Genomic DNA, 72,089 nt, shown 5'->3' with positions numbered 1-72,089 from the left:
TGCATGTGTGTGCCATACTCTGCCTTCTCTATGCTGCCTCTGTGTGCCATACTCTGCCTGCCCTACCCTGCCTGTGTGTGCCATACTCTGCCTGCCCTATGCTGCCTGTGTGTGCCATACTCTACCTTCCCTATGCTGGCTGTATGTGCCATACTCTGCCTGTCCTATGCTGTCTGTTGTGTGCCATACTCTGCCTGTCCTACTGCTGTCTGTGTGTGCCATACTCTGCCTGTCCTACCCTGCATGTGTGTGCCATACTCTGCCTTCTCTATGCTGCCTCTGTGTGCCATACTCTGCTTGCCCTACCCTGCCTGTGTGTGCCATACTCTGCCTGCCCTATGCTGCCTGTGTGTGCCATACTCTACCTTCCCTATGCTGGCTGTATGTGCCATACTCTGCCTGCCCTACCCTGCCTGTGTGTGCCATACTCTGCCTGCCCTATGCTGCCTGTGTGTGCCATACTCTGCCTGCCCTATGCTGCCTGTGTGTGCCATACTCTGCCTGCCCTACCCTGCCTGTGTGTGCCATACTCTGCCTGCCCTACCCTGCCTGTGTGTGCCATACTCTACCTTCCCTATGCTGGCTGTATGTGCCATACCCTGCCTGCCCTACCCTGCCTGTGTGTGCCATACTCTACCTGCCCTACCCTGCCTGTGTGTGCCATACTCTGCCTGCCCTATGCTGCCTGTGTGTGCCATACTCTACCTGCCCTATGCTGCCTGTGTGTGCCATACTCTACCTGCCCTATGCTGCCTGTGTGTGCCATACTCTGCCTGCCCTATGCTGCCTGTGTGTGCCATACTCTACCTGCCCTATGCTGCCTGTGTGTGCCATACTCTACCTGCCCTATGCTGCCTGTATGTGCCATACTCTGCCTGCCCTACCCTGCCTGTGTGTGCCATACTCTGCCTGCCCTATGCTGCCTGTGTGTGCCATACTCTACCTTCCCTATGCTGCCTGTATGTGCCATACTCTGCCTGCCCTATGCTGCCTGTGTGTGCCATACTCTACCTTCCCTATGCTGCCTGTATGTGCCATACTCTACCTTCCCTATACTGGCTGTGTGTGCCATACTCTGCCTACAGTACCTATGTCTGAGGTGTGAAGAAGTGAACAATGTGGATGATTACAGCCTGAATCTGAGAACCATGCAGGGGGGCAGTTAATCTCAGTACTGATACCATTTAAATCTTACTCAAAGGTAAGCCATCAAAGCAGCCAGACAGGTGGGGGGCCACACGGAGGGGGGTCGCGGGCCGCCAGTTGGACAGCACTGCTCTAGAGTATGCCTTTCCCGCATCCCAGACAATATTAGGTTGAGTTGTACCTTCGTTTGCATCCCAGTACTGAGCTAGCAATGGGGGGTATTTTTCTGCTATATACTTGTGCTGTATCCACTTGGGGGGCAATCTCCATCTCGAAGATTGAGTGTCTCTATCCCATTGGAAGGCCGCCAGCAGTGGTGCGTGGTCTGAGCATACTTGGGGAGGAAATTTACAGGATGTCAGGCCCTACAGTAAGTCTGGGGTAGTTTCACCAAGTTTCATAAGCCCTTCAGCCCAATGCTGTTGGACCCTCTGGTTTGGGCCCACACAGCACTAGTGGCCGGGGGTGACAGTTCTCGCCTACTTGACCCCATTCCAAGACACTTAGTACTAAACCAATAAGGAAGAAGAATGTTGATATTCCCAGTTGCGCCGGCACTGGGTTTATGGTTCTGTTATTGCCTCTGGGCCGGGGCGGATCAGTAGGTTGGGGCACAAGATCACGTGACAAAGGTTGGAATTTCCTTCCATCAGGAAATCGGGCGGAAGAATTTCTAATTCAGCGCGTGGATCCAATTATTTATACGGTGCCACCGGGTGCCCCATATTAACCCCAAACCTTGGTTTTATGAATTGGGCCAAACTAGCGCTGCCACCCATGGGGCATTCCCCGGGCATCTACACCCACCTGAAGCCTCTTCTACCAACTGCCTCGCTCTGCCAGTTCTTTGCCCAAGTGCCCAACTGTCTGCCCCATTCTGTGACCCACCGTGCCCTGGCACAGGGTTCTCCTTCCTCCCAATGGGCCAGTCTGGGACACGTGACCCTTATTAATGCCAACAATCGCCCCGTGGGCATATAATGGGTCACATTCCCAAATAATATTCCCACTATTGTGTGACACTGACGCCAGGATGGCCCCTGACACAAAGGCTCATTATAAGGATAAAAGGGAAATGGCTATTAGTGCCCAAGAGTCCCGCCGTGCCCATTGGCAGAGCCGGGCAAAAAGGCGCTTAACCCTTTAACCCGCAGTGTTAACCTCCCAGAATTCCATGAAATATTCACCCAAACTGATTGTTAGTTGGCCCGCGCCCCCCTTATTCTGTTTCCCTTGGGTTTGACCATAGTCAGTGGCACTGCACATGCTCAGTGGGCTCTGGGGGGCGTGGGAAATTATCAAGCAGAAATTGGGGGTCACATCTGTCATAGAAGCTGATGCTACAGAGCTGATTGTAGATCAATTCTGATGCAGACTGCACTGGTTCCTGTGCTGCCATGTAATGTGGAACCGAATATAACACTTGTATTGTGCCCGTTATAATGTATATAATGTATAGTGGGCCCGTTATAGTGTATATACTGTATAGTGGGCCCGTTATAGTGTGTATATACTGTATAGTTTGCCCGTTATAGTGTATATACTGTATAGTGGGCCCGTTATAGTGTATATATACTGTATAGTGTGCCCGTTATAGTGTGTATATACTGTATAGTGTGCCCGTTATAGTGTATATATACTGTATAGTGGGCCCGTTATAGTGTATATATACTGTATAGTGGGCCCGTTATAGTGTATATACTGTATAGTGGGCCCGTTATAGTGTATATACTGTATAGTGGGCCCGTTATAGTGTATATATATACTGTATAGTGGGCCCGTTAAAATGTATATACTGTATAGTGGGCCCGTTATAGTGTATATACTGTATAGTGGGCCCGTTATAGTGTGTATATACTGTATAGTTTGCCCGTTATAGTGTATATACTGTATAGTGGGCCCGTTATAGTGTGTATATACTGTATAGTTTGCCCGTTATAGTGTATATACTGTATAGTGGGCCCGTTATAGTGTATATATACTGTATAGTGGGCCCGTTATAGTGTGTATATACTGTATAGTTTGCCCGTTATAGTGTATATACTGTATAGTGGGCCCGTTATAGTGTATATATACTGTATAGTGGGCCCGTTATAGTGTATATATACTGTATAGTGGGCCCGTTATAGTGTGTATATACTGTATAGTGGGCCCGTTATAGTGTGTATATACTGTATAGTGTGCCCGTTATAGTGTGTATATACTGTATAGTGTGCCCGTTATAGTGTATATATACTGTATAGTGTGCCCGTTATAGTGTGTATATACTGTATAGTGTGCCCGTTATAGTGTATATACTGTATAGTGTGCCCGTTATAGTGTATATACTGTATAGTGGGCCCGTTATAGTGTATATACTGTATAGTGGGCCCGTTATAGTGTGTATATACTGTATAGTGGGCCCGTTATAGTGTGTATATACTGTATAGTGTGCCCGTTATAGTGTGTATATACTGTATAGTGTGCCCGTTATAGTGTATATACTGTATAGTGTGCCCGTTATAGTGTATATATACTGTATAGTGGGCCCGTTATAGTGTATATACTGTATAGTGGGCCCGTTATAGTGTGTATATACTGTATAGTGGGCCCGTTATAGTGTGTATATACTGTATAGTGGGCCCGTTATAGTGTATATACTGTATAGTGGGCCCGTTATAGTGTGTATATACTGTATAGTGTGCCCGTTATAGTGTATATATACTGTATAGTGGGCCCGTTATAGTGTGTATATATACTGTATAGTGGGCCCGTTATAGTGTATATACTGTATAGTGGGCCCGTTATAGTGTGTATATACTGTATAGTGTGCCCGTTATAGTGTATATACTGTATATACATGGCTTTATGAAGGACAGGTCATGTCAGACCAATTTAATTGCTTTTTATGATGAGGTAAGTAAGAAGCTGGACAGTGGGGATGCAGTAGATATAATCTATTTGGATTTTGCCAAAGCATTTGATACCGTTCCCCACAAACGACTGCTTTCTAAGCTAAGGTCTATTGGTCTTAGTGAAGTCGTTTGCACATGGATAGAAAACTGGCTACAGGATCGGGTACAGAGGGGGGTTGTTAATGGCACATTCTCTACTTGGAGTAAGGTTCTCAGTGGGGTCCCTCAGGGTTCTGTACTGGGTCCACTTTTGTTTAATTTGTTCATAAATGACTTAGGGGAGGGTATTATGAGTAATGTATCAGTGTTTGCAGATGACACAAAACTCTGCAGACCAGTCAATTCTATCCAGGATGTGACATCCCTGCAGCAGGATCTTGGCCAACTGGCAATCTGGGCAGCTAAGTGGCAGATGAGATTTAATGTGGATAAATGTAAGGTCATGCACCTGGGATGTAAAAATATGCAAGCCCCGTATACCCTTAATGGGACTGCACTAGGCAAATCCATAATGGAGAAGGAGCTTGGAGTCCTTGTAGATAATAAACTTGGCTGTAGCAAGCAATGCCAGGCAGCAGCTGCAAGGGCAAACAGGGTTCTGAGCTGTATTAAAAGGGGTATAGATTCACGGGAGGAGGGGGTTATTCTTCCCCTTTACAGAGCGCTGGTAAGGCCCCATCTAGAATATGCTGTTCAGTTTTGGTCTCCAGTGCTCAAACGGGACATTATTGAGTTAGAGAGGGTCCAGAGAAGGGCAACTAAGCTGGTAAAGGGTATGGGAAGTCTCAGTTATGAAGAAAGACTGGCCAAGTTGGGTCTGTTTACACTGGAGAAGAGGCGCTTAAGAGGTGACATGATAACTATGTATAAATATATAAAGGGATCATATAATAACCTCTCTAATGTTTTATTTACCAGTAGGTCCTTCCAACGGGCACGAGGGCACCCACTCCGTTTAGAAGAAGGGAGGTTCCATTTAAATATTCGGAAAGGATTTTTTACAGTGAGAGCTGTGAAGTTGTGGAATTCCCTCCCCGAATCAGTCGTACTGGCTGATACATTATATAACTTTATATAGGGGCTGGATGGATTCTTAGCAAGTGAGGGAATACAGGGGTATGGGAGATAGCTCTTAGTACAAGTTGATACAGGGACTGGTCCGATTGCCATCTTGGAGTCAGGAAGGAATTTTTTCCCCTCTGAGGCAAATTAGAGAGGCTTCAGATGGGGTTTTTTGCCTTCCTCTGGATCAACTTGTAGTTAGGCAGGTTAGGTATAGGCATTATGGTTGAACTTGATGGACGTATGTCTTTTTTCAACCCAACTTACTATGTTACTATGTTACTATGTTACTATGTATAGTGGGCCCGTTATAGTGTATATACTGTATAGTGGGCCCGTTATAGTGTGTATATATACTGTATAGTGTGCCCGTTATAGTGTATATACTGTATAGTGGGCCCGTTATAGTGTGTATATATACTGTATAGTGTGCCCGTTATAGTGTATATATACTGTATAGTGGGCCCGTTATAGTGTATATACTGTATAGTGGGCCCGTTATAGTGTGTATATACTGTATAGTGGGCCCGTTATAGTGTGTATATACTGTATAGTGGGCCGTTATAGTGTATATACTGTATAGTGGGCCCGTTATAGTGTGTATATACTGTATAGTGGGCCCGTTATAGTGTGTATATACTGTATAGTGGGCCCGTTATAGTGTGTATATACTGTATAGTGGGCCCGTTATAGTGTATATATACTGTATAGTGGGCCCGTTATAGTGTATATATACTGTATAGTGGGCCCGTTATAGTGTGTATATACTGTATAGTGGGCCCGTTATAGTGTGTATATACTGTATAGTGTGCCCGTTATAGTGTATATACTGTATAGTGGGCCCGTTATAGTGTGTATATACTGTATAGTGGGCCCGTTATAGTGTATATACTGTATAGTGGGCCCGTTATAGTGTGTATATACTGTATAGTGTGCCCGTTATAGTGTATATACTGTATAGTGGGCCCGTTATAGTGTGTATATACTGTATAGTGGGCCCGTTATAGTGTGTATATACTGTATAGTGTGCCCGTTATAGTGTATATATACTGTATAGTGGGCCCGTTATAGTGTGTATATACTGTATAGTGTGCCCGTTATAGTGTATATATACTGTATAGTGGGCCCGTTATAGTGTGTATATACTGTATAGTGTGCCCGTTATAGTGTGTATATACTGTATAGTGTGCCCGTTATAGTGTATATATACTGTATAGTGGGCCAGTTATAGTGTATATATACTGTATAGTGGGCCCGTTATAGTGTATATATACTGTATAGTGAGCCCGTTATAGTGTGTATATACTGTATAGTGGGCCCGTTATAGTGTGTATATACTGTATAGTGTGCCCGTTATAGTGTGTATATACTGTATAGTGTGCCCGTTATAGTGTGTATATACTGTATAGTGTGCCCGTTATAGTGTATATACTGTATAGTGGGCCCGTTATAGTGTATATACTGTATAGTGTGCCCGTTATAGTGTGTATATACTGTATAGTGGGCCCGTTATAGTGTGTATATATACTGTATAGTGTGCCCGTTATAGTGTGTATATACTGTATAGTGGGCCCGTTAAAGTGTATATACTGTATAGTGGGCCCGTTATAGTGTATATACTGTATAGTGGGCCCGTTATAGTGTGTATATACTGTATAGTGGGCCCGTTATAGTGTGTATATACTGTATAGTGGGCCCGTTATAGTGTATATATACTGTATAGTGGGCCAGTTATAGTGTATATATACTGTATAGTGGGCCCGTTATAGTGTATATATACTGTATAGTGAGCCCGTTATAGTGTGTATATACTGTATAGTGGGCCCGTTATAGTGTGTATATACTGTATAGTGTGCCCGTTATAGTGTGTATATACTGTATAGTGTGCCCGTTATAGTGTGTATATACTGTATAGTGTGCCCGTTATAGTGTATATACTGTATAGTGGGCCCGTTATAGTGTATATACTGTATAGTGTGCCCGTTATAGTGTATATACTGTATAGTGGGCCCGTTATAGTGTGTATATATACTGTATAGTGTGCCCGTTATAGTGTGTATATACTGTATAGTGGGCCCGTTATAGTGTATATACTGTATAGTGGGCCCGTTATAGTGTATATACTGTATAGTGGGCCCGTTATAGTGTGTATATACTGTATAGTGGGCCCGTTATAGTGTGTATATACTGTATAGTGGGCCCGTTATAGTGTGTATATACTGTATAGTGGGCCCGTTATAGTGTATATATACAGTATAGTGGGCCCGTTATAGTGTGTATATACTGTATAGTGGGCCCGTTATAGTGTATATACTGTATAGTGGGCCCGTTATAGTGTGTATATACTGTATAGTGTGCCCGTTATAGTGTATATACTGTATAGTGGGCCCGTTATAGTGTGTATATACTGTATAGTGGGCCCGTTATAGTGTGTATATACTGTATAGTGTGCCCGTTATAGTGTATATATACTGTATAGTGGGCCCGTTATAGTGTGTATATACTGTATAGTGTGCCCGTTATAGTGTATATATACTGTATAGTGGGCCCGTTATAGTGTGTATATACTGTATAGTGTGCCCGTTATAGTGTGTATATACTGTATAGTGTGCCCGTTATAGTGTATATATACTGTATAGTGGGCCAGTTATAGTGTATATATACTGTATAGTGGGCCCCGTTATAGTGTATATATACTGTATAGTGAGCCCGTTATAGTGTGTATATACTGTATAGTGGGCCCGTTATAGTGTGTATATACTGTATAGTGGGCCCGTTATAGTGTGTATATACTGTATAGTGTGCCCGTTATAGTGTATATATACTGTATAGTGTGCCCGTTATAGTGTGTATATACTGTATAGTGTGCCCGTTATAGTGTGTATATACTGTATAGTGTGCCCGTTATAGTGTGTATATACTGTATAGTGTGCCCGTTATAGTGTGTATATACTGTATAGTGGGCCCGTTATAGTGTATATATACTGTATAGTGGGCCCGTTATAGTGTGTATATACTGTATAGTGTGCCCGTTATAGTGTGTATATACTGTATAGTGGGCCCGTTATAGTGTATATATACTGTATAGTGGGCCCGTTATAGTGTGTATATACTGTATAGTGGGCCCATTATAGTGTGTAATATACTGTATAGTGTGCCCGTTATAGTGTGTATATACTGTATAGTGGGCCCGTTATAGTGTGTATATACTGTATAGTGTGCCCGTTATAGTGTGTATATACTGTATAGTGGGCCCGTTATAGTGTATATATACTGTATAGTGGGCCCGTTATAGTGTGTATATACTGTATAGTGGGCCCGTTATAGTGTGTATATACTGTATAGTGTGCCCGTTATAGTGTGTATATACTGTATAGTGTGCCCGTTATAGTGTGTATATACTGTATAGTGTGCCCGTTATAGTGTGTATATACTGTATAGTGTGCCCGTTATAGTGTATATATACTGTATAGTGTGCCCGTTATAGTGTGTATATACTGTATAGTGTGCCCGTTATAGTGTGTATATACTGTATAGTGTGCCCGTTATAGTGTATATATACTGTATAGTGGGCCCGTTATAGTGTATATATACTGTATAGTGGGCCCGTTATAGTGTGTATATACTGTATAGTGGGCCCGTTATAGTGTATATATACTGTATAGTGGGCCCGTTATAGTGTATATATACTGTATAGTGGGCCCGTTATAGTGTATATATACTGTATAGTGGGCCCGTTATAGTGTATATACTGTATAGTGTGCCCGTTATAGTATGTATATAAACTGTATAGTGGGCCCGTTATAGTGTATATATACTGTATAGTGGGCCCGTTATAGTGTTTATATACTGTATAGTGGGCCCGTTATAGTGTGTATATACTGTATAGTGGGCCCGTTATAGTATGTATATAAACTGTATAGTGGGCCCGTTATAGTGTATATATACTGTATAGTGGGCCCGTTATAGTGTTTATATACTGTATAGTGGGCCCGTTATAGTGTATATATACTGTATAGTGGGCCCGTTATAGTGTATATATACTGTATAGTGGGCCCGTTATAGTGTGTATATACTGTATAGTGGGCCCGTTATAGTGTATATATACTGTATAGTGGGCCCGTTATAGTGTTATATACTGTATAGTGGGGCCCGTTATAGTGTATATATACTGTATAGTGGGCCCGTTATAGTGTATATATACTGTATAGTGGGCCCGTTATAGTGTATATATACTGTATAGTGTGCCCGTTATAGTGTATATATACTGTATAGTGTGCCCGTTATAGTGTATATATACTGTTATAGTGTGCCCGTTATAGTGTATATACTGTTAGTGGGCCCGTTATAGTGTGTATATACTTGTATAGTGGGCCCGTTATAGTTGTGTATATACTGTATAGTGGGCCCGTTATAGTGTATATACTGTATAGTGGGCCCGTTATAGTGTGTATATACTGTATAGTGGGCCCGTTATAGTGTGTATATACTGTATAGTGGGCCCGTTATAGTGTATATATACTGTATAGTGGGCCCGTTTATAGTGTATATATACTGTATAGTGGGCCCGTTATAGTGTTATATACTGTATAGTGGGCCCGTTATAGTGTATATACTGTATAGTGGGCCCGTTATAGTGTATATATACTGTATAGTGTGCCCGTTATAGTGTATATATACTGTATAGTGTGCCCGTTATAGTGTGTATATACTGTATAGTGGGCCCGTTATAGTGTATATACTGTATAGTGTGCCCGTTATAGTGTGTATATACTGTATAGTGGGCCCGTTATAGTGTGTATATACTGTATAGTGGGCCCGTTATAGTGTGTATATACTGTATAGTGTGCCCGTTATAGTGTGTATATACTGTATAGTGGGCCCGTTATAGTGTATATACTGTATAGTGGTGCCCGTTATAGTGTGTATATACTGTATAGTGGGCCCGTTATAGTGTGTATATACTGTATAGTGGGCCCGTTATAGTGTGTATATACTGTATAGTGGGCCCGTTATAGTGTATATATACTGTATAGTGTGCCCGTTATAGTGTGTATATACTGTATAGTGGGCCCGTTATAGTGTATATACTGTATAGTGTGCCCGTTATAGTGTGTATATACTGTATAGTGGGCCCGTTATAGTGTAAATACTGTATAGTGTGCCCGTTATAGTGTATATACTGTATAGTGAGCCCGTTATAGTGTATATATACTGTATAGTGGGCCCGTTATAAGTGTGTATATACTGTATAGTGGGCCCGTTATAGTGTGTATATACTGTATAGTGGGCCCGTTATAGTGTATATACTGTATAGTGGGCCCGTTATAGTGTATATATACTGTATAGTGGGCCCGTTATAGTGTGTATATACTGTATAGTGGGCCCGTTATAGTGTATATATACTGTATAGTGGGCCCGTTATAGTGTATATATACTGTATAGTGGGCCCGTTATAGTGTGTATATACGTATAGTGGGCCCGTTATAGTGTATATATACTGTATAGTGGCCCGTTATAGTGTGTATATACTGTATAGTGGGCCCGTTATAGTGTTATATACTGTATAGTGGGCCCGTTATAGTGTGTATATACTGTATAGTGGCCCGTTATAGTGTATATATACTGTATAGTGGGCCCGTTATAGTGTATATATACTGTATAGTGGGCCCGTTATAGTGTGTATATACTGTATAGTGGGCCCGTTATAGTGTATATATACTGTATAGTGGGCCCGTTATAGTGTATATATACTGTATAGTGGGCCCGTTATAGTGTGTATATACTGTATAGTGGGCCCGTTATAGTGTGTATATACTGTATAGTGGGCCCGTTATAGTGTATATACTGTATAGTGGGCCCGTTATAGTGTATATATACTGTATAGTGGGCCCGTTATAGTGTATATATACTGTATAGTGGGCCCGTTATAGTGTGTATATACTGTATAGTGGCCCGTTAGTTATATACTGTAGTGGCCCGTTATAGTGGTATATATTACTGTATAGTGGGCCGTATGTGTATATACTGTAGTGTATATATGTATAGTGGGGTTATAGTGTATATATACTGTATAGTGGGCCCGTTATAGTGTGTATATATACTGTATATTGGGGGGGTTATAGTGTGTATATACTGTATATTGGGGGGGTTATATTAAGCAGTGGGGGCGCATAACTGCCAATCAGAGCCGCTATAGAGGGAAGAGACCCTGCAGTCCGGGCCCCCAGGATCTGCCCCCCCCTATAGTTACCCCCCCGCTAATCCCTCTGTATTTCAGGTATATAGATAAAAGCTCAGTATAAGAAATTCTATTTTGGGTTTAGTTCCCCTTTAAGCAGAGCTGCGGTTTCCCGGCGAGGGCCAATCACGTGGCGGCAGTGTTTGCGTTCCTGCGGCTCATTGGGCCCATAAAGATGATTATCAGCGAGAAGGTTCTACGGGGGCCAAAGTCCTCCCAGTCTCTCCCCCTGAGAAAACTGTCTCTCTGGTACCGGTTCTGCTTCTCTCTGGCCCGAAATCCCTCCGGGACCCCTACGTGTTGTTAGACTGCAACTCCCACACCCAAATGCCGTCTCACAGGAGCCGCCGGGAGTTCCTGCCTAAGTGACAGTTGGGGGGGGCGGTGTTGTTTACATTTACATTATCTGCCCCCAAATAGGGAGGGCTTCCCGCATTGCCCCTTCCTTCCCCTCTGCCACCAGCCTTGGTTGCTAGCATCGCTCACCCTAGCAACCAGTAACTACAAGGGCAATTCCTCCATTCACAATGGAACATCACTTGCATTTATGACTCTCGGATTCACAAGGAAATGTATCTGCTGCCATTAATTATCAACCCGGGGTAATTAGCCGGTGACGTCAATCCGGGCGCGGACTCTGAACCCCACGGGAACTTATAGGGGAACCAGAGAGAGACTTTCCCATTCGCTGTCGCCATGAAGCCTCACCTGCTGGTCTGTGCGCTGCTCCTGAGCCTCTTGGCCCAGACTGGTAAGTACGGGGTTAATGGCACGCTGGGGGGGGGGCTGCTGGAAGGGTTAATATGTTATTCATATATAGTGTTTCATATTGGGGGTACAGCCCCCTCCCGCCGATCAGTTACACACATTGGGGTGCAAAGCGCAGTCTGATAGGGGCTTAAATAGGGGGGTGAGTCCCAGACCAAAACAGCAGAATGGGGGGGGGGGGGGGGCAGTTTGAGACCATGATGATATAAATTGAATGCACTAATATGCCAGGGATCGGCCAGGGATTCAGAGAGGGATCGGCCAGGGATTCAGCCAGGGATTCAGAGAGGGATCGGCCAGGGATTCAGAGAGGGATCGGCCAGGGATTCAGCCAGGGATTCAGAGAGGGATCGGCCAGGGATTCAGCCAGGGATTCAGAGAGGGATCGGCCAGGGATTCAGCCAGGGATTCAGAGAGGGATCGGCCAGGGATTCAGCCAGGGATTCAGAGAGGGATCGGCCAGGGATTGGCCAGGGATTCAGCCAGGGATTCAGCCAGGGATCGGCCAGGGATTCAGAGAGGGATCGGCCAGGGATTGGCCAGGGATTGGCCAGGGATTCAGCCAGGGATCGGCCAGGGATTCAGCCAGGGATTCAGAGAGGGATCGGCCAGGGATTGGCCAGGGATTCAGCCAGGGATCGGCCAGGGATTCAGCCAGGGATTCAGAGAGGGATCGGCCAGGGATTGGCCAGGGATTCAGAGAGGGATCGGCCAGGGATTGGCCAGGGATTCAGAGAGGGATCGGCAAGGGATTCAGCCAGGGATTCAGAGAGGGATTGGCCAGGGATTCAGAGAGGGATCGGCCAGGGATTGGCCAGGGATTCAGCCAGGGATCGGCCAGGGATTCAGCCAGGGATTCAGAGAGGGATCGGCCAGGGATTGGCCAGGGATTCAGAGAGGGATCGGCAAGGGATTCAGCCAGGGATTCAGAGAGGGATTGGCCAGGGATTCAGAGAGGGATCGGCCAGGGATTCGCCCAGGGATTCAGAGAGGGATCGGCCAGGGATTGGCCAGGGATTCAGCCAGGGATTCAGAGAGGGATCGGCCAGGGATTCGCCCAGGGATTGGCCAGGGATTCAGAGAGGGATCGGCCAGGGATTCAGAGAGGGATCGGCCAGGGATTCAGAGAGGGATCGGCCAGGGATTCAGAGAGGGATCGGCCAGGGATTCAGCCAGGGATTCAGAGAGGGATCGGCCAGGGATTCAGCCAGGGATTCAGCCAGGGATTCAGAGAGGGATCGGCCAGGGATTCAGAGAGGGATCGGCCAGGGATTCAGAGAGGGATTGGCCAGGGATTCAGAGAGGGATCGGCCAGGGATTCAGAGAGGGATCGGCCAGGGATTCAGCCAGGGATTCAGAGAGGGATCGGCCAGGGATTCAGCCAGGGATTCAGCCAGGGATTCAGAGAGGGATCGGCCAGGGATTCAGCCAGGGATTCAGCCAGGGATTCAGAGAGGGATCGGCCAGGGATTCGGCCAGGGATCGGCCAGGGATTCAGAGAGGGATCGGCCAGGGATTCGGCCAGGGATCGGCCAGGGATTCAGAGAGGGATCGGCCAGGGATTCGGCCAGGGATCGGCCAGGGATTCAGAGAGGGATCGGCCAGGGATTCAGAGAGGGATCGGCCAGGGATCGGCCTTTCCAGCAGGATTAGTGATTGGGTGGATCCCTGTGACCTTTCGTCCCACAAACACAGAAGTCGTTTCGCCGCGCGGCTATTTTTAGCTCTTTGGTGACTTGATTTGCATATGCAAATTAGGATTCAGATTCAGTTCGTTATTGGCCGAAGCTTTGCACAGAGGGTTCAGGGTTCGGCCGAACCCCCAGATAGTGGGGTTGGTGCCCCCCAACTTTAGTGGCAGCCGAGATATTTCCCCGATGGCTTTATCCGAGGGAAGTTTGGCGCATTAACCCTACGATCTCTGTGTATCAACGTGATCTCTCCGATCCATAAATCCTGCACCTTTAGTACAACGTCGGGATCCATGTCCCATTGTGCCCGGCAACGCCCCATAGCAACTGGGATCAGCGCCTTTGTATGCCGGCCCGGTGCCAGTACATTGATGGGGCTACGGGGAGCGGGTAGGGTCAAACTCTGCCAATGCTGAGTGTAAGGGTTAAATCTGCACCCGGTCCCTTATACACCACTAGGGTTCTACAGGGGAGTTGGTTCTGTCTATAAAGGAAACAAATGGAGCTTTGCATTGTGGGTCGGGGGGACTGAGGGTCTTTACTGTAGAACCTGTAGGTGATGTTCTACCTGATTATATCTGTAAGGGTCTCGGTTTGGAACGTTCTACCTGTCAATCTAGAACCGTCCAACTGATGATCTTATTGTGCCATAAACAATGGTGGCCCTTGTAAAAGGCATGGGGGGGGGGCAAAGGCATGGGGGGGGCCAAAGGTATGGGGGGGCAAAGACATGGGGGGGAGGGCAAAGCCGAGCTCTAAACAAATACAAGATCCACGGAATATGCTCATTTACATAATATTACCCTAACGAACCTGGGACCAATTTCCATGAATAAAAGTCTCTATAAGGATTCTAATGAGGTTCCTATCATTTAACTCCCTCAGTGCCGCAGGAACCTGTTATTCAAACACAAAGTACCTTATAGAGGAGCGAGACCGTGTAAAGGCCAAGTAAAGTTCTAAAGGTTTTATCACCTGGGCTGGGGCATTTATGGGCAGAGCTTCCCATTGGGCAAATGTTTATTGTAAGGGCAGAAAGTAAATTTGTCTAGAACAGTAAAAAGGTTCCGTACGGAGATCAGTCTGGAAATAGTGAGCAGCGAGTCCTACGGACACTTCTGTTCCCATTGACCCCCCAATATCCCCCATTATCCACTGATGCCCCTATTGCTGCGCCGAGACTCAGACAACTATTCTGTTGCTAAAACAAAAAGTATGGGGTGCAGGGGTCACCCCTGTCTCGTTCCTCGTTCTATTGTTACAGTTACAAGTTGGGAAATAATATCTGTTTTACTGTGATAGAAAACTGGGAAGAAAATCATATTTAATGAGAATATTCCCTAACAGAAAATTAGGGAGCCCCCCAATCCCCCCCCAACCAAGTTATTAATTCAATGGTGAATATTATATGTTGTCTAAAGGGTACGAAACCCACCAGATCTCAGTCAATAAGGATAGGAAGGTTCTGATCAATTTTGTAGCAGACTCAGTTTAGTAGTCGCCTCAGCTTAATAGCCTCAGTTTAGTAGTCGTAGTTTAGTAGCCTCGGTTTAGTAGCCGCAGTTTAGTAGCCTCAGTTTAGTAGCCGCAGTTTAGTAGCCTCAGTTTAGTAGCCGCAGTTTAGTAGCCGCAGTTTAGTAGCCTCAGTTTAGTAGCCGCAGTTTAGTAGCCACTGTTTAGTAGCCTCAGTTTAGTAGCCTCAGTTTAGTAGCCTCAGTTTAGTAGCCGCTGTTTAGTAGCCGCTGTTTAGTAGCCTCAGTTTAGTAGCCGCTGTTTAGTAGCCTCAGTTTAGTAGCCTCAGTTTAGTAGCCACTGTTTAGTAGCCTCAGTTTAGTAGCCTCAGTTTAGTAGCCACTGTTTAGTAGCCTCAGTTTAGTAGCCTCAGTTTAGTAGCCGCCTCAGTTTAGCAGTTTAGTAGCCGCTGAGGGCTAGAATGGTACCAGCGGTTCTTCTAACAGTGACTTTATTTTCATTTTGTATCAAACAAATCATTATTTTAGAATCTGAATCAACCACAGCCGAGTCAGGAACGTCAACTGTGACCGGTGCAACAACCGAGAGTGTGAGTGACCCGACCACCATAGCAACCGAGCCGAGTACCATAGCAACCGAGTCGACTATCAAAGCAACCGAGCCGAGTACCATAGCAACTGAGTCGACTATCAAAGCAACCGAGTCGACTATCAATGCAACTGAGTCGACTGTCAATGCAACCGAGTCGACTGTCAATGCAACCGAGTCGACTGTCAATGCAACAAGGGATCCATCTAATGTGACTGAGCCAAGTTACAATGTAACGACACCGGCTGAAACAAATGTCACCGGAGGAGGGGCTGGTTCGACCGCTAAACCCGAGCTCACCGGCACCACAACTGCCCCCCCAGCCCCAGGTCAGTAAGAAGCTGTGACTTATGGGAAAGGGATAAAATATGGATACGGGGGATTCATCCCAGGGACTGGTACAGCTGGGAGGCTCCCGATTGTTCCGTATTATTTGTATAGTTCGTTATTTCTATGGGAGATATTGGTTAATTCTCCTACACCCACCTACACCCACCTACACCCACCCCATTTGGTTCCCCAGAATATATATATATATATATTCCTCTATCCACCCATACGTTTCTGTCCAGTGTTAGACTGGTCCATCCGGGTACCACAGAAACTCCCAGTGGGCCCAGGTGTCAGTGGGCATTTCTTGCACCCCAACCTGATAAAACTGTCCCAAGTGACTGTAAGCTCAGTGGGGTAGGGACTTAGAGCTTAGAGTGTAAGGTCAGTGGGGTATGGACTGATGGGAGTGTAATAGGGAGCTTAGATTGTAAGCTCACTGGGGCAGGGACTGATGGGAATGGGATAGGGACCTTAGATTGTAAGCTCACTGGGGCAGGAACTGATGGGAATGGGATATGGACCTTAGATTGTAAGTTCACTGGGGCAGGGACTGATGGGAATGGGATAGGGACCTTAGATTGTAAGCTCACTGGGGCAGGGGCTGATGGGAATGTGATAGGGACCTTAGATTGTAAGCTCACTGGGGAAGGGACTGATGGGAATGGGATAGGGACCTTAGATTGTAAGCTCACTGGGGCAGGGACTGATGGGAATGGGATAGGGACCTTAGATTGTAAGTTCACTGGGGCAGGGACTGATGGGAATGGTATAGGGACCTTAGATTGTAAGCTCACTGGGGCAGGGACTGATGGGAATGTGATAAAGACCTTAGATTGTAAGCTCACTGGTGCAGGGACTGATGGGAATGGGATAGGGACCTTAGATTGTAAGCTCACTGGGGCAGGGGCTGATGGGAATGGGATAGGGACCTTAGATTGTAAGCTCACTGGGGCAGGGGCTGATGGGAATGGGATAGGGAACTTAGATTGTAAGCTCACTGGGGCAGGGACTGATGGGAATGGGATAGGGACCTTAGAGTGTAAGCTCACTGGGGCAGGGACTGATGGGAATGGGATAGGGACCTTAGATTGTAAGCTCACTGGGGCAGGGGCTGATGGGAATGGGATAGGGACCTTAGATTGTAAGCTCACTGGGGCAGGGGCTGATGGGAATGTGATAGGGACCTTAGATTGTAAGCTCACTGGGGCAGGGACTGATGGGAATGGGATAGGGACCTTAGAGTGTAAGCTCACTGGGGCAGGGGCTGATGGGAAGGATGTATAATCTATGCAGATGAAGGGAGCAATAGGTGAATATAAGGGGGGGCTATAGTGCAAGACTTGCCCCTGGGCCCCTGGTTCCCCAGCCCAACACGGTTTCCATGCCCCACGTCCCTATATATCTGCCCACTGCCCGTGTGTCCCGTGCCCTTGGCTCCCATGTGTCTCATTCTCAGTATTCAGTGCAGTTTCCCTGAGGTTCCAGACTAAGTTGCCATCACTTCGGGGCGGGTTATTTGCCTCAGTGTCGGGCATTTTCCTCCTCGGGCCGATCCTCCTCCTCCTTTGTCCCTATGTAACAACCAGAGATGCTCAGTGCCCAAGGCAATACCACCTGTGCCCTGTGCCCTGCCTGGTGCCCCCCCTTCCCCAACTCATGGTCTCAGTCTAACTCAGACCCCCCGGGCCCCCAGTGGAGCCCAAGGCATTTGCCCCTTCTGCCAACAATCTGTAACCAACTATTGCCCCAAACTGGTGCGTAACCTTCCCCTGTTTGTATCTAATACCCCTAACATTCCCATTTCATGGTGCCTTTATACAATTATTCTCTTTAGCTCCCAGTATTCCTTCCTTTCTGCTATTCCATCCTGTATCCCATCCCTATATCCATCTATCCCCCCCACCTTTAGCTACTGACCCTCACTCAGCCCCCCCCCCATCCCCCGTATCTTACAGACCCCCCCGGTCTCATCTTATATATATAAATGTATTTTATTGCTCCAGATAAGAAGACATGCAGTGCAACCAGCTGTGGGAAATCCTTTGCTACCTGCATCCAACTCTACAACTCCTTCGTCTGTCAGTGTCCCCTGAATTATTACTTTAATGAAACTGAATTAATCTGCATCCAAGGTGAGAAATATTTATACATGTATCTTACAGTCATATGAACAGGTCTGGGAACCCCAATCTCAGCCATAAAGCAGGGCAGGACTGCTGCTTACAATGGGGGGATCAGATAGGATCTGTGCCACTGTGACAGAATGCTCTGTTATACAGATAGCTAGAATCTCAGCCATAAAGCAGGGCAGGACTGCTGCTTACAATGGGGGGATCAGATAGGATCTGTGCCACTGTGACAGAATGCTCTGTTATACAGATAGCTAGAATCTCAGCCATAAAGCAGGGCAGGACTGCTGCTTACAATGGGGGGATCAGATAGGATCTGTGCCACTGTGACAGAATGCTCTGTTATACAGATAGCTAGAATCTCAGCCATAAAGCAGGGCAGGACTGCTGCTTACAATGGGGGGGGATCAGATAGGATCTGTGCCACTGTGACAGAATGCTCTGTTATACAGATAGCTAGAATCTCAGCCCATAAAGCAGGGCAGGACTGCTGCTTACAATGGGGGGGATCAGATAGGATCTGTGCCACTGTGACAGAATGCTCTGTTATACAGATAGCTAGAATCTCAGCCATAAAGCAGGGCAGGACTGCTGCTTACAATGGGGGGATCAGATAGGATCTGTGCCACTGTGACAGAATGCTCTGTTATACAGATAGCTAGAATCTCAGCCATAAAGCAGGGCAGGACTGCTGCTTACAATGGGGGGGGATCAGATAGGATCTGTGCCACTGTGACAGAATGCTCTGTTATACAGATAGCTAGAATCTCAGCCATAAAGCAGGGCAGGACTGCTGCTTACAATGGGGGGATCAGATAGGATCTGTGCCACTGTGACAGAATGCTCTGTTATACAGATAGCTAGAATCTCAGCCATAAGCAGGGCAGGACTGCTGCTTACAATGGGGGATCAGATAGGATCTGTGCCACTGTGACAGAATGCTCTGTTATACAGATAGCTAGAATCTCAGCCATAAAGCAGGGCAGGACTGCTGCTTACAATGGGGGGATCAGATAGGATCTGTGCCACTGTGAACAGAATGCTCTGTTATACAGATAGCTAGAATCTCAGCCATAAAGCAGGGCAGGACTGCTGCTTACAATGGGGGGATCAGATAGGATCTGTGCCACTGTGACAGAATGCTCTGTTATACAGATAGCTAGAATCTCAGCCATAAAGCAGGGCAGGACTGCTGCTTACAATAGGGGGGATCAGATAGGATCTGTGCCACTGTGACAGAATGCTCTGTTATACAGATAGCTAGAATCTCAGCCATAAAGCAGGGCAGGACTGCTGCTTACAATGGGGGGGATCAGATAGGAATTTTTCTTTATATTATAAAATAAACACTGTTCATAAAGAAGTACACACCTCAATCAAACAAAACAAACATCAAATTGCTACTAAATGAGCAAAGTTCCTTGGGTCAGTCCATATGTATATATTTACAATATAACCACACCACCTCCGCCCCCCTACCCCTTCATAAGACAACCGATTGTCACAGTCCATCCTCTGTCCTTGTTGGTTCCCTCCCCACCCCCACAGAAAAGACCAAATCCAGGACAGTTTGCTTATATTGTCTTTGAGAACCACAGCCCACCCTAACCCCGTCCCCCACCCAAAAATAGATGAGATAGACCCCAAGGAAACAAATAAAAATTGTAGGCATCTGCCGAGGTGCTGAGGAAAATTCCACCAAACATGAACCTAAGGAAAAGAAACAGAGCAGTATCACGCTCTTGGAAAAAACAAAAGCAAAAAGCAAAACAGAGTGACACATAACTCAGGGTTGGACTCTAAAAGGTGAAACCCCTCCATTGTGATGCAGAGAAGTGGGGGCGCGTTTGTTCTGACGCTCTAATGAAGCGCAACTCTTCTACAATAATTTTCCTTATCCCCTCAGGAGTCACATCTACCCCCATTGTGTAGTGACATCTCCCCAGCCATAGGTGGTACTTTACTGCTGTTATTACAAGGTACACTGTCTCGCGGTGGTGATTGTGCCTCCTGTCTGAGACACCGTATGCCAATTCAGCATAAGAAAGGGTGCCCAGGAACGGGGCGCATAGTGCCGGGATACCTGTGAGAGCACACTGTTTGCCAGGGGGCACTGGTGAAGGAAATGCTCCTGCGACTCCTCTACTCCACAACCCCAAGGGCAGTTTCCTATCGACAACAGAAAGATATTTTACATTCCCCCTGACAAAGAGCCTTCCCTGAAGTGAGAGCCATGCCAGATCAAAGAACTTGGGAGGTAACCTGTGGCTGGTTTAAGAAACGGAGACTTTCCTTCAAAGTCCCCCCAATGCAGTCCTTCAAAACCATTGGAACAACAAAATAGACCCCCCGCACCCTCATATAAAGATCCCGCCTGGAGGATGTGCCAAGTTCATCTATTCGGATGTCCCAAACTCTCAAAAGCTTCAGTGCCAGGACGAGGTATGGAGGGAAACGACCATGTCGCACCCGCACCTGCTTCACCCTATCGCCCTGTAACCAGTCTCCTACAAAAGGGAATGCCCAGGCCCTGACACTGCTTTCCCACGCGGACCACTTGTTCTTTGACCCAGGTGCCCAAGTTAAACTTTAGGAAAAATGGTGCCAAAGAAAGCCACAGGACCACAACATGTCCAACCCACCCTCTTTTGTCCGCAGGTAAGTTATCCCTCTTTTTACAGGGTTCAGCCTGCTCCCCCAGAGCATCTGGAAGAACAGACTGTGAATCCTCACATAGAAAGCTTTTGGCAAAGGGTAAACATAAGACACATACAGGAGGAGAGGGACCAGGTAGGCCTTGATGAGCTTTCACCCTTTCTCTATAGGACAGCTTCCATTTCTTCCACTGCTGTACCTTTACGTCTGCAGCATCCAGTTTTGACTTCCAATTTAGGCCTGGCATTATCATCCCTCCCGAATTTGACCCCTAAGATTTTATTTCGGTGGAGGCTACCTGGAATTCATGAATTGGGAAATCTTGGCTCCCCGTCCAGAGTCCAGAAAGCTTCCGACTTGTCAGTGTTGACCAGAGACCCAGAGGCCTCTGAGTAACTTCCGATGGCCCCATCAACATCCCAACCCTCCTCAGGCTGTGAGATACGACCGAGACATCGTCCGCATAGGCCACTAACTTTAGGGGCAGGCAGTGAGGGGCCCGAAAGCCCTCCAAGTCCAAAGCTTGCACGCTACGTAGGAACGGATCAATCGCAAACACATACAGCAATGGACTCAGAGGACAACGCCTGACGCACTCCCGCCTCAACCCCAAAGCTTTGACCACGCCAACCATTAACAAGCGGAAAGCTCTCTCCCTCCCTGTACAAAGCAGCAAGCCAATTGGTAAATTGTTCCGGGATGCCGTACTTACGCAAAGTAGCCCATAGGTACTCATGATCTACTCTATCAAAGGCTTTTGCCTGATCAAGACCTAAAACATATTTTCCCCTATTATGGGCTTTGCATGTTTTCAAACACTTCGCGTACAGACAAGAGTGCCCCAAAGATGCTCCGCCCTTTCACCGTGCAGAATTGTTCACGGGACAATAAAGTGCCTGAAAACAAAATTAATCTAGAAAAAAGCACCTTTGCAAGAAGCTTTCTATCGGTGTTTCAAGAGGGCAATAGGGCCTCCAATTCTTGACTTCTGAAGGATCCTTGCCCTTTGATAGCAACACCAAGGAGGACAATCTCATGGAGGGAGGTAAGATACCTCCACCCAGACAGTCTCTAAAGACCTCCACGAGAATTGGGGCCAAGAGATCTTAAAGGTCTTATAAAATTCGGCTGTGAGGCCGTCTGGGCCTGGGGCTTTTTTTAACTTCAGTTGATCTATTGCCTTCCTGACCTCGTCCTCCAAAATGTCAGCTACCAAAGATGAAAAGTCCAAATCATGCAGATCAGGGCCCGGGGTTCCCTCCAGGAAAGCTTTCATCCTTTCCCTGTCCAAAGCTTTACTCTTAAACAGGTCAGCATAGTAGGTTCGAACAACTTCCAGGATCCCACCCTTTGATTTTCTGAACAACACCCTGGAGTCCCTCAAACCAACAATTAATTTCTTTGCTACAGCTTCCCTACAATTCCGAAAGGGATCTGGGGAATGAAAGCCTCCATAATCCCTCTCCAGAACCAGAGACCTGTAGCGACTGTACTGATGCGCCTGATCAAGCGTTTCAGCTGGGAAACTTTCTCCCCCACCACCCCATCCGAAATCAAGGACTCCAGCTTCCTACGTAGGGACAGGTACTTCTTGTATTTATTTCCCTCCCGTATAACAGATAGTTTACGAAGAAGGAGCGGAATGACTTCTTAGGCCTCTTCCCACCATTGTGACATAGAGTCAAAAAATACAATCTTCGTCAATTCACACTGAAGGAGTGCTTCAAAGGAATGCCGCACAGACTCTCCCTCCAGGGGAATCAGTGCTTAGTCTCCACAACCCCTTGCCTTTTGCTGGAACAGAGGAAGCCCCCAACAAAAAGGACAAAGCAAAATGATCAGAGTGGTCAACCAAGATCTCTTCAACCTCTGTAAAAACTTCCCCCATACGTAGAAAGGCCATATCAATCCTACTGCTCCTGCCTGCACAGTGATAGGTATGTTTAGCACTCCGGCCATTGTGGGTAAAGACATCAATCAAATCTGCCTGCTGCATTATATTTTTCAAGAATTACTTTCATATTTATCAAACCGACCAGACCTATCTGAGCAGTTAGGACCTGGTTAAAGTCTCCAGCCACAATGACTGGGATAGAGGTGTGGAGATATTGCTGAACTTCTTTCAACAGGTTTTTCCTCCCCCGACACTGACTGAGGCCCATAGATGTTTATAAGCCTCAGTCTACGCCCCGTACTGTAACATCCAACATAAGGCATCTGCCTACCTCAACCTCCAGGAGACGGTGCACCTTTATCTCAGAGAACCCCCGGGAACAAGAGGCCCCACACCAGCACCTGGCTCTGCAGCGATAGAAAAGAATGCTGGACCCCAGTGCCACTCTCTAGATGCTCTTTTAATATCCAGCAGTGGTGGTAAGCCTTGTCTCTTGGATGAAGAAGATGTCTGCTTGGAGTAGCCCAAGGGATTGGGTAGACTTGAAACATTGCTTGAGGTGTTTCATACTGTTCACATTGGATGAAATTATCCTGAGAGGTAAGAAAGCCATAATTAGATATTAATTTTTTGTACCTCCTTTTTTTATCCTCTTGACTAGTGTCCCCCTCTAGGTCACCAAATCTTTTGACCTGTGTCCCTGAGGGGATAGGATCATCATCACCCAGAGATATCAACTCATCAGAGTCATCCTGTTTACCCCAACATGTACCCCCCTCCCCCTTTTTTTCCAAGATTGGAGGGCTACTGACTTGTTGCCTTTCAGTTTCCATCTCTGATACCTGACCACTGTCACTATTGCTGTCTAAACCTTCTGCCACACTATTATCTGTGACCATCTCTAGATCGGACTTGTAGAGCCCTCACCTCTTGTTTTGCCCCTTCCTTTCGCCTCCAGTTTTTCTTTCTCCTCTTCCCTTCCTATTCTTTCCAACTCCTCTGCCTCCTCCATTGCCTCCCCCCATGTTTTACTTTCTGACAAAACATCAAATTTATTTTCCAAACGTATTGTCATAGATGGGACACATTTAGATGGATGGGGTTGCGTTATCACTTTCTCCTTCTCCTTCTTTCCCTTTACATTTATCCATTCCTCAGGTGAAGGAGATGCTTTAACCCTATTCTGAGCAATAGGTACAGATGGGTTAGACCTTCTAGGTACAGAGGGCTGAGGTTTTTGACGCTGCGGGAGAGGCTGTTTAAACAAAGGCTGACTAACAGGAACATCAGTAATGGGATTGGACTCATTGCTCACTGCCTGGAGAAAGAAGAGGATTTCAGGGGCGGCAGCAATCTCTGGGTCTTGTTCTAGAGACCCTAACAGGCTTACAGAGGATGGCTGGGCTTAGGGCAGGTCACTATGAAGCTCTTCTTGTAGTTCCTCTAATTAAATCCTCTGCCATTTCCTCCTCCAGCTGGGGGCAGTCTCTCATGATGTTATGGAGAGCCTCTGGACATGCCCTGGTGTGGGTGACCAAAGTGCCCACACAAATTGCACCTTTACATCCTCACACTGTTTTGCTTGTATGCCCTTCCCCACCACACAGTGAGCACCTTACTACTGCACAATCTCTTGCCCGGTGTCTATAGGACCCGCACTTAAAGCATGCCCTCGGCTGGCCAGGATAAAAGACTATGCCTCGCTCACTTCCGATGTTATAGCGAGTTTGGCAGATGGGTGAGGGACATTGTGTCTTACGATTAACTCAACATTGGCACACCAACCGCCGGACCAGTAGCCATTGTTGTCTATATCCATTCTAAGGGGCGTAAGCACTTTGCAGTGCCTCTTTAACCACAGTAGGATGTCTTCTGGCGGACACGGTCATTTTTAAACAGAACTGTGACTTTTCGTGTCTCAGGTTTAGTAATAGGAATAACCCGAAAATTCTTTCCAAAGGCCAACGTTCTTAAAATTATCATAGTCCTGCCAAAAGTGTTCCAGCCCTTGTGAGGTTTTAAAACACCACGTCATACTCTAACTCAGAGAACTTGATATAGGCTCTAACGCCAGATGGAGTGAGAGTTGTTTGTTTCAGGAGCATCTCTTTTGCTATCTCATCTCTAGGTCGGCATCAACTCCTTCTCACCCGTCCATCTTAGCCTGACTAGGTTTTTGCTTAAATACCGATCCTATGATATTGTTCTCTACACCCGGACTCTCACCCTATTCACTGGTCTAGTCCATGCATTTACTGGTGGGGGAGGTGCCACTTTGGAGTTTGTGGTTCTAACACCAGATTTCTGCCCTAAAACTGCTTTACTAACAGTAGCCGAACCAGAATTACAGGGAAAAAGCAGAGTTAGATGACGAGGAGACATTAACGGGAGGATCAGGGTTAGATAGCAATACAGAGGAGACATTAACGGGAGGATCAGGGTTAGGTGACAACACAGAGGAGACATTAACGGGAGGATCAGGGTTAGATGACAGCACCAGAGGAGACATTAGAGAGAGGAACAAGAGAGGTATCAGTACATCAGTGCTTGAATCCTCTAACACCGACTCAATGCACCTCACAGCCACTTCATTCCCTTCCTCACTCTCACGCGCCACAGTCTCAGCCGCACACACATTCTCCTCCTCACTCACATCGCACTCTATTTCATGCGCAACATCAGTCACAGCACCATTGGCGCTCTCTCGCCCTCCCTTATGGCACTGGGCCACAGGTTCGTCAATTCCATATCACTCGACTGCCCGTGCCCCTGGTTTGGAACCTTAGGAGCATGCTGCCCAGAGGCAGGAGTCCCATCTTGGTCCACAGTTGTTTCTTCTAATGGAGAAGGATGTTGGGAAGTTGCGGGAAGGGAGGGAAAGTCCTTATGCGAATAAACAAACTCCTCCTCTTGTCTGAAAGCCGCTCTCACTTTTTTCTGCATTTTATCTTCCACCGTGCTGATCTCATGGGCGCTAAACACAAAGTTCGGGGGGTGTATCTGCGCCACAATGGTTTTCCTTGCTGTTAATCTCCCACCCCTCCCTGCATCACTCTCATTGCCGGAGGTGGAAGAAGAGGTGGATATTGGGTGGGCAGATCTGTACGTGTGCCCTGGGGCGCCGCTGCTGTTTTTCAAATCTTTTTTCTGTTTGAAAAGACCTCAGACATTGGGCCAATTTTTTCCTTGCACAATGGAAATCTGGTTTTCCAGTTCTCTGAGATCTGCATTAATTTCATCCACTTTACAGAGATAGAAATCCTGGTGTTCACTTTGCGAGTGAATAAGCACTAAAGGCCTGCTTTAAATCAAGTTAAGCTTTTTCTTTTTCTCTTCTTGTTCTTGAGCTAATTTTATTAGCTTAACCAGCTGATTAGTGTCAATATTGCCAGATTCATCAAGCGGAACATTTTTATTTACATCAGTGCACTTCCCCTTTAAACCATTCTTGTCACTTACAGACATTGCACCACGGTCCCTTGCATGGCCGATCCCTAAACTGGGTGAAGCAAGATGGCCACCAACAGGTTTTGCTGCTTGTGCAGATGACTCATTGCTAGCACCATTCCTGCTGGGTGTACCAACATGGATGCCTGTAAGTTTGGGGAGAAGTAAGATGGCCGCCAGTTGCTGCAGCCTCACTGACTCCAGAGCCAGCACTCTGATTCCCCACGTGCCTCAGGCTGCATGTCAGTAGCCCCGGGGGGTTCAGTGCTGCCAGTTACACACAGACCAGGTATCAGACAGGCCTCCATCTTTTACTGGACTCAGCATGTGAAATAAACATTGTTTGTGGAACAGTAGGGTGCAGTTTTACTGTGTGATTTGTGGGATTTGGCTTTAGGGGGTTGGTGTTTTCCAGTATCACTGTTCCCTGAGCTCTCACCCAACTCACCCAACTGCTCAGCATTAGTATCACATTTACTATCCGGCTTTTTACTTTCAGCTTTACTTGCAATGTTGTTTTACTTTCAGTAACTTTTCACAAATTTCTGTCCACTTTCCCTCCCTTCCCCCTTCCCACACTCAGGCTGCACACACACAGGTACCTCCCTTTGCTTGGCTTTGCCTCCTCCATTTCCAGCTTCTTTCCTCTCTTCCAACATGGCTGCTGGGATTCCTCTCTCAGAAGCAGTTTTGGCCCTTCACTGCCTTCCCTGCGGACCCCTTGCTGCCGCCTTCTCCTCCTGGCCTTTCCCTCCAGATCTTGTAATCCTCTGGCCTTCCAAAGTTGGGCCCCCAAGCCTGGGTCTCACGGGAAGAATTGCCCGCCCAGGCCTCACCTGGCCTGGGCTGACGCTCTCCATTCCCCTGGTCCTCTGGTTCCCTGCAGAGCACTGACAAACACGTCCTGCTTGCAATGGGGGATCAGATAGGATCTGTGCCACTGTGACAGAATGCTCTGTTATACAGATAGCTAGATCTCAGCCATAAAGCAGGGCAGGACTGCTGCTTACAATGGGGGATCAGATAGGATCTGTGCCACTGTGACAGAATGCTCTGTTATACAGATTAGCTAGAATCTCAGCCATAAAGCAGGGGCAGGACTTGCTGCTTACATGGGGGGGATCAGATAGGATCTGTGCCACTGTGACCAGAATGCTCTGTTATACAGATAGCTAGAATCTCAGCCATAAAGCAGGGCAGGACTGCTGCTTACAATGGGGGGGATCAGATAGGATCTGTGCCACTGTGACAGAATGCTCTGTTATACAGATAGCTAGAATCTCAGCCATAAAGCAGGGCAGGACTGCTGCTTACAATGGGGGGATCTGTTCTGAACCCATTAATGTTTCTCACTATATTTCAGGAGACGCTTTCTATGGGAACCTTGAGCTCAGCGCCGAGGCTTTTAACCCCAAGAAGGACTCACCAGGATACACTGCTGTTTACAATCAAGTACTGACACACGTAAGTGGTTTCCATAGAGAAGTGACTGTAGCGACTGAGCTCGGGGGGGAGATTTTATCACAATTCTGTCAATTTGTATTTTGTTACATTTCCTAAAAAGATTCTTTCACTAAATGTACCTCCCAGGCTTCCGTCAGCCGCATCAGTTCTAACGAGCTGCTCGGGTTCCACTTACGTCACTGCTGCGTCACTAGGGGCTTTTCTTGCAGCTCTTTAGTTTGGTAGTTCAGCAGCTATCTGGTTGCTAGGGTCTTGTTTACATTAGCAACCAGGCAAGGGTTTGAATGACAGACTGGAGTATGAATGGGACCAAATAGAAAGATAAGAAATAAAAAAAAGCACAAAAGCAAAGGTTTTGTGGCTGCCGGCAAATAATTCAAAAACGATAAAAAATAATTAATAAAGACCAATTGCAAAGTTGCTAGGAACAGGGCATTCTATAACCTACTAAATGTCTTAAATGTCTTTTTCTCTACAGTTTAGGGACTGCTTTAAAAATAACACCAATTATTCAGACACCATCATAACGGACATCAGGTAAGAGTCAATGCTAGATGTTACCCTTTAGATTGCAAGCTCTTGTGTAAGGGGCCCTTCCATCCTGTTTTTATTCTGTAACCCTGGTAAATCATTATCGGGGGGAGGGGATCAGATGGGGGATTCGCCTTTTTCCACATAAAGGAGCAGTCACTGGGTCTCATTGAGACAAAAAGCAAAGTGACAGTGTTACTAAGCCCCCAGTTTGCTACAAGTGATTGTAACTAAGGGGCTGTGTAACCTGCTCGCGCTACAGGCACGACTTCCTGTTACAGTTGCATCACTTCCTGTCATGTGATCTCTGAGGGAGCACACAGCTGTATCACTTCCTGTCAGCTGATCTCTGAGGGAGCACACAGCTGTATCACTTCCTGTCAGCCGATCTCTGAGGGAGCACACAGCTGTATCACTTCCTGTCAGCCGATCTCTGAGGGAGCACACAGCTGTATCACTTCCTGTCAGCCGATCTCTGAGGGAGCACACAGCTGTATCACTTCCTGTCAGCCGATCTCTGAGGGAGCACACAGCTGTATCACTTCCTGTCAGCCGATCTCTGAGGGAGCACACAGCTGTATCACTTCCTGTCAGCTGATCTCTGAGGGAGCACACAGCTGTATCACTTCCTGTAGCTCATCTCCTGAGGGAGCACACAGCGTATTCACTTCCTGTCAGCTGATCTCTGAGGGAACACACAGCTGTATCACTTCCTGTCAGCCATCTCTGAGGAGCACACAGCTGTAATCACGTTCTGTCAGCTGATTCTGAGGGAGCACTGTTGTCAGCTGTAATCACTTCCTGTCAGCTCATCTCTGAGGGAGCACACAGCTGTATCCTTCCTGTCAGCTGATCATCTTGAGGGAGCACACAGCTGTATCACTTCCTGTCAGCCGATCTCTGAGGGAGCACACAGCTGTATCACTTCCTGTCAGCCGATCTCTGAGGGAGCACACAGCTGTATCACTTCCTGTCAGCCGATCTGAGGAAGCACACAGCTGTTCGACACTTCCTGTCAGCTGATCTCTGAGGGAGCACACAGCTGTATCACTTCCTGTCAGCTGATCTCTGAGGGAGCACACAGCTGTATCACTTCCTGTCAGCCGATCTCTGAGGGAGCACACAGCTGTATCACTTCCTGTCAGCTGATCTCTGAGGGAGCACACAGCCCATCACTAAATGGCGGCTCAAGGGAAAGGAAGTAAAAGGGCAATATTTACTGATATATATATTCCAGTTTGGGGAGATTCTTTAATAGGCCACTTAATATGATATAATAAATAATAATAATTTACCAACAGACTGATTGGAAGTCACAGCTATGAGTCAGATGCTGGCTGCTTGCTGATTGGTTGCTATGGGTTACTAGGCATGAAGCATCCTTGGAACCTGTGATTAGATTGTAAGGTTTGTGGTTATTTAATAAGAGAGAATTTGTGTATTTCAGCGCCCCGAAGCCCAAAGTGCAGAGCAGAAGCAGCCGGAACTCGGTGCCGGTGTCGGTGAGATGTTTCCATGTGTTTGTGCCGAAGGCGGTGACTGAGAAGGAGGTGCTGGAGGCAATAAATACATATAATAATGGAACTAATTTGCTTGGGACGTATTCCTGTAAGTACAGGGTGCGACCCCCAAATACCCCCTTACGCACCCCCAAATACCCCCTTATGCTCCCCCAAATACCCCTTACGCACTCCCAAATACCCCCTTAACGCGCCCCAAATCCCCTTACGCGCCCCCAAATACCCCCTTACGCACCCCCAAATACCCCCTTACGCGCCCCCAAATACCCCTTACGCACCCCCAAATACCCCCTTATGCTCCCCAAATTACCCCTTACGCACTCCCAAATACCCCCTTACGTGCCCCCCAAATACCCCCTTACGCGCCCCTCAAATACCCCTTACCCGCACCCCCAAATACCCCCTAACGCTCCCAAATACCCCGCTTACGCACCCAAATACCACACCTTAAATGCTCCCACCAAATACCCCTACCGCAACCCCAAATACCCCCTACGCACCCCAAATAACCCCTTTACGCACCCCCAAATACCCCTTATGCTCCCCCAATACCCCCTTACGCACTCCAAAATACCCCCTTAACGCGCCCCAAATAACCCCCATTACACCCCCGAATACCCCCTTACGCACACCTCCAAATCCCCCTTACCTCCCCGGCCCAAATACCCCTTACGCACCCCCAAATACCCCCTTATGTGCTCCCCCAATACCCCTTACGCACCCCCAAATACTCCCCTTAATGCTCCCACAAATACCCTTACGCACTCCCAATACCCCTTACGCGCCCCGAAATACCCCCATTACCGCGCCCCCCAAAATACCCCCTTACGCACCCGCCAAAATACCCCTTACGCTCCCCCCAATAACCCCCTTACATCACCCCCAAATACCTCCCTACGCAACCCCCAACTACCCCCCTTAACGCGCCCACAATACCCTTACGCGCCCTAAATAGACCCCCTTACGCGCCCCAAATACCCCCTTACGCACCCCGAACTACCCCCTTACACAACCCCCAAATACCCCCTTACGCACCCCAATACCCCCTTACGCACCTATCCCAACTACCCCGCCTTACGCGCCCCAATACCCCCTTAACGCGCCCCAAATACCCCTTAACGCACCCCCGACTACCCCCTTACACACCCCCAAATACCCCCTCTGTCCAATGTCATAATACCCAGAATTCTGCTCGAATGTCCCAAATTATGGGTCACACTCAGGGCAGCCGAACCCCCCATTGGTCTTATCTTTCAATCAGCTCTGGCCCCCACAACCCCCCCCTGCAGGGGCACCCTAAACTGACTGACCCCCACCCCCGAGTGCATGTAAATCACTTACTTTCAGCGCTTTGGGGGGAGGGAGATCTGCAGCCCGGGGGGTTCTGGGATTGGGTCTGGGCCGGGGACCCTGTGTATATAAATACATGGCCCTTTCCCTCGCTGATACCTGTCCTGTTGGCTGTTTGCCAGTAAGGCACCCAGACACCCAGCCACCCAGCACCCAGCACCCAGGCACCCAGCACCCATATTCATGGTAATAAATATGTTTTCTGCCGACCAGCAAAATCTGTCTGCGACGGTTTCTACTGTGACGCTGAGACGACAACTTGCACCCAAACTGATTCCAAACCCCCGTGTGTACGTGCAAAGCAGGATTCTACCCTTCCTCCTCCTCACAGCCGACCTACACGTCCTGCAGAGGTAACACCCCCACATCTACCCCATAAAGGCATGTAAACCCCCCGTAACCCTCCCCCCCTAGATTTACTGTACCTTGTTCCAGTGAGTGAGAATCCCCTGCCCTACTGTCTCCATCTTGTCCTACTGTCCCCATCTTGCCCTACTGTCTCCATCTTGCCCTTCTGTCTCCATCTTGCCCTACTGGTCTCCTCTTTTCCTACTGTCTCCATCTTGTCTATCTGTCTCCATCTTGGTCCTACTGTCTCCATCTTGTCCTAACTGTCTCCATCTTGTCCTACTGTCTCCATCTTGTCCTACTGTCCCCACCTTACCTACTGTCCCCCCATCTTGTTCTACTGTCCCCATCTTGCCCTACTGTCCCCATCTTGTTCCTACTGTCTCACTTGTCCTACTGTCTCCATCTTGTCCTACTGTCCCCACCTTGTCCTACCTGTCCCCATCTTTGTCCTAACTGTCCCCAATTGTTCCTACTGTCCCCATGTTTGTCCTACTGTCACCCAATCTTGTCCTTACTGTCCCCATCTTGACCTACTGTCACCATCTTGCCCCTACTGTCTCATCTTGTACTACGTCTCCATCTTGGCCCCTCTGTCTCCATCTTGTCCTACTGTCGCCCATCTTGCCCTACTGCTCCATCCTTGTCCTACTGTCCTCCATCTTGCCCTAACTGTCTCCACTTGTCCTACTTCCCATCTTGCCCTACTGAACTCCATCTTGGTCCTAACTGTCTCCATCTTGCCCTACTGTCTCTCATCTTGCCTACTGTCTCCATCTTGCCTATCTGTCTCCATCTTGCACTACTGTCTCCATCTTGTCCCTACTGTCCCATCTTGCCCTCTGTCTCCATCTTGTCCTACTGTCTCATCTTGCCCTAATGTCTCCATCTTGTCCTAAAACTGTCCCTCTTGCCACTACTGTCCCATCTTTGTCCTACATGTCCCATCTTGCCGCTACTGAACTCCATCTTGTCCTACTGTCCTCCATCTTGCCCTAGCTGTCTCCACTTGTTCCTACTGTCCCTCTTGCCTACTGTCTCCATCTTGCCCTACTGTCCTCCATCTTGCCTACTGTCTTCCAATCTTCCCTAACTGTCCTCCCATCTTGTCCTACTGTCCCCCATCTTGTCCACTGACTCCATCTTGTCTATCTGTCTCCATCTTGCCTACTGTCTCCATCTTGCCCTACTGTCTCCATCTTGCCCTACTGTCTCCACTCTTGTCCTACTGTCTCCATCTTGTCCTACTGGTCTCCATCTTGTCCTACTGTTCTCCATCTTGTCCTAACGTCCTCCCCACCTTATCCTACTGCGTCATCTTGTCTAATCTGTCGCCATCATGCCCTACTGTCCCCATCTTGTCCTACTGTCTCCATCGGTTGTCCTACTGTTCCATCTTGTAACTACTGTCCCCACCTTGTCCTACTGTCCCAATCTTGTCCTACTGTCCCCATCTTGGTCCTACTGTCCTCCCCATAACTTTGGTCCTACTGTCCCCATCTTGTCCTACGTCACCATCTTTTGCCCTACTGTCTCCATCTTGTCCCTACTGTCACCATCTTGCCCCTACTGTCTCATCTTGCCCTAATGTCTCCATCTTGCCCTAACTGTCCCCCATCTTGCCCTACTGTCCCATCTTGCCCACTGACTCCATCTTGTCCTACTGTCGCCCATTCTTGTCCTACTGTCACATCTTGCCCTACTGTCTCCATCTTGCCCTAACTGTCCCGGCCATCTTGGCCTACTGTCCCCATCTTGTCCTAGACTGTCCCCAGTCTTGTCCTACTGTCCCCATCTTTGGTCCTACTGTCACCATCTTGCCCTACTGTCTCCATCTTGGCCCTAACTGTCCCCCATCTTGCCGCTACTGTCCCCATCTTGCCCTACTGTCTCCATCTGGCCCTAACTGTCTCCATCTTGCCCTACTGTCCCCATCTGGCCTACTGTCCCCCCATCTTGCCCTATCTGATCTCCATCTTGCCCTACTGACTCCACCTTGCCCTACTGATCCATCTAGTATTACTGTTGCCCTCTAGTCATGCTGTTCTTGCCTTACAACAATTGTTTCTCTACATTATGGGTCCAACCCTAGAATCTCACCCTATTTGGACCCCGTGGGGCTGGGTAGGTGCCATTAGGCGAGTATTAACCCTTATCCTTCTGTCCCAGGCTGTGACCCCATCTGTGGGAATTTCCCCGGAGAGCAATGTACACAGACGGGGCCCTCAGGCCTCCCCGAGTGTCGGTGCCTCGCGGGTTATAAGAAAACCGCTTCTGGTTCTTGTGAAAAGTAAGTTCTCACCTGCACAAAGGTAGAATTGTCGGTATCTTTCTCCCCCCGGGGGGGCGGTGCTGGTACTTACCTGCCCACCGGACCAAGAACCAATGGGATTAATACTTTACTGTTGTTTTGCAGGTGCCAGTTTGGTTACTCGGGGGAGGGCTGTACAGACAGTGAGTATTACTTCTTACTACTCAAGTACTCACTCACCTTCTCTCAATAGCAGAATGGGGTTCAGCGTCGGGGGCAGTACCAGCCCCACCCCGTGCCCATTTGGGGGGCATCATGTCACCCTGTGGGATCAACTTCACCCCAAATCTCCGCTTTCTTGTAGATTTCCTGCTGATCCTGGTGATCGTTGGATCCGTCGCGGGAGCCGCTGTCATTGCTCTGCTTGGAGCTGTCATTGGCCTCTCTGTCAAGTAAGTGACCAACAGATACACAGATACCCCAATAGATACACAGATACCCCAATAGATACACAGATACCCCAACAATTACACAGATACCCCAACAGATACACAGATACCCCAACAGATACACAGATACCCCAATATGATCACAGATACCCCAACAGATACACAGATACGCCAACAGATACACAAGATACCCAACAGATACAACAGATACCGCCACAGATAACACAGATACCTCCAACAGATACACAGTACCCCATACAGGATACACAGGATACCCCAATAGATACACAGATACGCTCCACAGATACAACAGATACCCCAAACAGAATACACAGATACCCAACAGATTACACAGATACCCAACAGAATTACGCCAACAGATTACACAGATACACCCAACAGATACACAGATACCCCCAAACACAGATACCCCACAGATACACAGCCAACAGATACACAGATACCCCAACAGATACACAGATACCCCAACAGATACGCCAACAGATACACAGATACCCCAACAGATACACAGATACCCAACAAACACAGATACGCCAACAAGATGACAACAGATACCCACAGATACACAGATACCCCAACAGATACAACAGATACCCCATACACAGATACACAGATACCCCAACAGATACACAGATACCCAACACAATAACCACAGATTACCCCAACAGATACACAGATACCCCAACATACACAGATACCCCAACAGATACACAGATACCCCAGATACACAGATACGATACACCATAGATACACAGATACCCCAACAGATTACACAGATACCCCAACAGATACACAGATACCCAACAGATACACAGATACCCCAACAGATACACAGATACCCCAACAGATACACAGATACCCCAACAGATACACAGATACCCCAACAGATACACAGATACCCCAACAGATACACAGATACCCCAACAGATACCCCAACAGATACACAGATACCCCAACAGATACACAGATACCCCAACAGATACACAGATACCCCAACAGATACACAGATACCCCAACAGATACACAGATACCCCAACAGATACACAGATACCCCAACAGATACACAGATACCCCAACAGATACACAGATACCCCAGACAGATACACAACAGATACCCCAACAGATACGCCAACAGAACACAGTACCCCCAACAGATACACAGAATACCCCAACAGATACACAGATACCCAACAGATACACAGATACCCCAATAGATACACAGATACCCCACAGATACACACAGATACCCCACAGTATACCAGATACCCCAACAGATACACAGAAATACCAACAAGTACACAGATACCCCAACAGATACACAGATACCCCAACAGATACACAGATACCCCAACAGATACACAGATACCCCAATAGATACACAGATACCCCAATAGATAAATAGGGAGATGGACAGAGAGTTAATGACACAGAAACCCCAGTGATTTTGCGCCGTGTGGCCCTCAGGTCGAGCAGGAGGAACAGTGATAACGAACGGACCCAGTTGATCACCAAGGAGAACACAGACAGTCCGGTCACTGGGAGTCTCTTCCCCAAAGTTCAGGCCAGAACGGACCTGGGATTTGTGAACAGAGGGTCCAACTCATACGAAATAACCGAGGAATTCCCAAGGCCGACCCCGAAACCTGACTACGATGATGTGAGTAAAGAGACAGAGATGGAGAGAGAGAGAGACAGAGATAGAGAGAGACAGAGAGAGAGAGAGGGAGAGAGAGATAGAGAGAGGGAGAGGGAGAGGGAGAGAGAGACAGAGAGAGACAGAGAGATAGAGAGAGGGAGAGGGAGAGAGAGAGAGACAGAGAGATAGAGAGAGGGAGAGGGAGAGAGAGACAGAGAGAGACAGAGAGATAGAGAGAGGGAGAGGGAGAGGGAGAGAGAGACAGAGAGATAGAGAGAGGGAGAGAGGGAGAGGGAGAGAGAGACAGAGAGATAGAGAGAAAGAGAGAGACAGAGACAGAGAGAGATGCCAGGCAGTGTCGCTTATCTAGAAAGGAGAGATAGAAATACTGGGCTGTTGGTCCCATTGGTGCCTGAGCCCTTTGCAGCAGTGCCATATTCCGAGGATTATAGCGAGAGGCGCATATTCTCTGCTCTTGATTGGATGCTCACTCCCCCTAGTGGCAGAGTCTATTAAAGGGGATGTTCACCCGTAGAGAGTAATATTCTGAAACAATTTGCAATTGGTCTTCATTTTTTTAACTTTTTGTTCAGCGACTCTCTAGTTTGGAATTTTAGCATCTGGTTATCTGGTTGGTAGGGTTCAAATTAGCTTAGCAACCAGGCAGTGGTTTGAATGAGAGACTGGTATATGAATAGGGGAGGGGCTGAATAGTCAACAGTAACAATAAAACTGGAGCCTCACAGAGCAATAGGGTTTGGCTGCCGGGGTCAGTGACCCCCATTTGAAAGCTGCAAAGAAACAGAAGAAGAAGGGAAATAATTCAAAAACTATAATAAATAAATAATGAAGACCAATTGAAAAGTTGCTTAGAATTGGCCATTCTATAACCTAGTATAAAGGGAATATCCACCCAAAAGCATAAAGAAATGCAACAAAATTCTAAATTTGGATTAGTTATTTGGAAATGTAATTGCCGGAGCCCCCCAATATACGGGCTGATCGCTTGCCCCCCAATATACGGGCTGATCGCTTGCCCCCAATAATACAGGCTGATCGCTTGCCCCCCAATATACGGGCTGATCACTTGCCCCCCAATATACGGGCTGAATTCCTTGCCCCCCAATATACGGGCTGATCGCTTGCCCCCAATATACGGGCTGATGCGCTTGCCCCCCAATATACGGGCTGCTCGCTTGCCCCCCAATATACGGGCTGATCACTTGCCCCCCAATATCGGGCTGATCGCTGCCCCCCATATACGGGCTGATCGCTTGCCCCAATATACGGGCCCTGATCGCTTGCCCCCACATATACGGGCTGATCGCTTGCCCCCCAAATATACCGGGCTGTCGCTTGCCGCCCCAATATACGGGCTGATCGCTTGCCCCCCATATACGGGCTGATCACTTGCCCCCCAATATACGGGCTTGATCGCTTGCCCCCATATACGGGCTGATACTTGCCCCCAATATACAGGCCTGATCGCTTGCCCCCCAATATACGGCTGATCACTTGCCCCCAATATACAAGGCTGATCGCTTGCCCCAATATACAGGCTGACGCTTGCCCCAAGTATACAGGCTGATCGCTGCCCCCAATTACGGGCCGCTTGCCCCCCAAATACGGGCTGATCACTTGCCCCCCAATATACGGGCTATCACTTGCCCCCAATATAGCAGGCTGATCGCTTCCCCCCAATATACAGGCTGATCGCTTGCCCCCCCAATATACAGGCTGATCGCTTGCCCCCCAATATACAGGGCTGATCGCTTGCCCCCCAATATACAGGCTGATCACTTGCCCCCAATATACAGGCTGATCGCTTGCCCTCCAATATACGGGCTGATCACTTGCCCCCCAATATACAGGCTGATCACTTGCCCCCCAATATACAGGCTGATCACTTGCCCCCCAATATACAGGCTGATCGCTTGCCCCCCAATATACAGGCTGATCGCTTGCCCCCCAATATACAGGCTGATCGCTTGCCCCCCAAATAATACAGGCTGATCTCTTGCCCCCCAATATACGGGCTGATCGCTTGCCCCCCAATATACGGGCTGATCGCTTGCCCCCCAATATACGGGCTGATCGCTTGCCCCCCAATATACAGGCTGATCGCTTGCCCCCCAATATACAGGCTGATCACTTGCCCCCCAATATACGGGCTGATCGCTTGCCCCCCAATATACGGGCTGATCGCTTGCCCCCCAACTCTCTCCCACTGCTCATTAATGTTTTCCCCCCTCTTTTAGGATCCCTGGTATGAGATGTCCAACAGGGAGAGAAGGTACTGAGACCGGCGCCGGCACAACTGGACTCTATCAGAACCCCTACTTTCCCTTTATCCCAGCGCCCCCTGCAGGCAGGTCCAGCAACTGCCCCTCCCCTGTAGCCGGTGGGATGGGGCGGCTGGGAGCGCTGCTTAGCAGACAGGGCCCTGTGGGGACCCAAACTGTCAGTTTCGCTGGATCTCGGGATCCATTTCTATGGGAAACCGACTTATTTTTATAACTAATTTATTTTTGTACCAAATAATAAAATGAATCAGTGATTCGCCGCGACGTTTCCTGCGCAAGGAATAAATAATATAATAATTCTATATATACCGTAAGGGTCTGCGTATCCGCCGGCCGCTGATTGGCTCTGGGGGGGGTCACAATCATTTGTGTCAAATCTACAAAATGTAAGAAAAATAGACATTTGGGAAATGTGACCTTGTTATTGTTGCTATGGCGATGGCCGCCCCCAGTTATAAAGGGTAACTGTTATTGAAATAAAAAATAAATCAAAAAAGGTTTTTGTGCTGCTGCAAATGGCGCTCACTCAGGCTCCGCCCCCTGACGGGTCGTCTGTGTGTTATGGGAAAAAAATAATAAATGATAAATAATTTATAAATAATAAATTCTACTGTGAAACCGACTGATTAATCTTTATATCTATATTATTGTTATATGTAGGGGGGTAGGAGGGCACTAATGCCCCATTGCTATAGCCCTGTGTGGGGCAAATGAGTTGTGTGATAGTGACCCCCCCTCCCAGGAATGGACTCGGGGGGGGGAGTCGGGGGTCTTGGTTCCCCCAGTCTGTACCCAGATATTGGGCTCCAAATAAACCCGGGGGGGGGGGGGGGGGTTGTTATGAAAGTTTTATCTATATTTTTGTTTTGGACCGGTTCTGGGCCTCCCTGTAATGGGACAAAGTCTCCTGCGGCCCAGAAGGTGCCAGTATCCCATACGGGCAGAGGTGCCAACGATTCATGCCCAATGTGACCCTGGCACCCCTCCCAAACCCGCACTGCGCCAGAACTATTATTGGATTTTATTACCCCCGATAATGATTTGCACAGACATCACCTGACGTGGGAGGTTTATGAAGAGATAAAGAGAGTAAAAATAGGCCACAGAGATTGCACTCAGATTCCGCCCGATACAAAGTACAGACCTTGTTGTTTTACCCCTAAGGGGCAGATTTACTGGGGGTTATTAAGGGTGGAATTCAGGCAGGCTGGGCCCTTATGGAGCTTAGTGACTGGGAATTAGAGAGACACCACATCAGCCATAAAGCAATTCCCTTGGTGGCTCCGGGGGGCCCTGAGGGGGGTGCGGCTCTGGGTGCCCCCAGGTCTTTACACTACTGGAGAAAAGAGACTTCCCTGAGTGAGAAATCAGCAGTTGTGGCCTCTGTGTGACAGACTGTAGTGTAAGAGACAGTCAGTGTGAGAGACAGTCAGTGTGAGAGACAGTCAGTGTGAGAGACAGTCAGTGTAAGAGACAGTCAGTGTAAGAGACAGTGTAAGAGACAGTCAGTGTAAGAGACAGTGTAATAGGCAGTCAGTGTAAGAGTCAGTGTGAGAGACAGTCAGTGTGAGAGACAGTCAGTGTGAGAGACAGTCAGTGTAAGAGACAGTGTAAGAGACAGTCAGTGTGAGAGACAGTCAGTGTGAGAGACACTCAGTGTAAGAGACACTCAGTGTGAGAGACACTCAGTGTAAGAGACAGTGTAAGAGACAGTGTAATAGACAGTCTGTAAAAGAGACAGTGTAAGAGACAGTCAGTGTAAGAGACAGTGTAATAGACAGTCAGTGTAAGAGACAGTCAGTGTAAGAGACAGTCAGTGTAAGAGACAGTGTAAGAGACAGTGTAAGAGACAGTGTAATAGACAGTCTGTATAAGAGACAGTGTAAGAGACAGTCAGTGTGAGAGACAGTCAGTGTGAGAGACAGTCAGTGTGAGAGACAGTCAGTGTAAGAGACAGTCAGTGTAAGAGACAGTGTAAGAGACAGTGTAATAGACAGTCTGTATAAGAGACAGTGTAAGAGACAGTCAGTGTAAGAGACAGTGTAATAGGCAGTCAGTGTAAGAGACAGTCAGTGTGAGAGACAGTCAGTGTGAGAGACAGTCAGTGTAAGAGACAGTGTACTAGGCAGTCAGTGTAAGAGACAGTGTAAGAGACAGTCAGTGTGAGAGACAGTCAGTGTGAGAGACAGTGTAAGAGACAGTGTAATAGACAGTCAGTGTAAGAGACAGTGTAATAGACAGTCAGTGTAAGAGACAGTCAGTGTAAGAGACAATCAGTGTAATAGACAGTCAGTGTAAGAGACAATCAGTGTAATAGACAGTCAGTGTAAGAGACAGTGTAAGAGACAGTGTAAGAGACAGTCAGTGTAAGAGACAGTGTAATAGACAGTCAGTGTAAGAGACAGTGTAAGAGGCAGTCAGTGTAATAGACAGTCAGTGTAAGACAGTGTAAGAGACAGTCAGATGTAGGACAGTGCACGAGACAGTCAGATGTAGGACAGTGTAAGAGACAGTCAGGTGTAAGAGACAGTCAGGTGTAGGACAGTGTAAGAGACAGTCAGATGTAGGACAGTGTAAGAGACAGTCAGGTGTAGGACAGTGTAAGAGACAGTCAGGTGTAGGACAGTGTAAGAGACAGTCAGGTGTAGGACAGTGTAAGAGACAGTCAGGTGTAGGACAGTGTAAGAGACAGTCAGGTGTAGGACAGTGTAAGAGACAGTCAGGTGTAGGACAGTGTAAGAGACAGTCAGATGTAGGACAGTGTAAGAGACAGTCAGGTGTAGGACAGTGTAAGAGACAGTCAGATGTAGGACAGTGTAAGAGACAGTCAGGTGTAAGACAGTCAGATGTAGGACAGTGTAAGAGACAGTCAGGTGTAGGACAGTGTAAGAGACAGTCAGGTGTAGGACAGTGTAAGAGACAGTCAGGTGTAAGAGACAGTCAGGTGTAGGACAGTGTAAGAGACAGTCAGGTGTAGGACAGTGTAAGAGACAGTCAGGTGTAAGAGACAGTCAGGTGTAGGACAGTGTAAGAGACAGTCAGGTGTAAGAGACAGTCAGGTGTAAGAGACAGTCAGGTGTAGGACAGTGTAAGAGACAGTCAGGTGTATGAGAGAGTCAGGTGTAAGAGACAGTCAGGTGTAGGACAGTGTAAGAGACAGTCAGGTGTAAGAGACAGTCAGGTGTAGGACAGTGTAAGAGACAGTCAGGTGTAAGAGACAGTCAGGTGTAAGAGACAGTCAGGTGTAAGAGACAGTGGTCCCTCAGGCACAGGACTCGGCTGAATCATTTCATTTTGCATAAAGATATAATGAGTCTAACGAGCGGGATAACGAGGTCTCACTGAGCAATAAATAAATGATAACAAGAGAAAACACTAAATTTCATTTACGTCTCATCTACTAACGGGGCCCTTACTCATTCTCATAGACTCTGAGCTGAACGACACAGCGAGCAAACTTGCCCTTTAATCCACATTCTGCCTGCAAATCAGATAGGACTGAGCCTGTATCTCTGTGCCAGGGCTCCATGCAGGCTCCCACTCACCGGCCAATGTACAGGGGGGGTAACTGCAAACAGGGTAATATCTGGGCAATGACTGTGGGGTTTGGGGTAAGTGCAACCTGAGGCAAATAAGGGCAAATGTAACTATAACAGGGCACAACAAGGAGGATCATGGGCATCGTGTATTTAGACAAGCACTTTCTACTGGCATGCAGGGGGTTAATAACCCCAGCAGGGGGTGGGCACTGCCAGCTAAATGCTATGGTTTTAGTAACAGCCCCGCCTGTAGGTGGCAAACGTGAGACGAGTAGACGCTGGGCCCCCAGCTGTAAATATTACCGTGACCAACAGACTATAACCGAGACCCCCGGCTGTAGCGATTACAGGAGAATATACAGTAACAGCGCAGTATAGAAGCTGCCAAGGGATTTCCCCGATTCACCACCAGGGGGCAGCGCAGCGCAAACAGCGGATACAAAGCGGCGCAACAAAGTTTCCTACAGAGAAATCGCCAATAAAGTGACGCAGCAACGGCCACTCAGTCGCACCGAGTCTGGGGAACCGGTTCCGCTGACACAAAGCCCACTATTATCCAAAAAGTGTCTTCCAGGACTTTTCAGCATCAACGTTACATTTATTTCAGTACAGAGTTACGTTTGTTTTTACCTTCCGCAGCCTCCGCCGGCCAAGACTACAACTCCCACAATGCCTTGCAAGCTCCCGGGATTCTCCTTCTCAGGGCACAGAACATGCAAAGCATTGTGGGAACTGGACCCTTCTGATACTGAGGTTCATTGGTGCAATAATAATGTTTCCAAATCCAAACTTCCACTTCAGAAAAGTCTTTCCCAAAATAACCAGAAGGAGAATAAAAGCTCCCCCTTCCGGTGAGTCCAGACCGGGTCTTAAGGGTAAGAAAACCCAAAACACATAAAGTTCAGTAACTGAATCAGCAGCACTTGTGCCCTCTCAGCCATAAAGCATAGGATCTGTGCCACTGTGACAGAATGCTCTGTTATACAGATAGCTAGAATCTCAGCCATAAAGCAGGGCAGGACTGCTGCTTACAATGGGGGGGATCAGATAGGATCTGTGCCACTGTGACAGAATGCTCTGTTATACAGATAGCTAGAATCTCAGCCATAAAGCAGGGCAGGACTGCTGCTTACAATGGGGGGGGGGGGGGATAGGATCTGTGCCACTGTGACAGAATGCTCTGTTATACAGATAGCTAGAATCTCAGCCATAAAGCAGGGCAGGACTGCTGCTTACAATGGGGGATCAGATAGGATCTGTGCCACTGTGACAGAATGCTCTGTTATACAGATAGCTAGAATCTCAGCCATAAAGCAGGGCAGGACTGCTGCTTACAATGGGGGGATCAGATAGGATCTGTGCCACTGTGACAGAATGCTCTGTTATACAGATAGCTAGAATCTCAGCCATAAAGCAGGGCAGGACTGCTGCTTACAATGGGGGGATCAGATAGGATCTGTGCCACTGTGACAGAATGCTCTGTTATACAGATAGCTAGAATCTCAGCCATAAAGCAGGGCAGGACTGCTGCTTACAATGGGGGGGGGGGATAGGATCTGTGCCACTGTGACAGAATGCTCTGTTATACAGATAGCTAGAATCTCAGCCATAAAGCAGGGCAGGACTGCTGCTTACAATGGGGGGATCAGATAGGATCTGTGCCACTGTGACAGAATGCTCTGTTATACAGATAGCTAGAATCTCAGCCATAAGCAGGGCAGGACTGCTGCTTACAATGGGGGGGGATCAGATAGGATCTGTGCCACTGTGACAGAATGCTCTGTTATACAGATAGCTAGAATCTCAGCCATAAAGCAGGGCAGGACTGCTGCTTACAATGGGGGGATCAGATAGGATCTGTGCCACTGTGACAGAATGCTCTGTTATACAGATAGCTAGAATCTCAGCCATAAAGCAGGGCAGGGACTGCTGCTTACAATGGGGGATCAGATAGGGTTCTGTGCCACTGTGACAGAATGCTTCTGTTATACAGATAGCTAGAATTCAGCCATAAAGCAGGGCAGGACTGCCTGCTTACAATGGGGGGATCAGATAGGATCTGTGCCACTGTGACAGAATGCTCTGTTATACCAGATAGCTAGAATCTCAGCCATAAAGCAGGGCAGGACTGCTGCTTACAATGGGGGGGGGGGGATCAGATAGGATCTGTGAGTAGAATCTCAGGGCAGGGCTGCTTGGGCTGATTTGGGTCAGTACTCAGGTTACATCAGCTACAAATTCTGAGGGTGGGGAACAGTAGTGGGATTCCGAACACACAGGGGTTAATACAAGTGGGACGCAGGCAGGTGAGGGTTAATGTGAAAGTGATTCTGGGAAGAAACAGGTTAAGTGAGGGGTTCCTGCGGGGCACGAATTACTTGACTGTGGATTCCGGGCAGGAAGAGGTTAAAGCTGGGAGTGGGCGGAGCAATCCCGGTGGGAGGGGCATAGGAGGGTCCGGGCAGGTCCCAGGCCGGGAGGTTCGGGAGTCCCGGTGCCAGAGTTGGGGCCATAGAGAAGCTCATTATGGAAACCTGAGATCCGGAGCCGGAGTTGGGGACGCGCTACAGTCCGGAACATGGGGCGCCGGGGGGCCCCGCATACAGCCCGGAGTCCGCTTCTACTGGCCCTATCGCTTGGCTTTCCTGCCTTGGTACCGAGTCTGGGAGGTGAGTCCGGGGCAGTTGCCAGTTGGGGGGCAGGAATGTCTGGGGCAGAAAGTTTGGAGGGGCAGAGTAGGAGGGGCAGAAAGTAGAGGGGGGCGGGAACTTACTCCAGTAGGGGCAATTAACTGGGGAAGAGAAGGGGGGGGGGAAATCTGGGGGTACAGAGTGGGGAGACTTAGGGGTGCCAAACATTCAGGTACCAGTGAATGGGGGGGCATAAAGGGAAGTTGGTTGTCAGTTAGGGTTGGGCAGTTACGGGGTGGGGGGATATAGAAAATTACAGTGAGAGGGTTTCGGGAGTATAGGGAGGGCAGTTGGGGGTTGCAGGGATATAGGAGGGCAGTATTGGGGCGCAGGGAGTATAGGAGGGCAGTCATGGTGGTGCATGGGAGTATAGGGAGGGCAGTATGGCGGGTGCATGGAGTATAGGGAGCGCAGTATGGGGGCCGCAGGGGTATAGGGAGGGCAGTATGGGGGTGCAGGGAGATAGGGGGGCAGGTATGGGGGTTGCAGGGAGTATAGGGAGGGCAGTATGGGGGGGAGGGAGTATAGGCAGAGGGCAGTATGGGGGTGCCAGGGAGTATAGGGAGGGCCGTTATGGGGGTGCAGGGAGTATAGGGAGGGCAGTCGATGGGGGCGCAGGGAGTATTAAGGAAGGGCTGTATTGGGGGGCAGGGAGTTATAGGGAGGACATTATGGGGGTGCAGGGGAGTATAGGGAGGGGCTGTAGGGTTGCAGGGAGTTATAGGGAGGCTGTATGGGGGTCGCAGGGAAGTATAGGGGGCTGTATGGGGTGCAGGAGTATAGGGAGGGCCAGTATGGGGGGGCCAGGGAGTATATGAGGGCTGTATGGGGGTTGCAGGGAGTATAGGAGGGCTGTATGGGGTGAGGGAGTATAGGGAGGGCAGTATGGGGGGCAGGGAGTTATAGGGAGGGCTGTATGGGGTGCAGGGAGTATAGGGAGGGCTGTTATGGGGGGCAGGGGAGTATATGGTCGAAGCGTATGGGGTGTGCAGAGATAGGGGGCAGTATGGGGGCGCAGGAGTTATAGGAAGGGCTGTATGGGCGCAGGGAGTTATAGGAGGGCAGTAATGGGGCGCCAGGGTATAGGGAGTGCAGTTGGGTGCGGCAGAGTTAGGAGGCAGTATTGGGGCGCAGGAGTATGGGGGGCAGTATGGGGCGCAGGGAGTATAGGGAGGGCAGTATGGGGGGCCAGGGAGTTAGGGGGGACGTATGGGGGCGCAGGGAGTATTAGGGAGGACAGTATGGGGGTGCAGGAGTATTAGGGAGGTCAGTATGGGGGCAGGGGTATAGGAAGGGCTGTATGGGGATGCAGGGAGTATAGGGAGGGCTGTATGGGGGTGCAGGGAGTATAGGGAGGGCAGTATGGGGGTGCAGGGAGTATAGGGAGGGCAGTATGGGGGTGCAGGGAGTATAGGGAGGGCAGTATGGGGGTGCAGGGAGTATAGGGAGGACATTATGGGAGACCCCATTGCTCCAATATTTGGATTATGCACAAAATCTACTAACAATAAAGTCATTATGATGGTCCGACTCCTGACTTATTGCCCTTATTACCCCCAGCGGCTCTGTTACTGTTTTTTCTCCTGCCCCGTGGAATAACAACTACCCTGTGACCCCCCCCCCTTACCCCAACAGCACTAGCACATTCACTGCCTGCTGGTCCAACTGTAACTCCCTGTCCTTATTAATACTCCCTGCTCTGGTACCCTCCTGTCCCACCCCCACCCGGGGCAATTACTGAGAAATTACTTACTAAGGTGCCACAGACAGTCACTATTTATTGGGCTGGGGGGGGGGGCTGTTTGTGCCTCTGGGTACTGGGAATGCCAGGGGGTCTGTAAGGTGCCACAGGACAGTCACTATTTATTGGGCTGGGGGGGGGGGTGTTGTGCCTCTGGGTACTGGGAATGCCAGGGGGGCTGTAAGGGTGGCCACAGACAGTCCACTATTTATTTGTGGCTGGGGGGCGTTTGTGCCTCTGGGTACTGGGAATGCCAGGGGGGCTGTAAGGTGCCACAGACAGTCACTTATATTGGCGCTGGGGGGCTGTTTGTTGCCCTCTGGTACTGGGAATGCCAGGGGGGCTGTAAGTTGTGCCACAGACAGTCACTATTTATTTGGGCTGGGGGGGCGTTTGTGCCTCTGGGTACTGGGATGCCAGGGGGGCTGTTAAAGGTGCCAGACAGTCACTATTTATTGGGCTGGGGGGGGGTGTTTGTGCCTCTGGGTAATGGAATGCCGGGGGGCTGTAAGGTGCCACAGCAGTCACATTTATTGGCTGGGGGGGGGGCTGTTGTGCCTCTGGGTACTGGGAATGCCAGGGGGGCTGTATAAGGTGCCACAGACAGTCCACTATTTATTGGGCTGGGGGGGGGGTGTTTGTGCCTCTGGGTTACTTGGGAATGCCAGGGGGGCTGTAAGGTGCCACAGACAGTCACTATTTATTGGTGGGGGGGGGCTGTTTGTGCCTCTGGGTACTGGGAATGCCGGGGGGAGCTGTAAGTGCCACAGACAGTCACTATTATTGGCTGGGGGGGGCTGTTTGTGCCTTGGGTACTGGATTGCCAGGCGGGGGCTGTAAGGTGCCACAGGACAGTCACTATTTATTGGGCTGGGGCGGGCTGTTTGTGCCTCTGGGACTGGGGAATGCCAGGGGGGCTGTAAGTGCAAGACAGTCACTATTTTATTGGGCTTGCGGGGGCTGTTTGTGCTCTGGGTACTGGAATGCCAGGGGGGGCTGTAAGGTGCCACCAGACAGTCACTATTTATTGGGCTGGGTGGTGGGGGCTGTTTGTGCCTCTGGGGTACTGGGAATGCCAGGGGGGCTGAGGTGCCACAGACAGTCACTATTTATTGGGGCTGGGGGGGGGGGCTGTTGTGCTTGGTACTGGGAATGCCAGGGGGGCTGTTAAGGTGCCACAGACAGTCACTATTATTGGGCTGGGGGGGGGCTGTTTGTGCCTCTGGGTACTGGATGCCAGGGGTACGGCTGTAAGGTGCCAGACAGTCACTATTTATTGGGTTGGGGGCTGTTTGTGCCTCTGGTATGGGAATGCCAGGGGGGGCTAGTAAGGTGCCACAGACAGTCACTTTTATTGGGCTGGGGGGGCTGTTTTTGTGCCTCTGGGTACTGGGGAATGCCAGGGGGGCTGTTAAAGTCCACAGACAGTCACTATTTATGGGCTGGGGGGGGCTGTTTGTGCCTCTGGGTACTGAATGCTGGGGGGGCTGTAAGGTGCCACAGACAGTCACTATTTAATTGGGCTGGGGGGGCTGTTTGTGCCTCTGGGTACTGGGGAATGCTGGTGGGGGCTGTTAAGTGCCACAAGACAGTCACATATTTTATTGGGCGGGGGGGGGCTGTGTGCCTCTGAGGTACTGGGAATGCAGGGGCTGTAAGGTGCCACAGACAAGTCACTATTTATTGGGCTGGGGGGGGGCTGTTTGTGCCTCTGCGGGTAACTGGGAATGCCGGGGGGCTGTAAGGTGCCCACAGACAGTCACTATTTATTGGGCTGGGGGGGCTGTTTGTGCCTTCTGGGTACTGGGAATGCCAGGGGGGCTGTAAGGTGCCACAGACAGTTCACTATTTATTGGGCTGGGGGGTGGCTGTTGTTTGCCTCTGGGTACTGGGAATTGCCGGGGGGGCTGTTAAGGTGCCACAGACAGTCACTATTTTTTGGGCTTGGGGGGGCTGTTGGCCTCTGGGTACTTTGAAGCAGGGGGCGGGCTGTAAGTGCCACAGGAACAGTCACTATTTATTTGGGTGTGGGGGGGGGGGCTGTTTTTGTGCCTCTGGGTACTGGGAATGCCAGGGGGCTGATATAGGTGCCATAGACAGTCACTATTTATTGGGCTGGGGGCTGTTTGTGCCTCTGCGGTACTGGGAAGCCGGGGTGTAAGGTGCCACAGACAGTCACTATTTATTGGGCTGGGGGGGGCTGTTTGTGCCTTCTTGGGTTACTGAATGGCCAGGGGGGCTGTAAGGTGCCACAGACAGTCACTATTTATTGGGATGGGGGGGATGTTTGTGCCTCGGGGGGGGGGCTGTCTCTACTCTAGAGTGTCACAGTCACATTATTAACCCTTTATCAATCTCGCAGGCCCCAATGTCTGTACGACCCGGAGTGCGACCTCAGCCTCGTGCCAGCAGTGCCTCGTTACCCACCCTCAGTGCGCCTGGTGCTCCCAGGAGGTAAGTGGCGCTGCTGAATGTTACCCCTACTGGGCCCACAGTACTCTTGTACCGACCTCCCCAGGGCCCACAGTACTCTGGTACCGACCTCCCCAGGGCCCTCAGTACTCTGGTACCGACCTCCCCAGGGCCCTTCAGTACTCTGGTACGACCTCCCCAAGTGCCACAGTACTCTGTTACCGACCTCCCCAGGGCCCACAGTACTCTTTGGTACCGACCTCCCCAGGGCCCTCAGTACTCTTGGTGCCGACCTCCCAGGGCCACAGTACTCTGTACCGACCTCCCCAGGGCCCTAGGTACTCTGGTACGATCCCCAGGCCCCTCATTACTCTGGGTACCCGACCCCCAGGGCCCACAGTTACTTCTGGTACCGACCTCCAGGCCCACATACTTCTGGTTACCGACCTCCCCAGGCCCACACGTACTCTTTGGTACCGCCTCTTTAGGGCCCACAGTTTACTCTTGGTTTACCGACCTCTCCAGGGCCCACAGTACTCTGGTACCGACCTCCCCAGGGCCCACAGTACTCTGGTACCGACCTCCCCAGGGCCCACAGTACTCTGGTACCGACCTCTCCAGGGCCCACAGTACTCTGGTACCGACCTCTCCAGGGCCCACAGTACTCTGTACCGACCTTCCCCAGGGCCACAGTTATTCTGGTACGACCTCTCCAGGGCACAGTACTCTGGTACCGACCTCTCCAGGGCCCACAGTACTCTGGTACCGACCTCTCCAGGGCCCACAGTACTCTGGTACCGACCTCTCCAGGGCCCACGGTACTCTGTATTGTGTATAACATTTTATCCATTTTGGTCATTATAGAGAATAGGAAAAAGTAATTTTATGTATAAGAGCCGCCTCCTTCCCTTCGCTGAGCTACAGTCTGTACTGAGGGGGGGGCCCATTCAGCGAGACCCCCATTCAGCGAGACCCCCATTCAGCGAGACCCCTCTGGGCCCGATCCCATCGCAGTGACACAAAGGGGACATTTCTATTCAGCGCATGTCAGGCGTCCTCGTTAGGGACAAAGGGTCTATCTCGTTAGCAGTCTCACTCAACCAATGAATAGGAGCGGCCGGGGGGGGGGGGGAGAGAGCGAAATTTAGTTTAATGATTTCACATCCCCCCCAGCTCAGTAACGTATGGAGAATTCTCCTGTAATATAAAGGGAAGAAATCTGCCCCCCCCAGTATGGGGCTCATTGTGGCCCCGTCCCAATCAGCTTTGTTATTGCAAGATACCGTGATACGAGTTTCCACTTTAAAGGGGAAGTAAAGCCATGTACAAATGTAATTCTTATTGTCTCTTTGTCCCTTTCCGTTTCTGACTCTCGGGATAATGTAGCAGAACCTCTGGGCTTGTGTATAAATAACTTTAATTAGTGAAAATGAGTAATGGATGTATAATGGGAATCACAGTATCTTACAAAACACTTCTGGAGGTGCAGTTGCCCTTTAATTCAGACATGGGAGGTACAATAATTCCTATAATATCTAGTGAGTCACAATGGCAAGTTTCTCTGTATATGTTATTGGGTCAAAGGCAGCAGTTACAATGTTACTAGAGCCTATATATATATATGGAAATGTATATTAGCCACTCCCTTGCCCCGCCCACGAGGAGCTCATAGCTTATTCTATGCGCAGTTATTAGCTACATAATTGTAAGTGTCGGTGCTGCCAAATATTCTGTACTCAGGAATAATGCAGAGCCCATAGACTCTAGTCAGACAGCGCCCCTATAGGCCAATTTGCAGAATGTTAGAATCCCTGCATGGATTTACTGAGCAATAACCATTGAAACTAAGATGGTTAGAAGGGGCTTAGCCCCCCAAAATGGATGCACATTTGCTCTTTTAAACATTCTTGCTATCTACATTTATTTTCTGTCGTTTCCATGATATTTGCAGTTTTACACTGCACTTATCATGCTTTTTCATTCTAACCAGGACCCAGGCGGTTAAATGAGGGGTACGGGCAGCATCACCACTTATTCCCTTTCTATTAGTCCCTGTGAGCAGCTCCTCGTTCTGATTTTGCCCAAGTGGCAGCCATGAACTGCTTGCCCGCACAAGGGGGCCCCGAGAATAATCACTAAATATTCAGGATATGGGAGGTGCTACATTGATACCGAGGGACCCAATGGTGAGACACAATGGGGCACCTGTTAGGGGGGCAGTTGCCCCGGTTGCAGCAGCAGAGACCCCCGTTTGTTGTGCCCAGTGGGTTTCCTGTGTCCCCCCCCTTTCTGCTGCAATTAACCTCTGCCCCCTCGGTACAATGTCTCCCCATGTCTCCCATCTCCAGCCCTTCTGCCCCATTCACTGCTACAGACTCAAAATCCTTGTACAGATCTGCCCAGGAAATGGTTTAACCCCCTGCTGCCTTTGCTACTGTATATTCTCTGCCTGTACAGAGAGATACCATAAAACTATGGCACATAGGGATTCCCCTGTACTAAGCACAATTCAGCAGGAACAGCCCCCTAAGTTTGCTCATAGCCTGTACAGAGAGATACCATAAAACTATGGCACATAGGGATTCCCCTGTACTAAGCACAATTCAGCAGGAACAGCCCCCTAAGTTTGCTCATAGCCTGTACAGAGAGATACCATAAAACTATGGCACATAGGGATTCCCCTGTACTAAGCACAATTCAGCAGGAACAGCCTGTTAGTTCTTACCTGTACATTAGGCTCTGACAGATTCTTTACCTGTTTTTCTAGGAGTTTGGTGGCTCCACGACTGTAACTTCCCGCTGTGACTTTGCGCACAATCTCATCAGCAGAGGCTGCAAGAAGGAATTTATCGAGGGCCCCGGCAGTACCGTCACTGTAATTAAGAATCTCCCCCTCAGTACAAAGGAGTCCAGCTCCTCACAAACAAACTTCATCCAGGTTGCACCTCAGAAGATCTCCCTGTCTCTGCGCCCAGGTCAGGTCACAATATGTGTGGGAGAATGGGATAAAAACATCAGGAGTCAGAACCAGCAGTGCAGGGAAGGGAAAGGGACAGACACAGTGACAGTTACACATAACTAATAAACCAGTGAGAATGAGGGATGAATGGATATTGGGGAGTTGTATCAGGAGTCAGGAACAGCATTGCAAGGGAAGGAAAGGGACAGAACACAGGTGACAGTTACACATAACTATTTAAACCCATGAGAATGAGGAATGAATGGGTATTGGGGATTGTATCAGGCAGTCAGAACCGCAGTGCAGGGAAGAGAAAGGGACAGACACAGTGACAGTTACACATAACTATAAACCCAGTGAGAATGAGGGATGAATGGGTATTGGGGAGTTGTATCAGGAGTCAAGACCAGCAGTGCAGAGAAGGGACAGACACAGTGACAGTTACACATAACTATAAACCCAGTGAGAATGAGGATGAATGGATATTGGGGAGTTGTATCAGGAGTCAGAACCAGCAGTGCAGGGAAGGGAAAGGGACAGACACAGTGACAGTTACACATAACTATAAACCCAGTGAGAATGAGGGAATGGAATGGGTATTGGGGAGTTGTATCAGGAGTCAGAACCAGCAGTGCAGGGAAGGGAAAGGGACAGACACAGTGACAGTTACACATAACTATAAACCCAGTGAGAATGAGGAATGAATGGGTATTGGGGAGTTGTATCAGGAGTCAGAACCAGCAGTGCAGGGAAGGGAAAGGGACAGACACAGTGACAGTTACACATAACTATAAACCCAGTGAGAATGAGGGATGAATGGGTATTGGGGAGTTGTATCAGGAGTCAGAACCAGCCAGGCAGGGAAGGGAAAGGGACAGACACAGTGACAGTTACACATAACTATTAAACCAGTGAGAATGAGGAATGAATGGTTATATGGGGAGTTGTATTCAGAGTCAGAACCAGCAGTGCAGAGAAAGGAATGAGAAGAATGGATATTGGGGAGTTGTATCAGGAGTCAGAACCAGCAGTGCAGAGAAGGGAAAGGGACAGACACAGTGACAGTTACACATAACTATAAACCCAGTGAGAATGAGGGATGAATGGGTATTGGGAGTTGTATCAGGAGTCAGAACCAGCAGTGCAGAGAAGGCGACAGACACAGTGACAGTTACACATAACTATAAACCCAGTGAGAATGAGGGATGAATGGATATTGGGGAGTTGTATCAGGAGTCAGAACCAGCAGTGCAGAGAAGGCGACAGACACAGTGACAGTTACACATAACTATAAACCCAGTGAGAATGAGGCATGAATGGATATTGGGGAGTTGTATCAGGAGTCAGAACCAGCAGTGCAGGGAAGGGAAAGGACAGACACAGTGACAGTTACACATAACTATAAACCCAGTGAGAATGAGGAATGATGGATATTGGGGAGTTGTATCAGGAGTCAGAACCAGCAGTGCAGGAAGGGGAAAGGGACAGGACACAGTGACAGTTACACATAACTATAAACCCAGTGAGAATGAGGAATGAATGATATTGGGGAGTTGTATCAGGAGTCAGAACCAGCAGTGCAGGGAAGGAATGAGGAATGAATGGTTATTGGGGAGTTGTATCAGGAGTCAGAACCAGCAGTGCAGAGAAGGGACAGACACAGTGACAGTTACACATAACTATAAACCCAGTGAGAATGAGGGATGAATGGATATTGCGAGTTGTATCAGGAGTCAGAACCGCAGTGCAGAGAAGGGACAGACACAGTGACAGTTACACATAACTATAAACCCAGTGAGAATGAGGGAATTTGAATGGTTATTGGGGAGTTGTATCAGGAGTCAGAACCAGCAGTGCAGAGAAGGGACAGACACAGTGACAGTTACACATAACTATAAACCCAGTGAGAATGAGGGATGAATGGATATGGGGAGTTGTATCAGGAGTCAGAACCAGCAGTGCAGGGAAGGCGAAAGGACAGACACAGTGACAGTTACACATAACTATAAACCCAGTGAGAATGAGGATGAATGGATATTGGGGAGTTGTATCAGGAGTCAGAACCAGCAGTGCAGGGAAAGGGACAGACACAGTGACAGTTACACATAACTATAAACCCAGTGAGAATGAGGAATGAATGGGTATTGGGGAGTTGTATCAGGAGTCAGAACCAGCAGTGCAGGGAAGAGACACAGTGAGAATAAGAAATGAAGAGATATTGGGTGTTTAAAATGATATTTTATCATTATACAGAACACGGTATTTTGGTGTAGTTCCCCTTTAAGCAGACGGTGCAGCAGTACAGTGGGTGGGGGCAGTTGCTGACCCATAGTGCCAGTGGAACCCGGTGCCCCGGAGGCTGTGAGCGCCGCTGGAATGGAAATTCATCTCTTGTGTGTTTCTAGGTCACTCAGAGCCGCGTGCCCAGCCCCCTCGGCCCATTGTGCCCCACTGTGTGGGATCTGGTAGAACTGCCCCGGGGCGCCTGGGGAGTATTTGTGCTGTGTGTCATAAAGTGCCCCTTCCCCTGGGCAATCAGTGCCCGGCGTTGCCCACTCCCCACCGGATCTCTCTGCGGTTCTCTTGTTCCTTTGGGTTATTTAGAAGCTCATAGAAAACCAACTCCTCTCCCTACGGCGACGCCTCGTGGAGTTAACCCTTTGTATGCCCCATAGGCAGCACATTAACCCTTTCCTGTCAGTAGTGTAAGGCCAGTGACCCCCGAGGGACTTCTGAGAACCCCCCCTTGGTCTGCAGAACTTTAGAACTGAACCCATTGTTGGCTATGTGCTAAACCGGCAGTTATACACCTATATATATTTATATACAGTCGGTCTGAGTGTTTGGTACAGGGATATCTATATATATTTATATACAGTCGGTCTGAGTGTTTAGTACGGGGATATCTATATATATTTATATACAGTCGGTTTGGGTTGGTACAGTATATCTATATATATTTATATACAGTCCGGTCTGCAGTGTTTAGTACGGGGATTCTATATATATATTATATACAGTCTCGTCTGAGTGTTTAGTACAGGATATCTATATATATTTATATACAGTCTGAGTGTTTAGTACAGGGATATCTATATATATTTATATACAGCTCGGTCTGAGTGTTTAGTACAGGGATATCTATATATATTTATATACAGTCTGAGTGTTTAGTACAGGGATATCTATATATATTTATATACAGTCTGAGTGTTTAGTACAGGGATATCTATATATATTTATATACAGTCGGTCTGAGTGTTTGGTACAGGGATATCTATATATATTTATATACAGTCGGTCTGAGTGTTTGGTACAGGGATATCTCTATATATTTATATACAGTCGGTCTGAGTGTTTAGTACAGGGATATCTATATATATTTATATACAGTCTGAGTGTTTAGTACAGGGATATCTATATATATTTATATACAGTCGGTCTGAGTGTTTGGTACAGGGATATCTATATAATATTATATACAGTCGGTCTGAGTGTTTAGTACGGGGATATCATATATATATTATATACAGTCGGTCTGAGTGTTTAGTACAGGGATATCTATATATATTTATATACAGTCTGAGTGTTTAGTACAGGGATATCTATATATATTTATATACAGTCGGTCTGAGTGTTTAGTACAGGGATATCTATATATATTTATATACAGTTCGGTTCTGAGTGTTTAGTACAGGGATATCTATATATATTTATATACAGTCTGAGTGTTTAGTACAGGGATATCTCTATATTATTTATATTACAGTTCGGTCTTGAGGTGTTGGTACAGGGATATCTATTATATTTATATACAGTCGGTCTGAGTGTTTGGTACAGGGATATCTCTATATATTTATATACAGTCGGTCTGAGTGTTTGGTACAGGGATATCTCTATATATTTATATACAGTCGGTCTGAGTGTTTAGTACAGGGATATCTCTATATATTTATATACAGTCAGTCTGAGTGTTTGGTACAGGGATATCTCTATATATTTATATACAGTCGGTCTGAGTGTTTGGTACAGGGATATCTATATATATTTATATACAGTCGGTCTGAGTGTTTGGTACAGGGATATCTCTATATATTTATATACAGTCCGTCTGAGTGTTTGGTACAGGGATATCTCTATATATTTATATACAGTCGGTCTGAGTGTTTGGTACAGGGATATCTCTATATATTTATATACAGTCGGTCTGAGTGTTTGGTACAGGGATATCTATATATATTATACAGTCGGTCTGAGTGTTTGGTACAGGGATATCTCTATATATTTATATACAGTCGGTCTGAGTGTTGCGTACAGGGATATCTCATATTAATTTGATATACAGTCAAGTCTGAGTGTTTGGTACAGGTTATATCTCTATATATTTATATACAGTCGGTCTGAGTGTTTGGTACAGGGATATCTCTATATATTTATATACAGTCGGTCTGAGTGTTTGGTACAGGGATATCTATATATATTTATATACAGTCAGTCTGAGTGTTTAGTACAGGGATATCTATATATATTTATATACAGTCAGTCTGAGTGTTTGGTACAGGGATATCTCTATATATTTATATACAGTCGGTCTGAGTGTTGTACAGGGATATCTATATATATTTATATACAGTCGCGTCTGAGTGTTTAGTACAGGGATATCTATATATATTTATATACAGTCAGTCTGAGTGTTTGGTACAGGATATCTCTATATATTTAGATACAGGTCGGTCTGAGTGTTTAGACGGATTATCTTATATATTTTATATACAGTCGGTCTGAGTGTTTAGTACGGGATTATCTATATATATTTATATACAGTCGGTCTGAGTGTTTGGTACAGGGATATCTCTATATATTTATATACAGTCAGTCTGAGTGTTTGGGTACAGGGATATCTCTATATATTATTTATACAGTCGGTCTGAGTGTTTAGTACGGGGATATCTATAATTATTTATATACAGTCGGTCTGAGTGTTAGTACAGCGGATATCTCGTATATATTTATATTACAGTCAGTCTGAGTGTTTTGGTACAGGGATATCTCTATATATTTATATACAGTCGGTCTGAGTGTTTGGTACAGGGATATCTATATATATTTATATACAGTCGGTCTGAGTGTTTAGGTACAGGGGATATCTCTATATATTTATATACAGTCGGTCTGAGTGTTTGGTACAGGGATATCTCTATATATTTATATACAGTCGGTCTGAGTGTTTAGTACAGGGATATCTCTATATATTTATATACAGTCTGTCTGAGTGTTTGGTACAGGTGATATCTCTATATATTTATATACAGTCGGTCTGAGTGTTTGGTACAGGGATATTCTATATATATTTATATACAGTCAGTCTGAGTGTTTGGTACAGGGATATCTCTATATATTTATATACAGTCGGTCTGAGTGTTTAGTACGGGGATATCTATATATATTTATATACAGTCGGTCTGAGTGTTTAGTACAGGGATATCTATATATATTTATATACAGTCAGTCTGAGTGTTTGGTACAGGGATATCTCTATATATTTATATACAGTCGGTCTGAGTGTTTAGTACGGGGATATCTATATATATTTATATACAGTCGGTCTGAGTGTTTAGTACGGGGATATCTATATATATTTATATACAGTCGGTCTGAGTGTTTGGTACAGGGATATCTATATATATTTATATACAGTCAGTCTGAGTGTTTGGTACAGGGATATCTCTATATATTTATATACAGTCGGTCTGAGTGTTTAGTACGGGGATATCTATATATATTTATATACAGTCGGTCTGAGTGTTTAGTACAGGGATATCTATATATATTTATATACAGTCAGTCTGAGTGTTTAGTACAGGGATATCTATATATATTTATATACAGTGGGGGTTCTGAGTGTTTAGTACAGGATATCATATATATTTATATACAGTCTGTCTGAGTGTTTAGTACAGGGATATCTATATATATTTATATACAGTCGGTCTGAGTGTTTAGTACCAGGATATCTCTATATATTTATATACAGTCAGTCTGAGTGTTTGGTACAGGGATATCTATATATATTTATATACAGTCTGTCTGAGTGTTTAGTACAGGGATATCTATATATATTTATATACAGTCGGTCTGAGTGTTTAGTACAGGGATATCTATATATATTTATATACAGTCGGTCTGAGTGTTTAGTACAGGGATATCTATATATATTTATATACAGTCGGTCTGAGTGTTTAGTACAGGGATATCTATATATATTTATATACAGTCGGTCTGAGTGTTTAGTACAGGGATATCTATATATATTTATATACAGTCGGTCTGAGTGTTTAGTACAGGGATATCTATATATATTTATATACAGTCGGTCTGAGTGTTTAGTACAGGGATATCTATATATATTTATATACAGTCGGTCTGAGTGTTTAGTACAGGGATATCTATATATATTCTATATAACAGCGGTTCTGATGTTTAGTACAGGATATCTATATTATTTATATACAGTCGGTCTGAGTGTTTTCAGTACCAGGAATCTATACTATATTTTATATACAGTCGGTTCTGAAGGTTTAGTACAGGATATCTACCTATTATATTTTATAATACAGTCGGTCGGAGTGTTAGCAGGGATACTAATATATTTATATACAGTCGGTCTCATGTCTCTGTCCATTGCCCCCCCCATACAGACAGTAAGTAAATAACATTGTGTAATGACCCCCACTCACCCCCCCCCCACCTGTCTCTCCAGGGGCCGCGGCTTCATTTAAGGTGCAGGTGCGGCAGGTAGAGGATTACCCGGTGGATCTCTATTACCTGATGGATTTATCTCTTTCCATGAAAGACGACCTGAATACGATCCGCAATCTGGGAACCATACTGGCCGCCGAGATGAAGAAACTGACCAGTAACTTTCGCTTGGGCTTTGGATCCTTTGTGGATAAGAACATATCCCCCTTCTCCTACACTGCCCCCAAATATCAGAACAACCCCTGCACGGGGTAAGTACACAGCCAAGGGGCACTTTCTGTGATGATGGAGAGCACTGCCATGGCGATGGGCATTGTGTTTGGGGACCCCTGTGTTATTAATTGGGGGGGCTCCTGTGTTATAGATTGGGGGGGCTCCTGTGTTATAGATTGGGGGGACTCCTGGGTTATAGATTGGGGGGACTCCTGGGTTATAGATTGGGGGGGACCCCTGGGTTATAGATTGGGGGGGACCCCTGGGTTATAGATTGGGGGGACCCCTGGGTTATAGATTGGGGGGGACCCCTGGGTTATAGATTGGGGGGGACCCCTGGGTTATAGATTGGGGGGGACCCCTGGGTTATAGATTGGGGGGGACCCCTGGGTTATAAACTGGGGGGATTCCTGTGTTATAGATTGGGGGGCACCCCTGTGTTATAGATTGGGGGGGATTCCTGTGTTATAGATTGGGGGGCACCCCTGTGTTATAGATTGGGGGGACTCCGGTGTTATAGACTGGGGGGACCCCTGTGTTATAGACTGGGGGGACCCCTGTGTTATAGACTGGAAATGGCGCCTATTTGTCACTAAGGTTTCTATGGCTTCTCTCCCTAGATACAAATACTCTCCGGTTTGCGTCCCGTCGTTCGGGTTCCGGCACCTCCTCTCTCTCACCGACAAGACCAACAGCTTTAACGCTGAGGTGCAGAAGCAGCGAGTGTCGCGGAACCGGGACGCCCCAGAAGGGGCTTTTGACGCCATCCTGCAGGCGGCGGTGTGTGGGGTGAGTGCGCCGGGGCCCGGCCAATAGCGTCTCTGCGAGGGGAGCCAATGGCAGCAGCCGGGAATGTTCAGCCGCTACATAGCTGGGATGTTTCAGGCAGTTACACAGGAACTTGGAGCTTTTCCTCCTGGCTCTGTCTGTTCCGACTCCTGAATATCCAGTCAGACCAACAAATGAACTCTGTCCCCAGTATGAATTGCTCTGTGCCCCCTCAGTGTTACCTGTGCCCCCTCAGTGTTACCTGTGCCCCCTCAGTGTTACCTGTGCCCCCTCTGTGCCCCCTCGGTGTTACCTGTGTCCCCTCTGTGCCCTCTCTGTGCCCCCTCTGTGCCCCCTCGGTGTTACCTGTGCCCCCTCTGTGCCCTCTCTGTGCCCCCTCTGTGTTACCTGTGCCCCCTCGGTGCCCTCTCTGTGCCCCCTCGGTGTTACCTGTGCCCCCTCTGTGCCCTCTCTGTGCCCACTCTGTGCCCCCTTGGTGTTACCTGTGCCCCCTCTGTGCCCACTCTGTGCCCCCTCGGTGTTACCTGTGCCCCCTCTGTGCCCTCTCTGTGCCCCCTCTGTGTTACCTGTGCCCCCTCGGTGCCCTCTCTGTGCCCCCTCGGTGTTACCTGTGCCCCCTCTGTGCCCTCTCTGTGCCCACTCTGTGCCCCCTTGGTGTTACCTGTGCCCTCTCTGTGCCCACTCTGTGCCCCCTCGGTGTTACCTGTGCCCCCTTGGGACTCTGCCCTGCTGATGCCCAGATACTGGGCTTGGGAATATACAGTATGTTTGGGAGCCAATGGGGGGGGGGGGTCAGGGTATTTAGCCCTGCCCACTAACTGGGGCACTAAAGCACCTAAAATTGCCCCGTTTGGCCCTTTGGCATAATATATATCTCAGAATCTGGCTGTTAAGTTTACCAGGGGGGCTTATTGCTTGTTCAGTGCCCTCTGTGTCAAGAACATGAGGTCCAAGATGCTGCACAAGCGAAACGGGTCCCTCTGGTTCCCCCCCCCCCCCCCGGGGCCCCGGCGCAACCGCACAGACACAAATTGTTCTTAGAAATCTCACTTTTCTATTAATCAGCAAATTCCCCCACATTCCTGTCTGGCAGCTGTTGTGCAACTGTCAGTGCGACGGGGAGGGGGAGGGAATTGCTAATTGCACCAAACACTTTGGGGTATTTTAACCTGAATCAATTTTTATTCCTATGGTGGAACGTGGTCAGAATAAACCCAGTGAGAATGAGGAATGAATGGATATTGGGGAGTTGTATCAGGAGTCAGAACCAGCAGTGCAGGGAAGGGAAAGGGACAGACACAGTGACAGTTACACATAACTATAAACCCAGTGAGAATGAGGGATGAATGGGTATTGGGGAGTTGTATCAGGAGTCAGAACCAGCAGTGCAGGGAAGGGAAAGGGACAGACACAGTGACAGTTACACATAACTATAAACCCAGTGAGAATGAGGAATGAAATGGATATTGGGGAGTTGTATCAGGAGTCAGAACCAGCAGTGCAGGGAAGGGAAAGGGACAGCACAGTGACAGTTACACATAACTATAAACCCAGTGAGAATGAGGATGAATGGATATTGGGGAGTTGTATCAGGAGTCAGAACCAGCAGTGCAGGGAAGGGAAAGGGACAGACACAGTGACAGTTACACATAACTATAACCCAGTGAGAATGAGGAATGAATGGATATTGGGGAGTTGTATCAGGAGTCAGAAACCAGCAGTGCAGGGAAGGGAAAGGGACAGACACAGTGACAGTTACACATAACTATAAACCCAGTGAGAATGAGGAATGAAGGGTATTGGGGAGTTGTATCAGGAGTCAGAACCAGCAGTGCAGGGAAGGGAAAAGGGACAGACACAGTGACAGTTACACATAACTATAAACCCAGTGAGAATGAGGAATGAATGGATATTGGGGAGTTGTATCAGGAGTCAGAACCAGCAGTGCAGGGAAGGGAAAGGGACAGGACACAGTGACAGTTACACATAACTATAAACCCAGTGAGAATGAGGGATGAATGGGTATTGGGGAGTTGTATCAGGAGTCAGAACCAGCAGTGCAGGGAAGGGAAGGGACAGACACAGTGACAGTTTACACATAACTATAAACCCAGTGAGAATGAGGAATGAATGGATATTGGGGAGTTGTATCAGGAGTCAGAACCAGCAGTGCAGGGAAGGGAAAGGGACAGACACAGTGACAGTTACACATAACTATAAACCCAGTGAGAATGAGGGATGAATGGGTATTGGGGAGTTGTATCAGGAGTCAGAACCAGCAGTGCAGGGAAAGGGACAGACACAGTGACAGTTACACATAACTATAAACCCAGTGAGATGAGGGATGAATGGATATTGGGGAGTTGTATCAGGAGTCAGAACCAGCAGTGCAGGGAAGGGAAAGGGACAGACACAGTGACAGTTACACATAACTATAAACCCAGTGAGAATGAGGGATGAATGGATATTGGGGAGTTGTATCAGGAGTCAGAACCAGCAGTGCAGGGAAGGGAAAGGACAGACACAGTGACAGTTACACATAACTATAAACCCCAGTGAGAATGAGGAATGAATGGGTATTGGGGAGTTGTATCAGGAGTCAGAACCAGCAGTGCAGGGAAGGGAAAGGGACAGACACAGTGACAGTTACACATAACTATAAACCCAGTGAGAATGAGGGATGAATGGATATTGGGGAGTTGTATCAGGAGTCAGAACCAGCAGTGCAGGGAAGGAAAGGGACAGACACAGTGACAGTTACACATAACTATAAACCCAGTGAGAATGAGGAATGAATGGATATTGGGGAGTTGTATCAGGAGTCAGAACCAGCAGTGCAGGGAAGGGAAAGGACAGACACAGTGACAGTTACACATAACTATAAACCCAGTGAGAATGAGGGATGAATGGGTATTGGGGAGTTGTATTCAGGAGTCAGAACCAGCAGTGCAGGGAAGGGAAAGGGACAGACACAGTGACAGTTACACATAACTATAAACCCAGTGAGAATGAGGAATGAATGGGATATTAGGGGAGTTGTATCAGGAGTCAGAACCAGCAGTGCAGGGAAGGGAAAGGGACAGACACAGTGACAGTTACACATAACTATAAACCCAGTGAGAATGAGGAATGAATGGGTATTGGGGAGTTGTATCAGGAGTCAGAACCAGCAGTGCAGGGAAGGGAAAGGGACAGACACAGTGACAGTTACACATAACTATAAACCCAGTGAGAATGAGGAATGAATGGGTATTGGGGAGTTGTATCAGGAGTCCAGAACCAGCAGTGCAGGGAAAGGGACAGACACAGTGACAGTTACACATAACTATAACCCAGTGAGAATGAGGGATGAATGGATATTGGGGAGTTGTATCAGGAGTCAGAACCAGCAGTGCAGGGAAGGGAAAGGGACAGACACAGTGACAGTTACACATAACTATAAACCCAGTGAGAATGAGGGAATGAATGGATATTGGGGAGTTGTATCAGGAGTCAGAACCAGCAGTGCAGGGAAGGGAAAGGGACAGACACAGTGACAGTTACACATAACTATAAACCCAGTGAGAATGAGGGATGAATGGGTATTGGGGAGTTGTATCAGGAGTCAGAACCAGCAGTGCAGGGAAGGGAAAGGGACAGACACAGTGACAGTTACACATAACTATAAACCGCAGTGAGAATGAGGGATGAATGGATATTGGGGAGTTGTATCAGGAGTCAGAACCAGCAGTGCAGGGAAAGGGAAAGGGACAGACCACAGTGACAGTTACACATAACTATAAACCCAGTGAGAATGAGGAATGAATGGGTATTGGGGAGTTGTATCAGGAGTCAGAACCAGCAGTGGCAGGGAAGGGAAAGGGACAGACACAGTGACAAGTTACACATAACTATAAACCCAGTGAGAATGAGGAATGAATGGGGTATTGGGGAGTTGTATCAGGAGTCAGAACCAGCAGTGCAGGGAAAGGGACAGACACAGTGACAGTTACACATAACTATAAACCCAGTGAGAATGAGGATGAATGGATATTGGGGAGTTGTATCAGGAGTCAGAACCAGCAGTGCAGGGAAGGGAAAGGGACAGACACAGTGACAGTTACACATAACTATAAACCCAGTGAGAATGAGGGATGAATGGGTATTGGGGAGTTGTATCAGGAGTCAGAACCAGCAGTGCAGGGAAGGGAAAGGGACAGACACAGTGACAGTTACACATAACTATAAACCCAGTGAGAATGAGGGATGAATGGGTATTGGGGAGTTGTATCAGGAGTCAGAACCAGCAGGGAAGGGAAAGGGACAGACACAGTGACAGTTACACATAACTATAAACCCAGTGAGAATGAGGAATGAATGGGTATTGGGAGTTGTATCAGGAGTCAGAACCAGCAGTGCAGGGAAGGGAAAGGGACAGACACAGTGACAGTTACACATAACTATAAACCCAGTGAGAATGAGGGATGAATGGATATTGGGGAGTTGTATCAGGAGTCAGAACCAGCAGTGCAGGGAAGGGAAAGGGACAGACACAGTGCAGTTACACATAACTATAAACCCAGTGAGAATGAGGAATGAATGGATATTGGGGAGTTGTATCAGGAGTCAGAACCAGCAGTGCAGGGAAGGGAAAGGGACAGACACATGACAGTTACACATAACTATAAACCCAGTGAGAATGAGGGATGAATGGATATTGGGGAGTTGTATCAGGAGTCAGAACCAGCAGTGCAGGGAGGGAAGGGACAGACACAGTGACAGTTACACATAACTATAAACCCAGTGAGAATGAGGGATGAATGGATATTGGGGAGTTGTATCAGGAGTCAGAACAGCACTGCAGGGAAGGGAAAGGGACCGACACAGTGACAGTTACACATAACTATAAACCCAGTGAGAATGAGGGATGAATGGATATTGGGGAGTTGTATCAGGAGTCAGAACCAGCAGTGCAGGGAAGGGAAAAGGGACAGACACAGTGACAGTTACACATAACTATAAACCCAGTGAGAATGAGGAATGAATGGATATTGGGGAGTTGTATCAGGAGTCAGAACCAGCAGTGCAGGGAAGGGAAAGGGACAGTGACAGTTACACATAACTATAAACCCAGTGAGAATGAGGGATGAATGGGTATTGGGGAGTTGTATCAGGAGTCAGAACCAGCAGTGCAGGGAATAAGAAATGGATGGATATTATGAAGTTGCTCAAAATTTTCTAATACCGGTAGAAAGCAAAATGTTATTTTTGGGTTTATATCCCCTTAAGCCCCCACCCATGTGACTGCAGAGACACCTACATCTGAGGCCACAAGAAAATCAGAAATCAGAAATAAAAAGACGATGTTTTCGAGCTCCACCCGAGCTCCAGGCATCATGTCCTCTCTGTCTGGGTGTGAGTGTGTGACTGGGTGAGTGTGAGTGTGAGCGTGAGGGTGAGGGTGAGAGTGAGGGTGAGTGTGAGTGTGAGTGACTGTGTGTGGGTGAGTGTGAGTGACTGTGTGTGGGTGAGTGTGAGTGACTGTGTGTGGGTGAGTGTTAGTGACTGGGTTGAGTGTTGTGTGGTGAGATGTGAGTGGACTGTGTGTGGGTGAGTGACTGTGTGTGGGTGAGTGTTAGTGCACTGGAGTGAGTGTGTGCTGGGTGAGTTTGACTGACTGCGAATCCCTGTTGGTGAGCTGAGTGTTAGTGACTGGAGTGAGTGATGAGTGGACTGTGTGTGGGTAGTTGTGAGTGACTGTGAGGATGGGCTGATGTGTTAGTGACTGGCCGTGAGTGTGTGTGTGTTGGGTGAGTGTGAGTGACTGTGTGTGGGTGAGTGTGAGTGACTGTGAGTGGGTGAGTGTTAGTGACTGGGTGAGTGTGTGTCGTGGGGTGAGTGTGAGTGAGTGTGTGTGGGGTGAGTTGGTAGTGACCTGGATGTGAGTGGACTGATGTGGGGGTGAGTGTGCAGTGACTGTGTGATGGGTTGAGTGTAAGTGACTGTGTGTGGGTGAGTGGAGTGACATGTTGGTGCTGGGGTGTGAGTCGACTGTGTGGTGGGTGAGTGTGAGTGACTGTGTGTGGGTGAGTGTTAAGTAGACTGGTGTTGTGGTGAGTGTTGAGTGACTGGGTGAGTGTGAGTGACTGGGTGAGTGTTGTACAGTTACAGTCACACAGACCATTCGCGCGGACTCTAGGAGCTATGGGACTAGAGTCTGCGCAATTCGTGCGCGCTCCCTTCCCGCAAGTACAGATATACTCAGCTGTGAAGAACCGGACAGCTAGCTTCCATGTTTAGCCGATGAATTTAGAATGGCCTAAGATGTGGCACGTAGAGTTTCGCTGTGCCAGCATCCATATTACTCCCAACACTGTGGTAAACAGATGACAGTGACCTAGTTAGCAGATCAGAAGTCAATGTGTGACCCATGCTGGCACACCGAGGGAACTCAGGTCCGACTTCTGAAACATGTGACCAAAAACTAATGTCTAACATTGTATTAAAGGGCTGTGCCCATACTACGCTCTCTTAATCTTTTAATAATTGCACTCTGCTTCTCTTGGGCCACGGTCCCAAGACCCAAGGAAGTCTGATGCCCATGACTCCTCCCCGTCCGCTGTGCAAACTCGCCCACGCAGAAGTCATGTGCGCCGAATCTCCCCCCCCGCAGTGTGAGCCACTGCCCAGCACGTCCAGAACCCCCGCTGACTGCCAGAGTCTGTGCCCATCTCGCGCCCGCCCTGGGTCAGCCAGTCTGTGCCCTCTCCCCCCCCGCTTGGTGCCACTGCCAGAAGTGCTGTGCCCGCATCTCCCCGCCGCTGTGGACTGCCCAGAGTCTGTGCCCATCTCCCCCCCCCCGCTGTGCCACTGCCCAAGTCTGGTGCCATCTCCCCCCCTCCCCGCTGTGCCACTGCCCAGAGGTCTTGTCCCATCTCCCCCCCCCGCCTGTGCCTACTGCCCAGAGTCTGTGCCCATCTCCCCCCCGCCGTGTGGGCCAACTGCCAGAGTCTGTGCCATTCCCCCCCCGCTGTAGCAACTGCCGCTCAGAGTCTGTGCCCATCTCCCCCCCCCCCGCTCGTGCCACCTGCCCACAGTCTGTGCCCAAGCTGATGGGTGCCAGGGCAAGTCAGTTGGGCCCGTGGCCTTAAAATAGATTTTGGTGCTCAGCTCTCTCGGGGGGTAACCGCTGCTCCCCTATATACATGGCTCTTCCTGGGGGGGTAACACTGCTCCCTATATCAGGCTCCTATTCCTGGGGGGGGTAAACACTGTTCCCTATATGACAGGCCTTGTGTGGGGTAACACTAGCTGCTATATACAGGCTCTTACGCTTAGGGGGGGGGTAACACTGCTCTATTATACAGGCTCTTACCTGGGGGGGTAACCACTGCTCCTATATTACGGCTTGCTTGAACGCGTGGGGGTAACACTAGTGCTCCCTAATATACAGGCTCTTACCTGGGGGGGGGTAAACACGCTCCCTATATACAGGCCTCTACCCTGGGGGGGGTAAACACTGCTCCCTATATACAGGCTCTTACCTGGGGGGGTAACACTGCTCCCTATATACGGCCTCTTACACTGGGGGGGGTAACACTGACTCCCTAATATACATGGCTGCTTACCTGGGGGGGGAACACTTGCTCACCTATATACAGGCTGCTTACGCTGGGGGGGGGGGTAACACTGCTCCGCTATAATTCAGGCCTTCTTACCTTCTCTGTGTGTGTGTGTGTATACACTGCAACCGCTATATACACAGGCTCTACCTGGGGGGGGGGGGGATAACACTGCCTCCCTGAATAATAGCGCAAAGGCTCTTGAGCTAGGGAGGGGTTACCAGCGCTCGCCTATATATCACGGCATCTATACCGATCGGGGGGAGGTATATTGCTGATCCCTATGAGTACAGCTCTACCTGGGGTGGCGCGTAACGTAGGGCTGGCCTATACTATCAGGCATCTTACCGGTGGGGGGGGGTGAGTAGCAGCTGCTCCTATGAGATAACAGGGCTCTTACCCGGTGGTAGGGGTAAGACCTGCTACTATTATACTAGGCTCTTACCCTGGGGGGTAACACTGCTCCCTATATACAGGCTCTTACCTGGGGGGGGGGGGGGTAACACTGCTCTATATACAGGCTTTACTGGCACTGCGTACCTTAGTATATCAGGGCTCTTACTGGGGGGGGTAAAACACTGCTCCCTATATACAGGCTCTTTTGGGGGTAACACTGCTCCTATATACAGGCTCTTACCTGGGGGGGTAACACTGTCCTATATAACAGGCTCTTCCTGGGGGGCGGGGGTTAACACTGCTCCCTATATACAGGTCTTACCTGGGGGGGTAACAGCTGCTCTATATACAGGCCCTCTACCTGGGGGGGGAACACTGTCCCTATATACAGGCTCTTACCTGGGGGGGTAAACACTGCTAACCTATATACGGCTCTTACCTGGGGGGGGGAACACTGATCCGCTATATACAGGCTGCTACATCTGGGGGGGGTAAACAACAGCTGCTCCCTATATACAGATTCGCGCGGACTCTAGGAGCTATGGGACTAGAGTCTGCGCAATTCGTGCGCGCTCCCTTCCCGCAAGTACAGATATACTCAGCTGTGAAGAACCGGACAGCTAGCTTCCATGTTTAGCCGATGAATTTAGAATGGCCTAAGATGTGGCACGTAGAGTTTCGCTGTGCCAGCATCCATATTACTCCCAACACTGTGGTAAACAGATGACAGTGACCTAGTTAGCAGATCAGAAGTCAATGTGTGACCCATGCTGGCACACCGAGGGAACTCAGGTCCGACTTCTGAAACATGTGACCAAAAACTAATGTCTAACATTGTATTAAAGGGCTGTGCCCATACTACGCTCTCTTAATCTTTTAATAATTGCACTCTGCTTCTCTTGGGCCACGGTCCCAAGACCCAAGGAAGTCTGATGCCCATGACTCCTCCCCGTCCGCTGTGCAAACTCGCCCACGCAGAAGTCATGTGCGCCGAATCTCCCCCCCCGCAGTGTGAGCCACTGCCCAGCACGTCCAGAACCCCCGCTGACTGCCAGAGTCTGTGCCCATCTCGCGCCCCGCCGCTGTGGGTCCACTGCCCACAGTCTGTGCCCTCTCCCCCCCCCCCGCTGTGCCACTGCTCAGAAGTGCTGTGCCCCATCTGACCCACGCCGCTGTGCACTGCCCAGAGTCTGTGCGCCATCTCCCCCCCCCCGCTGTGCCACTGCCCAAGTCTGGTGCCATCTCCCCCCCTCCCCGCTGTGCCACTGCCCAGAGGTCTTGTCCCATCTCCCCCCCCCGCCTGTGCCTACTGCCCAGAGTCTGTGCCCATCTCCCCCCCGCCGTGTGGGCCAACTGCCAGAGTCTGTGCCATTCCCCCCCCGCTGTAGCAACTGCCGCTCAGAGTCTGTGCCCATCTCCCCCCCCCCCGCTCGTGCCACCTGCCCACAGTCTGTGCCCAAGCTGATGGGTGCCAGGGCAAGTCAGTTGGGCCCGTGGCCTTAAAATAGATTTTGGTGCTCAGCTCTCTCGGGGGGTAACCGCTGCTCCCCTATATACATGGCTCTTCCTGGGGGGGTAACACTGCTCCCTATATCAGGCTCCTATTCCTGGGGGGGGTAAACACTGTTCCCTATATGACAGGCCTTGTGTGGGGTAACACTAGCTGCTATATACAGGCTCTTACGCTTAGGGGGGGGGTAACACTGCTCTATTATACAGGCTCTTACCTGGGGGGGTAACCACTGCTCCTATATTACGGCTTGCTTGAACGCGTGGGGGTAACACTAGTGCTCCCTAATATACAGGCTCTTACCTGGGGGGGGGTAAACACGCTCCCTATATACAGGCCTCTACCCTGGGGGGGGTAAACACTGCTCCCTATATACAGGCTCTTACCTGGGGGGGTAACACTGCTCCCTATATACGGCCTCTTACACTGGGGGGGGTAACACTGACTCCCTAATATACATGGCTGCTTACCTGGGGGGGGAACACTTGCTCACCTATATACAGGCTGCTTACGCTGGGGGGGGGGGTAACACTGCTCCGCTATAATTCAGGCCTTCTTACCTTCTCTGTGTGTGTGTGTGTATACACTGCAACCGCTATATACACAGGCTCTACCTGGGGGGGGGGGGGATAACACTGCCTCCCTGAATAATAGCGCAAAGGCTCTTGAGCTAGGGAGGGGTTACCAGCGCTCGCCTATATATCACGGCATCTATACCGATCGGGGGGAGGTATATTGCTGATCCCTATGAGTACAGCTCTACCTGGGGTGGCGCGTAACGTAGGGCTGGCCTATACTATCAGGCATCTTACCGGTGGGGGGGGGTGAGTAGCAGCTGCTCCTATGAGATAACAGGGCTCTTACCCGGTGGTAGGGGTAAGACCTGCTACTATTATACTAGGCTCTTACCCTGGGGGGTAACACTGCTCCCTATATACAGGCTCTTACCTGGGGGGGGGGGGGGTAACACTGCTCTATATACAGGCTTTACTGGCACTGCGTACCTTAGTATATCAGGGCTCTTACTGGGGGGGGTAAAACACTGCTCCCTATATACAGGCTCTTTTGGGGGTAACACTGCTCCTATATACAGGCTCTTACCTGGGGGGGTAACACTGTCCTATATAACAGGCTCTTCCTGGGGGGCGGGGGTTAACACTGCTCCCTATATACAGGTCTTACCTGGGGGGGTAACAGCTGCTCTATATACAGGCCCTCTACCTGGGGGGGGAACACTGTCCCTATATACAGGCTCTTACCTGGGGGGGTAAACACTGCTAACCTATATACGGCTCTTACCTGGGGGGGGGAACACTGATCCGCTATATACAGGCTGCTACATCTGGGGGGGGTAAACAACAGCTGCTCCCTATATACAGGCTCTACTGGGGGGGTAACACTGCTCCCTATATACAGGGCTCTTTTGGGGGGGGGGGTAACACTGCTCCCTAATATACCAGGCTCTTACCCTTGGGGGGGTAAGCAACTGCTTTCCCTATATAAGGCTCTTACCTGGGGGTAACACTCGCTCTCCCTATATACAGGCTCTTACCTGGGGGGGGTAACACTGCTCCCTGGTATACAGGCCTTACCTGGGGGGGCGTAACACTGCCTCCCTATATACAAGGCTCTTTGGGGGGGGGTAACACTGCTCCCTATATACAGGCTCTTACCTGGGGGGGGGGTTAACACTGCTCCCTATATTACAGGCTCTTACCTGGGGGGGGTAACACTGCTTCCCTATATACAGGCTCTTACGCTGGGGGGGGGTAACACTGCTCCTATATACAGGTCTTACCATGGGGGGGGTACAACTCTCCCTTATATACAGGCTCTTACCTGGGGGGGGGTAACACTGCTCCCTATATACCCGGCCGACCAAAACATCCCAGGATAATCACAACTGACCGGAGTCGAGTACCGACACGACCTTATCAAAGCCGCCAAACGCAACAATCCATAACAACATATTAACAGGCAACAGCGCAACCAACGCCAACACTCACCAGGCTCAAACCACAGCGAGAATAGCACTAGACACCAGCACTCGCACAAAGCAGATGCCTACGTCCCCAAAAGGCACAAACGACCAACAAAACCAAACAGCCAACATCACCAAGACGACATAAAAGCCCAACAAACTCACAACAAACAAAAATATGCACCGCATCAACCCCATTTAGCATAACCACCAACTCACCGCAGCCCACATCAAGACATCCAACAACAGGCAAGCGACAATAAATGAACAAAAACCGCAAAACATATACCACACACTCGACAGCACAGATAGAGCCACCACGAACAAACATACAAGCATCCATCAACCAAAAGAACCAGACCAGGCAACAGCAACCGAAATACAGAACCACCCAACTTCGCCCCACTTGCGATGAACCCGCACACAATCGCCGAGTCCACAGACCCTCAATACGACACCGCACCCCTACAATCCATCCACACGACAGGAGCATATAGAACCACGCACAGACGCAACAGAACCAAACATCACAACACATGCGAACACCCCACAGAAACAAATCCGCGAAATACTAAAGACGACACACACAGACACACATACAGCCAGTAGAGCCTACCCCACTACGGCGCACCGCCCTCGAACAGTACACACCATAACCACGCAAGCCCAGCAACAACACACCGGCTTAAGGCTCTTACCATGGGGGGGGTAACACTGCTCCTATATACAGGCTCTTACCTGGGGGGGGTAACAACTGCTCCCTATGTACAGGCTCGTTTACCTGGGGGGGGGGGTAACACTGCTCCTATATACAGGCTTCTTTGGGGGGGGGTAACACTGCTCCCTATAACTACAGGCTCCTTAACTGGGGGGGGGTAACACTGCTCCCTATATACAAGGCTCCTTTTGGGGGGTAACCACTGTGCTCCTATATACAGGCTTCTTTACCTGGGGGGTAACACTGCTCCCTATATAACAGGCTCTTACCTGGGGGGTAACCTCTCCCTATATACAGGCTCTTACCTGGGGGGGGTAACCTGCTCCCTATATACCAGGCTCTTACCGCTGGGGGGGTAACACTGCTCCCTATATACAGGCTCTTACCTTGGGGGGGTAACACTGCTGCCGTATATACAGAGCTTTACGCTGGGGGGGGTAACACAGTTGCTCCTATAATACAGGCTCTTACCTGGGGGGGTAACATGCTCCCACATATATACAGGCTCTTTTGGGGGGGGGGGGTAACACCTACGCTCCGGGCTAGTATGACAGTACAGGCTGCCTTAGCAACTGCTGGGGGGTAAC

General features: G+C 48.5%; 2 protein-coding genes across 2 annotated transcripts in view; both read left to right on the top strand.

Annotated features, from left to right (window-relative positions):
* The first annotated feature begins 11,576 nt into the window (after positions 1–11,576).
* muc13 (mucin 13, cell surface associated) lies at positions 11,577–38,816 on the top strand. Its single transcript, XM_031893518.1, has 12 exons — positions 11,577–12,094; positions 15,803–16,192; positions 18,200–18,328; positions 27,685–27,785; positions 28,264–28,322; positions 29,764–29,924; positions 31,400–31,539; positions 33,704–33,824; positions 33,951–33,988; positions 34,150–34,237; positions 35,720–35,912; positions 38,150–38,816. Exons 1-10 carry the CDS (start codon positions 12,040–12,042, stop codon positions 34,159–34,161), a joined length of 1,206 nt encoding a protein of 401 aa, XP_031749378.1. The 5' UTR covers positions 11,577–12,039; the 3' UTR covers positions 34,162–34,237; positions 35,720–35,912; positions 38,150–38,816.
* Positions 38,817–44,193: 5,377 nt separating this feature from the next.
* Positions 44,194–72,089, top strand: part of itgb5 (integrin subunit beta 5) — a gene marked incomplete in the record, with an annotated part of 87,981 nt that continues 60,085 nt past the window's right edge. The window contains 7 exon segments of the mRNA NM_001142232.1: positions 44,194–44,370; positions 44,373–44,384; positions 44,386–44,402; positions 48,527–48,618; positions 51,344–51,551; positions 58,296–58,545; positions 59,128–59,296. Coding sequence (NP_001135704.1) covers positions 44,312–44,370; positions 44,373–44,384; positions 44,386–44,402; positions 48,527–48,618; positions 51,344–51,551; positions 58,296–58,545; positions 59,128–59,296 — 807 coding nt within the window.

Source organism: Xenopus tropicalis, chromosome 9 (assembly GCF_000004195.4).
Source record: "Xenopus tropicalis strain Nigerian chromosome 9, UCB_Xtro_10.0, whole genome shotgun sequence".
NCBI lineage: Eukaryota > Metazoa > Chordata > Amphibia > Anura > Pipidae > Xenopus > Xenopus tropicalis.
The sequence above is the reverse complement of the archived record's forward strand: the minus strand, read 5'-3'. Positions and strand labels throughout refer to the sequence as shown.

Excerpts from the sequence above, each read along its gene's own strand:
- muc13 (XM_031893518.1), top strand. The coding sequence starts at position 12,040 with ATGAAGCCTCACCTGCTGGTCTGTGCGCTGCTCCTGAGCCTCTTGGCC. Across the intron at positions 16,193-18,199 it reads AACTGCCCCCCCAGCCCCAG|ATAAGAAGACATGCAGTGCA; the intron begins GTCAGTAAGAAG and ends TTATTGCTCCAG. Across the intron at positions 33,825-33,950 it reads GCTTCTGGTTCTTGTGAAAA|GTGCCAGTTTGGTTACTCGG; the intron begins GTAAGTTCTCAC and ends GTTGTTTTGCAG.